This window comes from Muscardinus avellanarius (assembly GCF_963383645.1).
Source record: "Muscardinus avellanarius genome assembly, chromosome: 7".
Lineage (NCBI taxonomy): Eukaryota > Metazoa > Chordata > Mammalia > Rodentia > Gliridae > Muscardinus > Muscardinus avellanarius.
In genome coordinates, this window is record NC_137793.1 from 27,946,404 (window position 1) to 28,014,904 (window position 68,501).

A 68,501-nucleotide genomic window follows, 5' to 3' on the forward strand; every position below is an offset into this window, starting at 1 on the left:
GCTTTCTGTTGCCTTTTCTAAAGGGTCAGCGCCCACCTCATATGTTTGGATCTCCTTACTCCTCTGGGCCTTATTCTGGTGACTCACCACTAAGTTTTAGGTATTTCCTGCTTCTATGGAGATGACGTTTACATTTTGCCATTGTTATAGCTTCGATCTGGAACGTCCCCAAAAACTCAGGCATAAAAGACTTGGTCTCCAGCTGGTGTTGCTACTGAAAGGTGGTGGGGACCTTAGGAAGCGGGGCCTCCTTGCAGGATGTAGGTCACTGGTGATGTACCCTTGAAGGGCATACTCCCTCTTTCTCTCTCTTTCTTTGCTTCTCAGCCACCATGACATCAACAGCTTTGCCCCACCAGTCATTCTCTGCCATGACATTCCGCCTCGCCACTACTCCAGAGCTAGAGTCAAGTGGCCATGGTCTGAAAGCCTTGGAACCATCATCTCAAGTCAGTCATTCCTCCTCTAAGTTAATTTTGTCCAAGTATTTTGTCACAATCACAGAAGGTCGAGTACATCACTGTTATGTATGAAACTCTCTTATCTATAAAGATTGAATTCTGAGCTTTATACCAATAATAGACTGAATGTTTATGCCCTCCACCAAAAAGAATTGATACAGGGGAATCCTAATTCCTAGTGTGTAGGTCTGCCTGTCTGATAGAACACCAAACCCACACATGTTGGGTCGTGGGTAGGCCCCTCTCACCTGCCCAGATTAACCGTGGCATCCCAGTGAGGCATGCTCACCTGCTGGGGGCACCATATGCTTCTAGGGCTCAGGACCTGCCGGGTGTTGTCATCGGTGACACCACAGCACCTGCTGGGGGCGCCACGGGGTCAGCAGGGTTCCCGCGCCAGCCTGCGCTCCCAGCTGGGGGCGCTATCACGTGTCGAATCAGGCGTCTTCACCTGCTGAGGCGCAGTCACCCGCCGGGGGCGCCCCTCGACCTCATGGCCGCCCCTGCGTCTAGCCTATATGCACCATCGCGACCTTCTGTCCTGGGGTTCCTGCTGCTCCTGCTCCTGAAGGTCCCCGCCCGGGTCGCAGCGGCGGTACACGGACACACCAAGAGCCTGAGCAGCGACGTGGGTAGGTGGCCTCCGGGGCATGGCGGGTGCCCGCGCCCCCGTGGCCCTGACGGCCCTTCCCACAATGCGCCCTGTCTCTCGGCAGCTTGTGGCCGGCGCGTCGTGCAGGGAAAGATCCTGGGCGGCTCGCCGGCGGCGGAGAGGAGGTGGCCGTGGCAGGTCAGCGTGCACTACGCGGGCTCACACGTCTGCGGCGGCTCCATCCTCAACGAGTACTGGGTGCTGTCTGCCGCGCACTGCTTCGGCAGGTGAGAGGGCGCGAGGTCGTGGGCCAGCCAGCACGACGTGGCCACAGTAGCCTGGACCGGTGGGTCCCGAGGAGCAACGCCAGGTTACCAGAACATAGCCCTTCTCTAGGGTCCAGGACCGGTCAGTACCTGAGAGTCTGGCCTCCACTGGCAGAGCCCCGCCCCAGCCAGCTGCTCGGTCCACCTCAGATGACCCCACAGGGTGAGGCCTCTGCGCTAGAGGCCTCGCATCACCTGGCCATCTGAGATCCCTGCACTGGAGCCCGCTGCTTCAGGGCAATCTCTGAAGCCTCCACGGGCCCAAGTCAGAACATCTTCGGGCAATTCTTTCACAATCAGGTGGTACTCAGCGAACTGTGTAGTAGGAGTGGGTTTTTGACGACGCTAGTGGTGGTAGTGATGGTGTGCGTGGGGGGGTTACTTGCAGCGGCATCTGTTGCCGCAGGGAGAAGAATATCAAAACCTTTGACATATACGTGGGCATCAACAACATCACGAAAGCCAGCAAGCACACCCAGTGGTTCGAGGTGAATAAAGTGATCCTGCACCCCACCTATGAAAAGAACCACCCCGTTGGGGGGGACTTGGCGCTGGTGCAGTTGAAGACCGCTATTGAGTTTTCTGACTCGGTGCTCCCGGTCTGCATCGCCCCTTCTAACTTCACACTTACCTCAGCCTTGTCTTGCTGGGCTACTGGATGGGGCATTGTCTCTCAGCAAGGTGAGAACAAGGGCGGCTGTCCTGAGAACAGGTAATAGAAAGGTGTCCCAAGGGAAGGGGGCAGAGGGGAATCGAGGGGTGAGCAATTTAGAAGGATGCAAATTATAGAGAATCCATTAGAAATGCTAGAGATAAAAATGCGGTATCACCTGGCATGGTGGCTCCCACTTGTAATCCCAGTACTTGGGAGGCTGAGACAGGAGGATCACCAGTTCACAGACAGCCTCAGCTACTCAGGCCCTCTGCAACTTAATGAGACCCTGTTTCAAAATAAAGAATAAAGAAGAGGGCGGGGGGGGGGTATAGCTCAGAGGCAGAATGCCCCTGGGTTCCATACTTAGTACTGCAAATACATACATACATACATACATACATACATACACAGTATCTGAGATGAAAAATTCATGGGATGGAGTTATCAGCCATCTGAGGACAGCTAAAGGGGGAAAACAGTGAACTTAAAAATAGGCCAACAGAAGCCAGGCGTGGTGGCGCACGCATATAATCCCAGCATTTGGGAGGCTGAGACTGGAGGATTGTGGTTCACAGACAGCCTCAGCTATTTAGTGAGGCCCTCCACAACTTAGTGAGACCCTGTTTCAAAATAAAGAAGAAAAAATAGGGCAGGGGGTGTAACTTGGAGGTCAAATGCCCCTGGGTTCCAACCCCAGACCCGCAAAAAAAAAAAAAAAAAAAAAAAGAGGTCAACAGAAATTAAACAAAGTGTGTGGGTAGACTCCCCTGTGGCAGGGGGTCTGGGGTGGGTGAGGAGAGCATGTGTGTCCTTCCACTAGTGGGTGGGGTTCTTCTGTGTTGGCTAAGTGCCCATGGGTTTCCCTGCTGCCTCTTCCTCAGGGACTAGAACCTCACCTACTCTAAGCAGGATGCTGACTTTGTCGCCCCTCTCCCCACAGGCGCTACCACAAACGAGCTGCAGGAGACCCAGATGCCTCTGATCACCAAGACCCTGTGCCAGATCCTCTATGGAAACCCGGCTTACATCCAGCCAGACATGCTGTGCGCTGGGGACATCTTCAATGTGAAGACTGTGTGTGAGGTATGTCCCCACCTGACTGGTTGGAGTTGGGACTGGATGGAGGATCCCAGGGGTGGTGGCATACAGATGGCGCTGTGCGAACACCTCATCCCTGCAGCAGGTCTCAGTCCTACATCTCCAGGGAGGGGGCTGTGTGAGTGGTGGGGGGCACCCTCCCTGCATCTGAAGGGTAGGCCCTGGGCTCACAGATCACAGAAAACCCTTTTCATTTGCAGGGTGATTCTGGGGGCCCACTGGTGTGTGAACTGAACCATACCTGGTTGCAGATTGGAATTGTGAGCTGGGGCCGTGGGTGTTCCCAGCCCTTATACCCTGGAGTGTTTGCCCGGGTCTCCTATTTCTCACGTTGGATCCGTTATAACATAGAAATGACACAAATTCCTACTCCACTGGTCCCTTCGCTTTCCTCTGCTCTGGGGGCTGCCTTTAGTGTCCTGTGGCCACTCTGGCTGGCCTGGCAGTGTTGTGAAGTCTGAGCTTCTCTCTCAGGCTTCCTCATGACCACATGCCTTGTTGCTGTCCAGCTGCAGCCCCCCTCCAGCTCCTACCAGTCTCTGCAGAGCCAAGTGAGGCTGGATGTTGGACCCAGATGTTGAGTCTGTGGGGAGCTGAGAAGAGGAAAGGGAGGAGGGTTAGGGGCTGCCCAGGAAAGCAGAGGAGATGCAGAGGGAGAGCCAAGAGCTTGGGCTGAGTGCATCTGAAGTTTGATATGATTATTAAATATTTGTGGAGCAAACATCTTGGAAATTTTGTATTGGTCCTCCTCCTCCTCCTCCTCCTCCTCCTCTTCCTCCTCTTCCTCCTCTTCCTCCTCCCCCTCCTCTTCTTCCTCCTTCTCCTTTTGTGTGTGTGTATGTTAACTGGGAATTGAACCCAGGGGTGTTCTACCTCAGAGCTATACCCCTAGCCCTATTTTTTACTCTTTATTTTGAAACAGGGTCTCACTAAGTTGCAGAGGACCTCACTATGTAGCTGAGGCTGGCCACAAACCTGTGATCCTCCTGTCACAGCCTCTTAAATACTGGGATTACAAGCAGGTGCCACCATGCCTGGCTCTTTTTTTTTTTTTTTTCTTCCCTCCAGTACTGGGGATAGAACCTAAGGACATTTACCTCCAAGCTACACCTCCAGCTCTATTTTTTTATTCTTTGTTTTGAAACAGGGTCTCACTGAGTTGCAAAGGGCCTCATTAAGTAGCTGAGGCTGTCTTCAAACCTTGATCCTCCTGTCTCAGCCTCCCAAATGCTGAGACCAAAAGCATGCACCACCATGCCCTGCTTCTTTTCTTTACTCTTTTCTTTTTCTTTCTTTCTTTCTTTTCTTTTCTTTTTTTTTTTCACTACTGGGGATTGAAGCTAGGGGCATTCTACCTCCAAGGTACATCCCCAACTCTATTTTTTATTTTTTATTTTGAAACGGGATTTTACTAAGTTGCATAGGGCCTCACTAAGTAGCTGAGGCTAGCCATGAACCTGTGATCCTCCTGTCTCAGCCTCCCAAGTACTGGGATTATAAGCATGAGCCACCACACCTGGCTTGCAGTGGCTTACCTCACAGTTGCAATGTCTGCACAGAGAATGAGAGCCCATTCATCCTCTCATACACCTGCTGTCCAGGTGAGGTGGCTCCCTCATCCTGAAAGGAGAAGCACAGAGGAAATTGAGCCACCAGGTGAATGTGTGGGGTGCAGCCAAAGCTGTGAGGCAAGAGGAAAAATCATTTTTTGTGTGTGGTACTAGGGATTGAACCTGGGGGCATTCTACCTCAAAGTTACACTCCTAGCCCTGATTTTTTTTTTTTAATTCTTTATTTTGAAACATAGTCTCACTAAATTGCAGAGGGCCTCACTAAGTAGCTGAGGCTGACACACTGACCACGAACCTGTGGTCCTCCTGTCTCAGCCTCTTAAGCATTGAGATTATAAGCATGTGCCACAACACCTGCCTTGAAAACTCATTGTTTAAATGAGTTATATGTTAAACATATAAACAGAAAAGAGTTTTGAAAAAAATTGTGTGTGTGTGTGTGTGTGTGTGTGTGTGTGTGTGTGTGTGTGTATGTATTACTGGAGATTGAACCCAGGGGCATTCTACCTCTGAGATACACTACCAGTCCTATTTTATTTTTATTTTAAAACAGGGTCTCGCTAGGTTGATGAGAGTCTCAGTACTTGCTGAGGCTGTCCTCAAACCTGCAATCCTCCAAGTGGTCACTGACAAGGACACTTGGGCCCAGGACCAGGAGGCTGTGGTGGTGTGGGCCTGTTGGGCTTCTGGATGTGGGCAGCCACCCCCAGCCATTTACAGGAAGGAGAGTAGAAAGTGCCCCAGAGCAGTAGGACAGAATGGTGTGCTGGGCAGGGAATGGGGGCTGTTGCTGGTCTCAGGTTCCACCTGCCCAACCCAGAGCAGCATCCTTAAGCCAGCCACAAGTCCCTGTGGAGTAACAGCATCAGCTCCCACCAGCCAGACAGCTGTGGCCATGGTCCTGCCCAGCACCCATGGCTACCTCTCATTCCCTGCCTTGCCCAGACCCAGGCCCACGGGGTGAAGAGGGGATCTCCAGACTGTGGCAGAATCAGGAGGTCCTACAAAGAGAGGAGCTGGGGAAGCATCAAGTCTGGGCTCCCCACCACCATCCCCAGCTCAGCCCCAGCCTGATGTCTCCTGAAATTTCCAGAACTCACTCCCTCCCTCAGTCCTTCCCACAGAGCCCTCCTCCCCCACTCCCCCCTCCCCCACACTGAGTCTGCCCTTCCAAGCCTCTCCTCTCCCCAGGTCTCTCTCAGCCCCTTCCCCTCCAGGCGTCTTCTCTCCCACCCAGGGTCCCCCCGCCCGCCTCCCAGGCCTCGAGTCCCTCTGGCCTGTGCTTCACAGGCTTTTCTCCCGCCAGAGGATTCCCCAGGCTTCTCCTCTAGGGGCCTCCTTCCCAGGCCTCCTTCCCAGGCCTCTCCTCCCCCTAACCTGCCCCCAGGCCCCTCCTCTCCCCTCCTCTACTCACAGGACTCTGGCTGCCCCTCCTCCCTCAGCCGCGGCAGAGCTAGCCAAGCTTCTCAGCTCCTAAGTGGGGCTCTTGGTTCTTTACGAGTCTCCCACCCCATAAAAGAGATCGCCGCTGAGCTGTCCAGACCTCTGGGAGCAGCTGGCCGCCCCGCAGTCCTGAAGGCCCTGAGGGGGTGGGCGGGCAGGAAAGGGCTCCCCCCCACCCCCAGCGCGGGAAGGCCTGCGGTCACTGGAGGAGCCAGCCATCCTGGCCGACCAGGGACCAGGGACGTGCAGGCGTGCAGGCGGGAGCGTCTGTCTTCTCACCTCCCTGCCGGAGCCCTCTGCTGGGGTGGGTGAGGACGTAGGAGACCAGAGAGGCTGGGTAGGTCCCCTTCGGGGCTCCAGGCCTCATGGTACATTCAGAGGGATGGGAGGGGGGAGGCTGGTGGACAGCAGATGCCTTCCGATTAATAAAAAGTTTGATGGAAATTTCATATGTTGACTGGGATCCTAAACATTTTCCAGGAACATCTGGCAGAGGTTGGAACCGCCTGTTTATGTTCACAATGAGAACATTTTTTCCTACGCGGTCCACCGCGATTGTCTCCTCTCCTCTCAAGGAAAGCAGGGAGGACAGACGCCCTTGGGGCAGAGGCTCCGAGCTTCCACGCAGCAGCCAGGCCCAACCCTTCCGCTGTGAACCCAGGGACCCCTCTCCAGAAGCCCCACCCATGGGCGGGGCCTCTGCGGATTCTTCCCCAACCCACTCACCCCTAGCCTCTGCCTCTCAAGAAGTCTAAACTGGTCTCAGTGCCTACCTAGGGCTTCAGGGATTCTGTGGGGCCCACAAGGTGCCCAAGTCCTGGGGAGGAGGCTGTGGGGTGGGACATTGGGAGAGGAGGCCGACCTTCCACCTGGGCCGCAGTCGAGGCTGAGGGTTGTGTCCAGCCTTCCTTGGCTGAGCCTGGGACCCTCAGGTGTCCAGCAGGGGCAGGCACTGGACTGCAAAGGGCCTGTCACCACCGGGTTGCACAACCTGAATGGTGTGGTGGGAGCCTGCAGTCAGGGGAGGGGTCCCAGTTCCCTGTGCATCCAGGGGAGGGGTTAGCACCTTAGCCAATATGAGGGCTGCTGGGGAGGGATGTGGTGATTCTGGTCCCCACAATCCTGCCAAGGTGCCAGGTCCCCCTAAACCATGCCAGACACCAGCCCCCCAAACTTGGGGCAACTGCAGACATCGGTAGTGCAAGAACCCCAACATTGGGACCCTTCTGGCCCTAAATGCCCTGGGCGCTGCTGCCATGGGATTGGGGTTTGGAGGCCAGGGGCTGGGTCTGCCAGCTGGGGCTCAGCCCTGCCCCACAGCCGCACTGTGCCGTGGTGTGTGGTCCTTGAGGGAGACGCTCATTTATTTTTCTTTCTTTTTCCCTCCTCTTCCTTTTAATAAAATTCGTCAGAGTGGAAGGCAGACAGTACCTCGGTGTTGGTTCTGCTTGTGTCCTTATAAAATATGTGTGTACAGGGTGTTGCTGTGGGGACTGGGGAGGCCTGCACTTCCCTCTTTGGCCTCCCTGGGCCAGGGGAGGGGTCCCAGGGCACAGAGCTCAAGCTAGACCAGGAAGACCATGGGAATATTTCTGTGGAGCCGTGAGGGCAGGCTGAGCCTCTTCCCAGGACCTGGACTCTGTCTGGGCTGCAGTCCCTGCCCCCAGAGCCTGGGAGTACCCTCCAGTACTGAGGGGTGCCGCACCTGGAGAGCCTCCTCAATGAGCCCTGCTCCCTCGACTCTGGCTCCTGGGAGAAGGTCCTGCCCTCTGGGTCCTGGGCCTGACACCCTACCAATTACCCTACCAATCAGATACCCAAGTCCGGGTATTCAAGACCTAGAGAGGGGGCTGGGTGGTGGAGGATCCCAGGGTCTCCTTCCCTAGCCCCTGCCAGGTGGCCTGGTCAGGGCTGCATTATCAGGTGTTATCTCCAGCCTCTATCTCCAGCACTGATAGGGCCATCAGCCAGCAGGGGGGAAGGCAGGCTGCTCTCTGCAGGGCAGCCCCTGACCCCACACAGCTCCCCCTCCCCACACTCAGACCCCCACATGCAGACCCCTCCTGAGAGGCTCTGAGGCATTTGCTGTGCCCCAGGGCGGGGATCCAGGATGGGGGCCCCAGGGTTTGCATCCTGGCTGCTCTCTGGCCATCTGGTTGAGAACTGGCTTCGCTCTTAGAGCCTACTGTCCCCTGAGCCAAGACCCTCACCTGTAGCAATCCATCTTCTGGACAGGCCCCTCTTGAGGACTCACTCTGGCTACCTCACCCTTCCCTCTGCCTTAGACACCCTGCCCAGGGTCCTGGCAAGCTTTCTCTCCCGGACCCTTTTTCTGTACCTCTTCCTGTTCAGTCCTGTCTCCATTCTCACTCCACACTTCCTCTATATGTCCTATAGTTTAGAAATGCCTTCCCCTTGGTGGGGTGGAAGGACTCCCACATGTCCATCTCTGGGGAGAATCTCTGACCCTTCTTGAGGGTCCTAAGCCCTTTGCCCTGGCCTCTCTCTCTGAAACATCCTCCAGAGACGCATCAAGGTCCCGAGAAGAAAGGCTCCTTCTCCAGGCAGCCTCTCAGAGCAGGTGTAGTGGCTGGAGCCAACCAGGGACTTAGGAACCCTCAATGGAGGTCAGTTTCCCTGAGAGGGAAGAAAGGAAAGAGGAGGGAACAGAGAGAATGACAGGGGTGGGGTGGAGGGGAGGCATCTGGACTCCACCCTGCAAGGCAACCAGGGATGCTTTCCAAAGGCAGGAATGTTCAGTGACCCCTTCCTGAGGGCCCTGGCCTGGCCTGGCCTGTCCGCCCTGTTGTCCGCCACACTGGGTCTGGGCCACCATTGCCACAACAGAGGCCCCAGCCTTCCCTTTCTCGGCAGCCCTTCCTGCTGGGGCCAAGCTCAGCTGGGGTTCAGAGCCAGATTCAGAAGCATGAAGCTTTCTCTTGGATGCTCCAACTTTCCTGGAGTCAGGGGTGGCCTGTGGGACCCATAGAATGCAGCAGAAGTGACATGTGTGTCCTTGTCCTGTGGCTTGCAGTGGCCACGCTGCAAGGTTGCTATAACTGCACCATTGAAGAGATCCTCACACAGAGAAACTGAGGCCCAGCTAATAGCCAGCCCTAACTGCAAGCCCTTGCCCTAGGAGCCTGTTTCTATGGCTAAGCACAACCTTCTGAGGACTACCCTCTAGCCCCCTGGGGAGAGGCCCCAGCCGGCTGCCAGCCATCCGGAATCCTGACCCCCAGGAACTTAGAGCTGAATCTTGACTATCTATCGGTTGACAAATGTGGATGCCTAGGGTCAGTCACTCGTTTCAGGATGGTTCATTGTGTCACCAGAACGTGTGTCTTAACATCCTCTGGTGGTGACTTTCTGGGGCTCCAGGGCATGATCAGTCATCCATTGGTGGGCTGACCCAGGCCCACTGAGGCACAAGCTTGTGTGCACAGACATGGACGCTTGCCTTAAGAAATACCCCTAACTGGGTCCTGAGCTCAACTTGCCTTGCCACTGCAGGGACAGACTGCCACTCCCACTACAGGGAGAGGGATGGTCCCTCCACCCGGGGAGAAGGTGGGACATGGGCCACTGCCCATGTCTGGAGGCTGTGTGGCCCACAGCAACAATACTGTCATCATCCGGGGCCAAAGAAATGAGAGTAGAGTTTCTGTGGGTAGGGCAGGTCAGGAGGGCCAGGGGCCCTTGACCCAACTTATATAACCCTGTGTGTCCCCATCAGGTCTGCCCTGAGGAGGCCACATATCTAGGGTACCCCCCCAGTCCATCCCTGTTTACCTCTCAGAAATGAGGTACACCCAAATGGTATTGCCCACCCCACACCACCTTTGACCTGTCTGTGGCCCAGCCCACCCAACACCAGGGACAGCCTGTGTGTGTAGCAGATGGGGAAACTGAGGCCCAAAGAAACAGTGAGGAGAGCCCTGGCTCCGTGTGGCTCCTCAGCCCCTGGGTTAGGCCAGAGGCATGCCTGGAGCATTGGGAAGATGCCATCCATCTGTCCACCTGGCCTCTGAGAGAATAGTCCAGGCCCAGGTGGGCAGGGGAGAAGAGTCCTGGCCCATCCCACAGACAGCAGGAGCCACAGTTTTGGAGGCCATTACCAGAGTGGACAGGAGGGCCAGGCCTCTGCTCAAGCCATGCTCATCCCACACATGAAAACACACACAGGAACACATTCACATACACGCATATTGTATACACATGCACAAACACACTTGAACATAGCGGCACACAACACATGCCCGCACCTCTATACACAAGCACACTGACACACATGTGAACTCACACATACATGCATACACATCTGAGCCTGCTCATGCACACATCACACTCAAGCACATAAGCATGCACAACCTATACACACAAGCACACACACGAATACACGAGCACTCAGATATGCACACATAAGCCCACTTGTGTACACATACACATATCTACATGGAGGAGCACACTTATGCAAAACAAGTACACACATGTGTACACACATGTACACAAAGCACACACAAGCATATTCATACACACATACAATTCATGCCCACACATGCAGACACACATATACACTTGTGGCTGCCAAACCCAGCATGAGCAAACCTCAGCATTTCTGGCCTGGGCCTTTCCAGCCTGGCCTCTATCCCTTTCCTCTGCTCTTGGGAAGCTTTGTGGGAGGCCAGGGGAGGCAGCCAGCAGCTGGACCCCAGACCAGCCCTGCAGCTTGGCTCCCAGGAGGGAGGACGCTGGGGCCAGCCAGCACGTGTGAGAGGCCAGGCGACCCCCTGCATGGGCGCACGGGTGGACCCCAGGCCTGATTTATGAGGGGGCTCCCGCACATGTGTCAAAGATGCCGTGTTAAGCACCAGCATAAAAATAATATATAGGTTACCACAACGTTTTTATGACCTTCCCCAGCCCTGCCCTGGAATGCCGGAATCCAGCAGGTGAAATAACACGCGTTTCAGCGGTTGCAGCCGGTGGCCGCAGGGAGCCTGGGCTGCAGGGAAGGTTTTCCTGGGTCCAAGTCCTTGTAGGAAACTGAGTCAGACACCAAAGCACAAAGGGTTGGATGGAAATTGGATGGGAGATCTCCTGAGCCCCGGAGGATCCGCAGCTGGGAGGAGTCACACGGGATGTCCTTGAGAGGGGTGCCCGAGGGGGTCTCTGTGCATCTCTTCCCATTTTGTGCACCTGCTGTTTGCCCCCAGGGAACACAGGACCCACAGGCAGGCTGCAGGAGTGGACACTTTGGGTGTCTGGGGAGGCTCAGTGTCTCTGGGAACCTTGTCAAGGAGAAATAGCTCTTTACTTAGTGACCCCTCAGGCTGCCGGCTGGAGGAGGCAGGCGAGAGGAAGCTGCAGAGATCTCGCTGACCATCACTGGCTGCTGCCCTGAGACAAACACCCTCTCATCTGGCTTCTCCAGTAGCGGTGCACTCATGCGTCTGCCTTCAGGTTAGAAAATTCTTAGGATTTCCCCTCACCACTGAAGCTGGGAGATAAAGGCATAGACTTCTGCAAGATGGCAGCCCCTAGTGGGCGGGCACTTTGTGGACCCAAATGCCTTGACACCAAGCCCAGCCCACTGCATGCTGGAAGACAGTGGATCTGGATGCCCTCTGGACACCTTTCAGGAAAACATACAACTACCCAGAGCCATCCTGCCTGGACAGAGTTCCACAGCTAGGGAGGACAATGGACACCAGGGTTGGCTATGGCAGGGTCTTGGCACCCGGGCATGTGAAGAGGCAGACCAGACCCCAGTGGGCTGAAGGAAGCCCCACCCTTGTCCTGGTGGGGCCTGGGCTTCCAGGTGCCCTATCTCTGGGACCCTTTTCATTGGGCCTGGTCTGCTGCCTGGGACTACTTGGGCAATGTCTTCCTGGTCCTGGTCCTGGCCCCAGGCCCCTGCCTCTCTGTCCTTGCTGGACCCTCCAAAGCAACCACCTGGGCTATCAACACCCTTGGAAGGGGCTATGATGCTGGACTCAGAGCCAGGGCTGACCCCTGGGCTAGGGGGCAGTGAGGGTGTGGAGGGCCATGGGATGGCTATCTGACAAAATTGGGCTGGGGCACATGGAAACGGGGGAGGAGAGGTCCATGTAGAGCCCTCCCATGGACGAGCTCAGTGGGCATCTGTGGGCAGACACCTGTCACCCAGGCAGGACCCCACCATAGCCTCAGCTAGGGCCAGGATATCCCTGTCTCCCCTCTGCTTGGTCTGGCAAGTGCTGCAGCTCCATCCTTGGTTTCCCCATCTGGCAGGGGTGTGCTACTTACTGAGCCCCAGTGGGCCCTCAGTCAACAGGAGTGGCCCCTTCCACCCGGGGCCTGGGAGAGCCAGCAGCTGGCCCCCACAGGGAGCACAACAGCCCTCCCTTGGCCTCTGCAGGCCTCTGGGCCTCCTGGAAGCCCTCCCTGGAGAAGAGCTGTCTGGTTTACAGACAAGTGCCTGAGTCCCAGTAGATCACCAGTGAACCACTGAATTTGGAGGTGCTGCCCGCATGGGGGTCACACATCACAGGGCTGCAAGGTTGGAGGCTTGGCCTGGATCTCAAGGGGTGGGTGGGTCAGGGAAGGAGGCCCACCTGAGCAACAGGGCCTCAGGAGCTGCCATTGAGGCCCAGCACATGGCCAAGGGGCTTGGAGGCCAAGGTAGGCCAAGGGTGCCACAGAAGGGGAAGTAAGCCTGCCTTACTCAGAGATGCAGGAGGAGAAACTGAGGCTCAGGACAGACCAAGTGTAGGGACAATTTGTAGGACTGGAGGATGCAGGGGAGGCGCCAGGGCATGGCCTGCCACGCCCAGACTCCTCTCGGGGCAGCCTGGCCCTCCACCCTCAGTCAGGCTTCCCAGAGGACAGCAGGGCAGTGGACAGTCCTGTAGGGTGGAGGGAACAGATACACCACTGCCCACCAGGAGCCCAGAGGGGACAGGCTGAGGCCATGGCGAGGTTGGCATTTAGACCATGAAGTCAAAAAGGCCACCACAGTTCAGAGTCTACCTGGGGCTCCAGAACAAGGCCACCCTGTGGGCCATACGCCGCGGCCAGTGGCAGCAGACAGGGAGACCCAGCATTGGGGTGACACAGAGGGGGAGGAGGCTGCCACCTGCTCTAGTGCTCTGCCCATCTCTGCTCCCTGTGCCCCCGTCTCTAAGTCTCTGCTTCCCTCTCTCTCTTTTTTTTTTACTATCTCTGTCTCTGTGCCTCTGTGTTTCTTTCTGTGTGTCTTTCTCCCTAATATTGATCTCTTTGTCTCCCTTTCTCTATTTGTCCCGTCTCTCTGTCTTGCACTCTCTGTCTCTCTCTAGATTTGTGTCTCTCCCTATTACTCTGCCTATCACCATATCTTTGTGCCTCTGTCTCTGTCCCCTAGACTCTGACTCTCCATGTCTTTCTGTCTCTATCCCCCTCTATCTCAGTCTCTATATATCTACCAGTCTCTTGAACCCCAACACATGTGATCAGAAGCCCCAAGGCACAGGCCTGGCGGCCTGGAGTGTCTGAGTGTCTGCTGGCTAGCACAGCCCTCCTGGGCCCGTGGGTGGATGAACCCCAGGCTCCCAGCCTCAGCTTCCAGGAGCAGCTCCAGCACCTCCATCCACCCAAGCTGGGTGCGTGGGCCAGGGGGCAGCACAGCAAGGCTTGGACTGAGGAGAACACCTGCCTGGATCCAGCCCCGAGGCCGTGGCCCCACAGACACCAAGAGAAAGGAGAGAAATGCAGCCGACAATCTCACAAGGAGACGGGAAGAATTCCGAGAATTCTCAAGGGGAGGGAGAGCCCAGGACAAGCCAGGGCAGCTGCCAAGCAGGAGGGGCCAAGTGTGTGGTTTCTCCCTGGATTTCAGAAGTCTAGGAGAGCACTACTACACTTATGATTAGCAAAAACACCTCATCTGCAGTGGCTCCTGCACGCTCATTTTCTGCACACGGGCACAGTCTGGGCCTTCTGGGTCATCTTCTCCAGCAAAGCCTGACCTGGGCCACTTCCTCTGACCTCTCTGTGTTAAAGCCCCAGCCCCAACTCAGAGAAACACCAGGTTATCACAGGCCCCAGGAGTTCAGGGGGGACAGAGGGGACCCCAAAAAAGAAGCATGGGGCAGGCAGTGGCAAGGTGAGACAGGCCTGGCCAGGAATAGGCTCCATCCCATGGTCCAGGGTCCAGGGAGACCGAAAAGAAGGTCTTAGGGCCAGGGAGGGCAACATTGAACATGGCCAGGTGTGGGCAGGACTATAGGGCCAGCTGGAGTGCACCTGACTAGCATCTAGGATCTGGGGAGGGTGTGGAGCCAGAATGATGGCTGGCCCCATCCCACCTGAGTGTCCGGGGTCACTGAGGGAGGCCCTCTGAGGCTGGCTCCTTAGCATGCTTTCTGGGGACCCAGGAGCGGGACCGAGGTCCAGGAAGGACGGTGGGGATTGGCCGGGGTGGGGAGGGAGGAACATGGTGGTGGGGCCTGCATCCCCTTGCCATGCTTTTACCCTAGAAGGCCTAGCCCCTCTCCAAGTTGGGGGCTGAGGCTGCAAATAGGGCAGGGTTGACCCCTCACCCCAGCCAGCACTACACCCAGAGGACTCTGTCTCTCTTTCTGTCTCTATCTTTCTCTGTCTCCATCTTTCTCTGTCTCTGTCATTATCTTTTTGTCTCCCAGTCTCTCTGTCCCTCTGTCTTTATGTATCTCTCTTTCTGTCTCTATTTGTGTGTGTGTGTATGTGTGTGTGTGTGTGTGTGTGTGTGTGTGTGTGTGTGTGTGTTACTGGGGATGGAACCCAGGGGCATTCTACCTCCTAGCTATGCCCCCAGCCCTATATTTTATTCTTTATTTTGAAACAGGGTCTCACTGAATTGCAAAGGGCCTCACTAAGTAGCTGAGGCTATCCGTGAACCACGATCCTCCTGCCTCAGCCTCCCGAATGCTGGGATTACAAGCATGCGCCACCACGCCCAGCTCTTTCTTTTCCTATCTTCCTGTCTTTGGCTGTAACCCAGTCTCAGTCTTCCTGTCTGTCTCTGCCTGTCTTTGTCTTTCTCCCACTGTCTCCCTGTTTCTGTCTCCCTGTGTCCCTGGCTTCTTGTCTGTCTCCCTGTTTCCTTGTCTATCTCTTCCTGTATCTCTGTTTCCCTTTCTCTATTTCTCTGCTTCTGTATCTATGTCGCCATCCCTCTCTCCGTATTTCTCTCCCTCTGTCTCCCTCTATCTCTGTCTCCCCGTTTCTTTCTGTCTTCTGTCCTCGTCTCTCCCACACTCCTCACTCAAGTCTGCAGATCTTCCAGTGTTGGTCGCAGCTCATGTGGCTCTGTGGTTGCTAAGCCACCTCTGCCCCAGCAGTGTCTGCCAGCATCTGTCCTGCAGGAGGGTGCGCGCCTGTGGGGTGTGTGGGGAGAACCCCAGCGAGAGGAGACTGAGTGGGCCAGCTGGAGGCCAGAGTTGACGCTGGTACTGAGTCTGGGTGATAAGGGTTTCCTAGCCACCTAGAATGGGCTGGCCAGGACCACGCTTGCAAGATAGAAAAAAGGGAACCAAGAACCTTGTAGCACCCAAGAGAAACAGCGAATGATGTATCTCAGAGGCGGCAAGCCACAGAGAGAGCAGGACAGCCAGCAGACAGTGCCCAGTGCTGCCCTGCCCAGAGGGGTGGCTGCAGCACCAGGAGAAACCAGCCCAATCCCAGGGCCCATCCACAGCTTCCTGGTGCCCCTAGGAAGTCCCCACCTGCCCTCTCAGTGCCCTCCCTCCACTGTGTCCCATGCATGAAAGATGACCCCCACCTGGGGAGCTGGTGGGAGGGCTGGTGGGGCTGGGGCTGCGTCAGACTTCTGCACAGAGTTGGAGGCTCCAGTGTCTGTGCCCCTTGGAGGCACCTCACCATCTCCCTGCTTCCTGGAGTGGATATTCTTGAAGACAAGGCTGCCTGGGGCTTCTCCTCTCCAGATGCAACTATGGAGTGTTCTCTGTGTGCTCCAATGGAAAGAAAACCAGACCCCACCGAGCCTGGCCTGCCTTCCCAGGCAGCAGGGCTGCAACCTCCTTCCTGCAGGCTCTGGAGCAGGAGGTCAGATTCAGGTGCCAACCCTGACAGACGACCCAGCCAGCCTGCCTCTTTCCCTGCGATGGCGGCACCCTGATGCCTCTGCATCTCTGGCATCTCCCCTTCCCCCCACGAAGGCCTGGTGTAGCCCCAGGCCCACCCAGCCCTCCTGGCCAGCTCCCCAGACCCAAGCCAGAGGAGCATGATTTCATCTTGCTGGAATCCAGCAGCATGCAGTATTTATATAAATATTCCCCTGCCCCTGCCCCTGCCCCTGGAGCCTTGTGGAATGACGTGCGCTTTGAGGCCGCTGGGTCTCCTCCATGCCCACTCCTGAGCTGCTGCTGGCCTCCTGGCAGCCTGCTCTGACCTCTATCTTCTCCAGGCTGCAAAAGGGCAAGTTTGGCCTCCCCTCCATGTCCAGACCTCAGATTGGAGGCACCTGGAGGTCTCCCAGGTCAGTCTACTCTGAGTCCAGAAAGGTTCCTCTCCTGGTGAGCATTGTCCCTGAGGACACCCCATGGAAGACAGAAACCTTTCCCTCTGGGGGCCCCCTCAGTCCTGGCACGCAGTCCTGGAAGACTGCCTGCAAGAGGGGTGGTGGTTTAGGTGGGTAGATGAGAAGGTCCCAAGGGCCCAGGCAGGGATCCTAGGTCTCGACGGGGTGCGGGCTTCAAGATGATCCAGTTGCTGGCCATGGTGGACAGAGTGTGGAGCAGCAGGTGGGTGGGAAGGCATGGGAGCATGCATTGAGCACCACTGTGTACTGGTGCATGAAAGCAGCTGAGATGCCAAGGCAGGATGGGGTCTCGGGGCCCCGCAGACAGGCTTGGGAACCAGCCCAGCCGCCCCAGCAGAGCTGTCACAGACTTGGCAGCAGTCAGGCTCGGGCCGAAGGAGCTGATGGCTGTGGGGGGGCCTGGAAACAAGTATCCCACCCACATGAGCCCTGTAATGAAACCTTTACAGCCCACATCTTTCTGGATGTCACATGTTCATCCTCCTTGTGTGAGCCCTGCTGAGCTATTTGGCAAGGGAAACTTCCCTGGGGCACGGTAAATGTCACTGGCTGCAAACGCTATCGATGATACTTACCACCTCTGCAGCTAGCCACTCTGGATCCTCCAGGGGCCTTCCAGCTCACCCTGCCCAGGGTCAGGCCAGGTGGGGGTGGTTCAGAGCTTTCTTCTGTTTACTATAGACTTCATGAAGCTCTAGCCTTCTCTAGGGCCTCAGGTGGACCTAGCAAACATCCTCTGCCAAGTCCTTCCCTTGAGTGGGGCTTCAGCCCGCAGGCCTGACTCCAGACACCACAGGGGGCCCAGACCCATGTTGGAGGCGTGGGCCAAATTCCCGTGGAAACCCAGGTTCCCACAGATACAAGTCACAGTGATAGCTGTGTGGCCCTGTCCACCCACCCAGGACTATACTCCTTTCAGTAGCTGATATTTTGGGTTTTATTGCTCCTTTTCCATAGATAGCATTCCTTCACAGATCCTCCTAATGATACTTATTAACGTTTATTTATCTGTAGCCTGAATTATTTCTTTCTTCCAGTGTCAATTTTTTGGGGAGTCTATTTTCCTCAAATCTCACCTGCCACAGAGGGGTCTTCACTGTCCCACCCTGGAGAACTGAAGGGAGGGGCAGGCATCAGGCAGGCTCCCCTGCAGCTTTCTTTCCTGTGCAGCTGGTGTCTGCAGAGGCTTCTTTGTGGTTGGGCTCTGATAACCTTTTCTTCTTTCTGTCACATAGCACTAGAATAAAAGTCTGGAGGTCCTTATGTGAAGCCAAATAAGAAGGACGGGTACTGTGTGATCTCACTCATATGACAAATCTAAAAGAGTTGCTCTTAGAGAAGTTGAAAATAGAACAGTGGTTCAGGGGCTGGGGAGAGGGGGATGGAGGATGGAGAAAGGTTGGTCAGTGGGTGCTAAGTTGCAGTTAGGTGGGATAAACAAGTCCTGGTGTGCTACTGCCTTGTAGGATGACTATAACATATACCTACAGGTAATATTAGTAGATAATACATAACCACGTATCTATATAACCATAGGTAATATTAATAGATAATAAACATAATAGATATATAACTATCTATAATGTAACTATAATAGATTAAGGTAATTATTAGTAGATAAGAGCTATAATATTTCAAAAATACTAGAAGGATTTTGAATGTTTTTGCCACAAAGAAATGAGGATTGCTTGGGGAGACAGATAGGCTTACCCCCATCTGAGCCTAAAAAGGGTAAACACGTAGGTCAAAGCATCGCACAGTACCCCACAAACAGATACAGCTTTTAAATGCCCACAAGAAAATATAAATGCTTTGGTTTTCTAAGCACAAGCTCGACTAGGCGTGGGCCACTCCTCTAAGTTCAGTGTTGCAGCGCTTCAGGACTGCTGCAGCTGAGGTGCCTGATGCTCAGGGCTTCAGGTGCTCAGCGGGGAGGAGGGCTTGGAAGACAGGTGATGGAAAACTCAACCACCCTGGTGTACACCAATGACACACCGCTGAGCTACACCCCAGTCATTGGTGGTTTGCTTTAAATAACACAGATACAGCAAAAAACAAAGGTTAGTGGGAGAGCACAAGCTTTTCTAATATTGCTCCAAAAAAATGTGCCTTCTGTAACCCCTCATGATGACCGCTGTGGCTCTGCTGGGAGGCTGAGAAGGAAGGATCGCAGGTTTGAGGCCATCCTCAGCAACTTAGTGGGACTTTGTTTCAAAATAACAATGAAATAGGGGTAGGGGTGTAGCTCAGAGGTAGAATGCCCTGGGTTAAATCTCTAGTACAGAGAAAGGAAGGAAGAAAGGGAGGGAGAGAGGAAGAGGGAGGGATGGAGATGGGGAGAAAAAAAAGGTAGAAAGAGAATCAACCTGTTTTTGGTGATACATATATATATATATATATGTATATGTATATGTATATGTATATATGTATATGTATATGTATATGTATATGTATATGTATATGTATATGTATATGTATATGTATATGTATCCATCCTTGGCATATTTTGGGGAGTACAGCGTCAGATGTCTCCAATTTACTCTTAAATGGTCTGAAAAACAACCACCAAAAGATGTGTGCACTTTGAGAGAGAGAAGACCCAGCTCTGGCCTTAGCTTTGAGAGGCTCTGGCTCCTAGAAACAGTGAGACTATAAGTGTGCTTTGCTTTAAACCAGGGGTACCTGGCCGGCATGATGGAGCCAGCATTCACTAGAGGCAAATAAATTTTACAAATGAGACATTGCTTGGGAAAGTCCAGGGAGATCCTCTTGGAGAGTGAAGGTCACCTTAGGATAAAATTCACCCTGAGTCCCTGCTCCTAAGGACTCCACACCCGCCCAGCCCCAGGATACCCCACCCTAGCCCCAACCTTCAGGAGGGGTCCTTCCTCCAGAGGACCCCTCCCAGGGCCACCTGTCCCCCACTGCCTTTGTGCAGTTGTCTCCAGCCTTCCTCTCCTCCCTCTCCCTCCTCCCTACCTCCTGTCACTCATTCCCTCTCCCTTCCCTTTCCTCTGTTCCTTTCCCCACACCCTCCCCCTGTTCCCAGTCTCCTCCTCCTTCTCCCTCCTCCTTCTCCCTTTCCCTTCCCCTGCACGCCTCCCTCTCCTTTCCCTCCCCCTTTCCCCCTTTTCTCTTCCCTCCCCCTTTCTCTGCTCTCCCACTCCTCCCTCTCCCTCCTCCCTACCTCTCTTTATCCCTCTCTTCCTTCTTGGATCCCCTCCCCTGCTGCAGGAGGTTGGTCACTGGCTGCCTGCTGGTAACCACAGCAGGAGCTGGCCCTGCACCCCCAGCCCCAGCCGTTTCCATGGAGGTGGGACCAACACAAACAGCCCAGGACCCCCCACCTCCAGCCTGGCCTGGGGGAGGGTCTGGGTGGGCAGATGAGGTCATCACCGCAGGCCCCCCACCAGGCCCAAGGGGGAGTGTTTGTTTGGTCTCATTTCCCTGGCAACCTGATAGACCCCTCCTCCACTCTGGTCATGCCCCCTCCCCCACCAGTCCCACACCTGGTCACAGCGGAAGACCCCAGGCCAGAAGCCTGGGCTACCAGGAAAAGGCTGTGCCCATCAGCCCCACCTCCTCAACTGTGGTTTGGGAAACCGAGGCCACAGTCTAGCAAAAGAAGCAAGGCCAGGCCAGTATGGGGCTCTGTCCCTCATTTAGCCTCTTAGCTAAGGACTCTGCCCCAGTTCACCCTGGGGCTCTGTCGCAGCCTGCCCCAGCTGCAGTCTCTGCCCCAGCCAGGGCTCTGCCTGTGCCCCCTGGAGCATCTCCCTGGGGGACTATCTGGTCCTGGACAGCCTCCAGGGAGGTAGCAACGTGGGTCCAGCTCTGCCAGGGTCAGCCTTGGAGCTGGACCTTGCCCAGAGAGCAGGGAGGAGCTTTTGGAAGAGCAGAGTCTGCTCCTGGGGAGAGGGGGGCAGCCAGGGCAGAGATGAGGGAGGAGGCAGAGACCCTGGTAGAGACGGTGCACTGAGGCAGGCAGCGGGCTGTACCCCAGTGTAGATGCGCTGGCCCTGTAGGCCAGGACACCAGCAGGCCCTGGGCAGGTTCTTCTCCTTCTACTCCTGCAGGGTCCTGGGGAAGGGAGGGGCCCTCCCGGGGTGGGGTCAGCCAGGTAGGCCACTGGGAAGGTGCTAAAAGAGCCTGAGAAGGGGAGACTCCAGGGTAGGGCCAGTCCAGTCCCTGTGGGCTTGGAACTGCTGCCCACACCACCCCTCGCCCCAGCATCCCTGGCCTGGGACTGTGGCTGCCTCCTGCCCTTCCCAACTGCAGCGTCAGGGGAACACCTACAGTGTGCATCCTGACCAGGCCATGAGGGCACCCTCAGGAGCCTCCATAGTCCCCAGGCCCCTGACACGATGAGGTCAGCCAAGGATCTGCTGTAGCCCGTGCAGCTGTGGGCTCATGGGCAGGCCTACGTCCTCCTCCTCTCCTGTCCTCCTTCTTCTGCTTCCCTCTCCCTCCTCCTCTCTCCTTCCCCTTTTTCTCCCCCTCCTCTGTATTCTTTTTCCACTACACTCCTCTTCCTCCTCCCTTTCCTCCTCCTCTGCCTCCCTCTTTTTGTCTCCTCCCTACCTTCATTCCCCAGTTTCTGAAGTCAGCCTTGAAGTCCAGGCAGAATTCAGCTCAATACCTTCTACTGCTCTGCACACCAGAGGCACTTCTGAGACATTACCTAACCTGCCTTCTTACCTAATCCCCCAGCAATCTCTGCTGCCTGCCTGCCAGGAGGGGAGCCAGATGCCTGTCTACATGGCTGTGGAGCTGCTTGGGCTGGGCAGGCTTGCCTCCAGCCAGCCACCTGTGTGTCCTGGCCTGTCTCTCTACCTGCGAAGGGCCCCCGCAGCCCACAGCTCAGAGCCTCCTGGTGCCCACTCCTCTTCTGTCCTCTTCACCCCGGCTGGCCCAGGGATACTCCATGCTCTGGAACTGTCTGGGAGCCTCTTCCCCATCCTGAAGGCAAGGTCTCACCTTTGCAGACATGGCCCGATGGATGGGGCCAGCCTTCTTTTCTGCCTCAGCCGCTGGGTAGTGGAAACTTGTCAGCTGGGGAGGCTGAAAGAGGGGCAGGCTGGGGGCACTGTAAAAAAGCCCTCCCCAGGGGACAGAACCAGACTCACTCACCATGTGAAGCAAGCGAGGTGGGCAGGAAGAAGACATGTTCCCAACACATCCCCACATGTGTGCACATACATGCATATACACTGACAGCGACACACAGGCATACAGAGACACAGAGATACAAATATGCACATGTGCCAGGCGTGGTAGTGCACTCCTGTAATCCCCGCGCTTGGGAGGCGGAGACAGGAGGATCTCGCTGGTTCGGAGCCAGCCTTGCTGGCTTAAGAGACCCTGTTTCCAAATAAAAAAAATATAAAATAGGTCTGGGAGTGTAGCCCGGAGGTGAAGGGCTTCCAGGAACCCCAGTACTACCAAAAAGAACCCCCCCAAAACAAACAAAAAACAAATATGCACATGCACACATAAACACACACTCATATGCATGCACATACAATATGTATGCAGAGATGCATGCACACATGCATGGATGTAGAGATAAACATGTGGACACAGTAACACATGTACATCGAGGTATGGGAAATACCATGTATATGGATACACATGCACAGACATGCACATACCTGTGCACACATGCAGACACTGACACATGCACAGACATGCATGCATGCATACACAGACACTGGCACCCACACATGCACATACTCAAATGCACAGAGACATAGACACATGGCCCCTACACATACTTACACACAGGGACACAGATGAATGGACTGAGTTTCTCTGAGCACATATGTACACACATGGACAACAGACCTACCATGCACACTCAGATACAACCATACCAACATAGTTGCGTGCAGACAGGTGCATGGCTGGCTAGATGCCTAGGGCATCTATCCCACAGGGAACCTCAGCCTGTACAGCTGGACCCAGGACCCCAAGAGACTCAGGTGTCCAGAGCAGGCTCCCCAGCATCAGGATATGTCCACACGGGAGGGAGGCACAAGAGGCCTGTCCTCACCACCAACAGTTCTCACATCCAGACTGGACTCAGCTATGGCTTCAGCTGCATCACCCAGGAAGAATAAGCCTGCTACTGCCTGTCCTGTGTCCCTTGGTCACAGAGCCTTGAAGAGGCTAAAAGGGCCTTGTAGAGCCATCTGGCCAGTGGGACCTAGCCTGGCAAAGGGTGATGGCCCAGCACCTGAAGGACCCCTCACCATTCTAGGAGCAACATCCAAGGGTCTGGAAAGGGAGTTTGGAGGTTCAAACTAAGCAGACTGTCGCACATCCCTCGGCAGGCAGCCCCTTCCTGTGGTGCTCATGGGTGGGGGTGAGGGCCCAGGACATGCATAGGGCTTCCGGTGGCATCGAGGAGCTACTGGAGGTCCCACAAGGAGTCTTCAGAGGGTACATCAGTGCAAGGGGCCCATGGGGCTGGTTCCAGGAGAGAACCAGCTGACTGATAAGAGCTGGGGGCCTAGGAACACCTCGAGAGAGCAGGGGAGGGACCTGAGATGACACTAGACACAGGGCAAGAGGTCCCCAGGACCACTGGGGGGACCAGCACTGTGAGGAGTGGGGAGCCTGCCAGGAAGGGCTGCAGGCAGTGAGTCAGGAGGGAGAGAGGAGTGCTCCTCCCCTGTGGATGGCACTGGACAGGGCTTTGGCAGGGGCCTCAAACTCCACCCAGCCAAACACAGAGATAGGGATACAGGGGGGCAGCCACAGAGTCAGGAATGGCAGTACATCATCAGCAAGTTCCTCCACCCGGGGTTTCTACCCAGAGCCCTCATCAGAGCAACCCCTCCTCCTTCCCAGCCCTCCTCCCTGCCAGGGCCTCCCCCCTCCCCTCAGGCCCCAGACACCCTGTGCACACAGGAGACTGAGGTGGACTATAATTTAAAATACATTTATTTAGTATCTCCATTTGTTTCTGGTTCTATTATACAAAGCTGTTAAATAAATACATTCTCCACAGTCACTCAGGAACACATCTACGCGCTACAAAGATGAGGTAGAGAAGTTGACAGGCTCGCACGAGACTCAACACAGACAGGACAGTGCGTCCCACCCTGCCCGCTAGAAGCGAGCCTCAGAGTCCAGGTCCCTGGGGCGGGCTGGTGTGCGGAAGGTGGCCAGGACCGCCGGGCCACAATGTGGACGCCAAGGAGAGGAAGCGGCCCCGTCCGCTCTGCACCCTGCGCAGGACGCTGGTCCTTCTACTCTGCCCACGGGAGAGAAGCATGTTAAACAGGTGACTCCAGCATGCGGGAGCTGCTTCCTCATTTAGCAAGACATTCTAAAATATATTTATATAGAAACAAAACAGCTGGCAGACATTTTCGGTCTGACTCGTTTAAAAAATAATACTTTTTCTGAATATTGAGGACATAGAGCTATATGTGGTATTTGGTTAAAAAAAGAGAAAATCCTTCCCCTGACTCAATGTCCTTCCACAGACCCAATAGTGACTGAGCTCCAGTCTTGTCAGGAGAGCATGGGGGGGGGGCCCACTGCTGGGGAATTTTGGGGAGAACAGGCTGCCCCGCCCGCCCGCTGGCCTTGTGGTACAGTGGCACACTGCCACCGTGCCCACTCCCTGGTGATGTGGCCTTACTGGTGGGTTGTTATCTGAACCACAGGAGAATACACATTGCTATTTACACTGTCCAAGAGGGAGCTGAGCCCCACATCCACATAAGTAGGCTTTCTTTAAAATCACAGCTCTTTCTCGCTTCCTGGACACCTGGGCTCTGAGAAGCCTGCTCCTGGCTCAGTAGTTCATATGTCCACTCCTGCCCTGCCAAGCTGCCACCCATACCCCAAAGGAGGCACCCAACCAAAGGACACTAGGGCCAGGTCTCTGGGAGCCAAAGACCACAGCACAGCGCTCCCAGAAGGGGGTGCAACCCAGCTGACCACTCACCACGCCAGCACTGCATGCACATGCATGCGTGCACACACACATACACACACGCACACACACATGCACACGCTCAAACCAAACCAGGTTAGTGTAGACCATCCCTTCCCAGTTCTTTTTTAGCCTGGCCAAAAAAGAACGCACTCCACTGCCCAGTGCCAGACAGAGGCTCTCCATGTGCGGCCCCCTGGCCTCCTCATGAAACTGCCTGCATTGCACCCCTCACTATGCCCACCCCATTGCCACCCTGGTCGAAAATCTGCATCAAGCTGGGGTGCTGGGGCATCTACCTGCGCAGTACAGGACAGGGCCACCAAGTGGCACCGCCCCAGAGGCACAGTAGCTTCCAGAAGGCCTGAGGGCTGTGGCCAGGCACACTCGCCTCATTTAACATCATCTTGGTTTAGTGGTTTCAAATGACAGAACAAACAGGTTAGGGGGGGGCAGGAGGGGCCCTCCCAGACCAGCTCAGCACAAGGCAGCAGGAAGAGCCATAGCCCAGGAGGCAGCAGGGATGGAAGAAATAATAATAATTATATTAGTTAAATAATAATAACAATAATTTAAAAGTCACTGATACTCACTCTAAAGAGAAGTACTCAATGCCAGAGAGGGATGGCAGAGCCATCTGAGCCCGGGCACCTGGGTGGTGGGCCCCGGAGAGACAGCAGGTTGCATTCTCTCCTAGTGGTTTGGCTCTCTGAAGACAGTGCCGGTGCCAAGCCAGGCCCATCCCCATCAGCCCTGCACTCACAAAGGTGCACCCGCCCTCCAAGCCTCAAAGAGCCCAGAGGTGGAAAGGGGCAGTCAACCGACACCAGGGGCTGGGGTGTCAGGGACAACAACTCAGAAAGCATTGCTATAACGCTCTCGGGTCAGGGAGGAAGCTCAGGCCAGGGCCCAGGCAGAGAGGTCAGGAGGCCAGACAGGAGCTGACCCTGCCCCAGGCCTGTGAGAGGGGGAACAGCTGACCAGCCAGCCAGCCCTGAGACCCCACTGCACAGGCCATGTGCCCCAGCATGCGAGCGGAACCCTGAGTTCTTGTACTCAGAGATGCCTCTTGCTAGGTGCAAGGCCTTTCCCCCACATGGCAGGGCTGGCTGCGCCTGGGGCTCAGACCATGCAAGTGTAGATCCCACACACTTTGTGCAATGCCGGTACACATGCAGGGATAGCAGAGCTGGGGCTCAGCCTGTGTAGATATACACTCCACACACTGTGCAATGCCTGCACCCCACATGACAGGGCTGTCCTGGCCTGGGTCTCACACTGTACAGATGTAGACCCCCACACGCTGCATGCAATGCCTGCACCCCACATGGCAGGGCTGGCTGGACCTGGGGCTCAGCCTGTGCAGATGTGCACTTGTGCAATGCCTGTAGATCCCACACACTGTGTGCAATGCCTGCATCCCACATGGCAGGGCTGCCCGGGCCTGGGGCTCAGCCCTTACAGGTATAGACTTCTTCCCGCTGTGTGCACTGCCTGCACTCCACGTAGCAGCACCAGCGGACCTGGCACTGGCAGGGCCTCGTCACCACCCGACTCTGCGTGTTATGACCACGGCCGCAGCAAATGCTCTCACAGTTCTTCTCACGGTGGCATCTGCGGCCAGCGGTGCCCGGGGAGAAGCGGCCAGCCAGGCAGAAGCTGGGGGAGTCGTCCAGGTGCACGAGCTCTGGCGTTCGAGGCAGCGGGTCGCCCCCGCCCGGGCCCGAGGCCCGGCCCCGCGGTGGGGAGATGGCACTCGCCTCCCCAGTGGCCTCGTTAGTGGTGCTGCCCACCTTGAGTGCGGTCTCGTACTTGTGCTTCAGGTGCTTGCCCACTTCATGGAAGGGTGCCAGCTGCCGCCAGCAGGTCCGCACCGTGCACGAGCCTGACACACCGTGGCACTTGCAGGTGGTCTCCACCCCAGCCTTAATCACCTGCAGAAGGGAGAGGAATGTACCAGCATGAGGAATGTACCAGCAGGCCACCCACCCAAGGCCCCCAGCCCCTCATCCAGGTCTGGCCAGCAGGGGTCAGCATCGTCCACTAAATATGGAGTCCACAGGCCAGTCCCTCTCCTTTCCTGCTGAGGACTGCCCAGGACAGAGGTCCCATGGCCAGCACCTATGATACTCCCACCTGCTGGACATCGATCCCCTCTGTAAGAGCTGGCCCCTGCCCCACCATTGATAAAGCAACCCCAGCAGGTCTCCCATGTCTGTGTCACGAGTATCGCTCACTTGACAGGCGGGGACAATGGTAGCCCTCCCCAGTGTTCTGAGTCTGGGTGCATTCTGCCACCTAAGTATTGTGGAGAAATACTTAGCCAGGCTGGCTCCTTAGAAGTTCTCCTAACTTCTAAAGGAGAAAGAGACCATGCTGTACCCACGGAGGGCTTCCTAGGTGACTCCAGAGGAGATGAGGCTGTACCTCTCCCCTGACACTGGAAAATCCAGGCCTGGCTGAGTCCTTCTACCTGCTAAGACAACCAGCTTTCCTCAAGGGTCTGCCAGACCTCTTGACCCTGTGGTCCCTGGGGAAGAAGCAAGTCAGGGAGGGCAGAAGACCCCTCCCAGGTGGGCCCTGGCCAGGCACCAAGCTCCCATGACAATGGCTCCCAGGAGGGTAGGCTGGAGGGGATTAGAAGAGGCAGACACCAGCCCCCACCCTCCCGCCAGCACTGAAGAGTCCACTTAATAATGCTTTGCTGAAAAACCTGGACAAATTTAATTAAAACATGGCTGCCCCAGGTCCGTGAGCTAACGGAGCACTTTTTCACATACTGACTTTTCATTAATAGCTCACAAAAGGGCATTGAGGGGAGGTAGGGGTCAAGCACAAAAGAAAAGAACAGCCTCGCCATGGGGATTTAATCCGCCCTCTCTAGCTCACCCCAGCCGCCAGCCCCTGCTCGGGAAGGTGGAAGGAAGCGCGGGAGGGAGCACCGTCGAAAGGCAGACATGGATTCTTTAATAAGTGGGTGATTCAGAACTCCAACTTCTCAATAAAAAGCAGCTGAGCTGGGCCAGCTCTAATTACCTCGTTCCCTCCCAAGACTGGGGACCCACAGCCTCCTGGGCCAGGGCAGGGGGGTGGGGAGGACGTGCCTCAGCTTGCGAGGAGGCAGGGGCCCTGTCCTCTCAAGGCCCAGGGGCCTCTGGCCAGTATTTGGTGATCTGAGCTGTTCAGGGACTGGAGGCCAGGGTGTGAGGGTTCTGTCCAGAGTTAGGGGAGCTAATACCCCCTCCTCACAGCATCATGGGCCTGAAACTTCAGGCTGACCAGGGGCATGAGGGACAGCCAGAAATCCAGGTTCACTCAGGCCTTTCTTGGCCATGCCTGCAGCCCAGAGCCCCCAAAAGGGCCTATAAGAGAGCCCAGAAATTCCTTTTCTCTCAAATCTTTTAAGTTGGGTCTGTGCCCCTCAGAAGACAGCATTACCAAAGGTAGGTGATAGAGACAGAGTTGGACATATCTGTCTTGGCAAGTGGCTTCTGTAACCCCAACCCTTCCCCAGGAATCCTAACCCCAAGATGGCTGTTCCAACAGGGCAGACACAGACTCAACCACCAACCTCCTGGGCAGAATGTCCAATCAGGGAGCTGCTCCTGGGGGCCTTAAGCAGCCAGGGACAGACAGAGGGGCCACAGGAAGCAGCAGACCAGCCTCTAGTGTCTTCTCCCCAGAGAGAGCAGGGATACTCTCACTGCACTACCACAGGTACCCCTCCATGACTAGCTTCCCTGCCGGCCCCTAAGGAGGAAGGACTTCAGGCTCCTGGATGGTCCTGCCTGGCTAGAAAAGAGGCGGCCTGCCTCCCAGGCCGCCCCTCTCACCTCGCCCCGCCCACTCACCATAAACCCTGCCCCCTCGTAGGTAAGCTCCGCCTACCTTGCACCCCGTCTACCTCATTTCCAGCTATATCTGCACCGACCCACCAGATACCACCTAGTCGGCCCGCCCACCCTGCGCCCTGCCCCGCTTGCCTTCACACCCACGAGGTTGTTGTGGAAGTCCACACGGGCTCGCAGATCCTTGCTCGACCGCCGGCCCAGGAATTCCTTGACAAACTTGCTGCTGTACTTGAGGTTGTCCCCGCAGCCCCCCCACTGCCAGGCCTCGCGGTTCTCCAGGTCCGGCGCCTCGTCGCACGTGCAGCGCTCCATGCGCCCCGCGCTGCACGCTTTGGCCAGTGCGTGCGTCAGGCCGGCAGAGGAGATGGCGTAGAGGAAGGCGGTCTCCTTGAAGCCTGGGAAGGGCAGGGGGCAGCTCAGCTCAGCCAGGTGGGTCCCCTGACCCGGAAGCCTGCCTGGGAACTCTAGTTTTACACACAAACAGTGCAGCCAAACCATGGTGCTCTGGTGTTCTACCACTGAGCTACAGTTCCAGCTCCTCAAGCCCCCAATTTTTTAACAAGGCTGTGGGGTGCCTCCCATAAAAGCCTGTGACCCAAGTGGATGGAAGGAGGGGGTGGTGGAGACTGGACCCTTAGATGTGTGGCCTGCGTGGAGAGCCCTGCAGAGGTGCCTGTAACACTAGTCCCTCTGCAAGGCTGCTATGTATGGGGCTGCGGGAGCGATCCAAGGGGCCACCCTTTCCAGGCCCTAGCCACTGGGGGCGCCAGGCCTTGGTCCTGCTGGGACCCAGCCCAAAGGGGAAGCATTAGTGATATGTCCAAGGCCCTGAAGTCCTGCCTCTGCCACCTGGTCTCCTGGGCCAGGTGCGGACAGGGCCCATGGCTCACCTCGCTTGAGCAGGCTGGCCCGGTAGCGGCCCTCCAGGGTGCAGTTCCAGCGCTCGAAGCGGAACTGGTACTGGCACTCGAGCGCACTCATGCTGACCGCCTCCACCAGCGTCTCAGCCACGCCTGGGTCCCGGCGGCACATGCGCCGCTGCTTGCGCTCCAGCTTCAGCCGGTCGCAGGCCTTGTAGTGCGCCTGGGCGGCTGCCTCAGACTCCAGAGTCAGCGGGAGGATGGTCAGGGGCTCACTGCCAGTCAGCCTGAGGAGGAGAGGAGTGTGAGCCCTTGGCCCCCAGGGTGGGCGGCTGGCCAGAGCAAGGACTGGGGTGCCTCTCTGCAGACAAAAGAATCAGTCAGCGGACACAGGCTGAGATAGTGGGCCTGCTGGGATAGGAGTCATGTGGGCCAGGGATCCCCAAAAGAATCAGGCAGGGCTGGGGACACTTGGTGACCTGCTGGCCGCCATGCCACTTCATACTGCCCTATTTACAGGTACTGCAGCCCCATGCACACCTGGAATCTTTACACCAGCTACCTGAGAGTTTCAGGGAGTCCAGCTGAGGCCAGCTGCACTGCCCAGACCCTTGACCACTCCCAACACATGCCACACTAAGAGGACAGGCAGCAGAGGGCTACCTGCAGGGAGAGAGGGCCAGACCCCAGTCATGTCTGGTGAGCATTCTCCACTCTGATCTCTTCCCCAGCTTGGGGGACCCCACCCTCTGCTGCCACCAGGTGGGTATAGGGGGGGGGGCAGAGAGGGCCTCAGGGGTGAAGGCACTTGTGAGCTAGGAGCTCTCGGGCTGGAGAGGCCTCTGGGGTTGAGAGGAAGATAGGAGGGTAGGGCTAGAGCCCAGTCACAGAAGCCCTGGACCCACCAGGGCTAGGACGTCGTCTCAAGAGCTTGGAGACCCTCCACAGGAGCTGAGCAGAGTCCTCCCAAGAGCATCAGGGCCACTCTGGGTGCCCAGGCCCTGCAGGGCTGAGTACCAAGGATGCCTCAAGCCTTGGGGGCAGGGGAAGCGGGGGCAGGCCCACACCCCAAACTCAAAGGCCTCTCACACAGTAGAGACCTCTGTCCCTAGACAGGAATGTCACAGCTGCACCCAGAACAGATCCACCCATGAAAGCCTCAGCCTCCTGCATTCGTGTACCATGGCCTAGTTTCTCCAAGGTGTTCCCTGCGTCAAGAAAACCTACTCTGGCTCAGATCCTCATGGAGGGGGTGTGGGGCCAGCTGCAAAGTGCAACTGGGGTTGCAGGCAGGGAAAAAGGACCAGGGGACACGCAGAAGAGGATCAAGGATGGAACCTAAGGGATGGAGATTTGTGGGGGGTAGGCCAAGGCCCAAGGACACTTCCCCTGAAAAAGCCAAGAGAACACCACTCCATGCTGTGCCCAAGAGGCAACTGCGGCCAGGGGTTCCCTCCATTCCAGCAGGTGAGCGTCTTCTTACTCCACAGCAGGAAAAGGGGCTGGGGGTAGGACCTTGTTCTTGGGGTAGAAGGTATGCAGCTATTCTAGAGGCTCCTGTCCTAACACGGTGTGAGAAGTCATGAACAAACCACATGCAGGCTGTGGCAATGGGAGAGGAGTGGGAATATCAGTGCTTGCTGCAGGAGGCCCCAGGGCTGAGGAGGCTGATCCAGCCAATCAGGGACGAACCCCAAAGGCCAAGCATGACCCACAGAAGTGCTGGAAAGTAAGATGAGGGGTCAGCACAATAAATTTAGAACTGGAAATGCTTCTTTTTCTCTGTGACTCTGAACCCAAATGGTGTTAAAAGAATTAATAAGCCGGGCGTGGTGGTGCACACTTGTAATCCCCGCGCTTGGGAGGCTGAGATAGGAGGATCACACAGGTTCAAAGCCAGCCTCAGCTACTTAGTGAGGCTCTCGGCAACTTACTGAGACCCTGTTTCCAAATAAAATATAAAATGGGTCTGGGAGTATAGCCCGGAAGTAGAAAAGCCTCTGGGTTCCACCCCCAGTACCAAAAAAGAAAAAAAAAATTAATACATCTGGTCGGGCATGGTGGTGCATGCTTGTAATAATCCCAGTACTTGGGAGGCTGAGATAAGAGGATTGCAGGTCTGAAGCCAGCCTCAGCTACTTAGTGAAGCTCTCTGCAAGTTGGTGCAGCCCTGTTTCAAAATAAAGAATAAGCCAGATGTGGTGATACCTGCTTGTAATCCCAGCATTTGGGAAGCTGAGACAGGTTTTCCTATAAATAAATATAGCCAGAGGAATCACTTGGAAATAAAGTATATAGGAAGCTATAATGCACCATTAATATGTACAATTTTAAGTATTTTTGTTTTTTGTGTGGAACTGGAGATTACACCCAGGGGCATTCTACCTCCAGGGGCATATGCCCCCAACCCTATTTTTTATAGGGCTAACATATCTGTAAGATTTTTAAATGAGCCCATTGACAAGGACTGACTATATTTGCACTCAGTATCCACAGGTTGGAATTCTTCACCAGGTGCTAGTGTTAGGAGCTGGCCTTGGGAGGTGATGAGGTCTTGAGGGCAGAGCTGCAGGAATGGGATTAGTGCCCTTATAAAAGGACCCCAGGAAGCCTCTGCCCCTCTACCATGTGAGGACACAAGGGCCACCTGTGAGCCAGGAAGCAGCCCTCGCCCGGCCTGCAGGCATCTCCGCCTTGGCCTTCAGCCTGCAGAACCATAGGTTCTGTGGTTCAAGAGGTCAGGCCAGAGTGTTTGTCACAGCAGCCCAAATGGACTAAGACACTTGCCCGCCACTACTCTTTCTAGAAAAACACGCCACAAACGTGAAGATGATCCCTGGCTTATGCTTGATGAAAGCAATACAAATCCAGTGGAAACTACACTGGAAGTTGCACGTTAGCCTCTCCCGAGCTGGCCCACACAGTCCTCTCATGATACCAGGCAGCAGCAGCCACAGCACCCAGGTCAGGCCTCGCTGTTGAATACTTTACAAGGGCAGGTGTCTGCAGTGTTCTGGGTAGTGTCAGGCAGCCTGGGCTAAGCTGCACTGCTGGGGAGGCTGGGTGCTGTCAGGGAGTTTTTGTTTTATGCTGGTTTATGGTTTACCTGGGAGGTAACCTCATCATAAGTTGAGGAGATTTGTGTTACAGGCCCTTACACAGCTTTCATGCAGTTTCAATATGAACATACAGGAAACAAGCAGGAAGGCAGCCAGCCACGTCGGGTCTGTTCATCCGTGGAATGTAGAACAGCAGTCACACAAGCAGCAGACCCACATGCGTTGACCGTCACCCAGCCCCACCCCAGACATGCTCGGCAGACAAGTGGTGCCCAGGGTGTGGAGAAAAGTTAGCCATCTGGGGATGCACAGGCCAGGAAGATAGACCTATGACAGGTGACGTGGGCCAGGAGACACATGTTCTTTCTCACGTGGCTGTGAGCTGTCCCTGTAAGTAGATGGCCTGTTAAAAAACATGCTGTAAGTGGCCCGGGCTCTCTCCAGCCTCACCCTGCACACCAGCCTGGGGTGGCTGGCACCACCCACACAGCCTGTTACCCAGAAGCTTTGTCTGTGCAGCCCAGCCGAATCCTAGGCAGACTGGCAGGGCATGGCACAGGCACCCACCCACGAAACCAGTTGCCCACCACACATGGCACACCTGCCACCAGGCTCAAGGCAGCTGCCATTGGCCCCCAGCAGGCAACTGGCCTGAGAAGGGCAGATGGAGCCGGGTGCACAGCCAGAAGTGGGCACAACCCTCCCTCCAGGGTGTGATGGAAGGTACTCTCAAGGGAGGGTGCCTTTTTCTCTAATCAAGTTTGTAACTGGTTTACACATCCACATTCAAACTTCTCCTTTATGTGTTCCTATTTTTGACCCCAGCAAACCCTTATCTCAACCTATAGAAATATGAATTCAAAATGGATTAGAGACTTAAAATGTAAGTACTAAAACTATGAAATTACTAGAAGGAAACAGGGGAGACCCTACATAACGTTGGTCTTGGCGATGGCTTTTGAATATGATCCCAAAGCACAAGCCACATAAGCAAAACATACAAAAGTTTCCACACAGCAAAGGAAGCAATCAAGAGAGTGAAGAGGCAACCTACGGAACGGGAGGCAGTATTTACAAACCATGCTTTTTTTCCCCTTGCTATACTGGGAGTTGAACCTAAGGGTGCTCTATCACTAAATTATATCCCTAGCCTAACTATATCCTTTTTAATTTTTATCTTGAGACAAGATTTTGCTAAATTACAGATACTGATCTCAAACTTGAAATCCTCCTCCCCCAGCCTCCCAAGTAGCTGAGATTATAGGCATGTACCACTGCACCTGGCTTACAAACAATACATTTCAAAAAGAGTTTGCATCTCAGATATTCCTTAATATATAAGGAACTCAAACAACTCAATAGCAAAAAGAAATTTTTAAACTGGGTAATTGCTGGGCATGGTGGCACATGCCTATAATCCCAGTACTTGGAAGGCTGAGATAAGAAGATCAAAGGTTTGAGGATAGACTCAGCAACCCAGTAAGACTCTCGGCAACCTAGTGAGACCCTGCTTCAAAGTAATAAAATAGGAGCCAGGCATGATGGCAAACACTTGTAATCAGCATCTGGGAGGCTGAGACAGGAGGATTTGGGTTCACAGACAACCTCAGCTACATAGTGAGGCTCTTTGCAACTCAGTGAGACCCTGTTTCAAAATAAAGAATAAAAAATATGACTGGGGGTGTAGCTCGGAGGTAGAATGCCCTTGGGTTCCAACCCTAGTAACACACACACACACACACACACACACACACACACACACACACACACACAAGACATTCAAATGGCAAATAGACACCAAAAATGTATACCATGAATCATCAGGGAAATGCAAACCAACATCACAATAAAATAGCATCTCATTCCAGGATGAATACTGACAAAAAGTAAAGACAGCAAGTGTTGGTGAGTATGTGGAGTAAAGGAAACCCTTCCACACTACCGGAGGCAATGTGTGTTAGTTTAGCTGCTATGGAGAACAGTGCGGAGGTTTCTCAATAAATTAAAAATAGAACTACCTTAGAATCCAGCAATCCCATTTCTAGCTGTATATCCAAAGGAAATAAGCCTGTCTGTCCAAGGGGCCTGTGTACCTCATGTTCATTCGCTATTCAAAGTAGCCAAGAGCGGGGCCTGGTGGCGCACGCTTGTAATCCCCGTGCTTGGGAGGCTGAGACAGGAGGATCACACAGGTTCGAAGCCAGCCTCTTAGTGAGGATCTCGGCAACTTAGGGAGACCCTGTTTCCGAATAAAATATAAAATAGGTTTGGGAGTATATCCCAGAGGTAGAAAGCCCCTGGTTTCCGCCCTTTGTACCAGGAAAAATAAAACAAAACAAAACAAAACCAAAGTAGCCAAGAAATAGAAGCAACCTAAGTGTCCACCAATGGAAAAATGGGTAAAGAAAACATGCATATACAATGGCAGCACTCCATTGTATACGCACATTTAAAAAGAAGAAAATCCTGTCATCTGTGACAATGTGGATGGAATGGAGGTCAATATGTTACGTGAGACCTGGAGGATTGCGGTTTGCGGACAGCCTCAGCTACTTAGTGAGGCCCTCTGCAACTCAGTGAGACCCGGTTTCAAAATAAAGAATAAAAAATAGGGCAGGGGGTGTAGCCCGGAGGTCAAATGCCCCTGGGTTCCATCCCCAGACCCGCAAAAAAAAAAAAAAAAAAAAAAAAAAAGTTACGTGAAATAAGGCAGACGCAGATAGGCAAGTACCGAGTGATCTCACTCAGACGTGGAATCCAAAAATGTGGAACTCAGAAGTAGAGAGTAATGGTGGTAACCAGGGGCTAGAGAGATGTTGGTCAAAGAATACAAAATTCTAGTGAAAGAGGAAGAATGAGTGCAGGACGTGTATTTTACAGCATGGTGACTATCCTTAATAACCATGTGTAGTATTTTTGACAAATGCTCAGAGTATAGATTCTAAGTATTCTCACCACTAGTATAAAAGTAGCATATAACTGTCCTTCTACAACAGATATATATTTCAAAACATCATGTTGTGCATGATAAATATAGACAATTTTATTTGTTACTTTAAAAACAGATGTGTGGAAATCCCCCCTGCCCATTCTCATAAAGTATCTTCCAAGCTGGGTGTGCTGGTGCATGCCTGTAAGCCCAGGCTAAGACGAGATCACAGGTTTGAAGCCAGCTTCAGCAACTTAGTAAGGCTCTAAACAACTTAGCAAGACCCTGTTTCCAAATAGAAATAAAAAAAAAATAGGGCTGGGGGTGTAGCTTGGAGGTAGAATGCCTGAGTTAAATCCCCAGCACCACATACACACACAAAAGGATCTTCCAAGAGCTGTCTAGTACACAGCTCCCCAGGAAACTGGCACCGACCTATGCATGTAGAACCAGGAGAGGTCACCCCAGTGCCCCAGCTGGATGCATGAGAGAGGCCCCATGCACCGCCCCACAACACCACAGCTGTCATCACAGCTTGCCTTGTTCCCTGCTCTTTCAGGACAACAGTTTTTGAGGACTTCAAGAGCTCCTTCCAGCAGGTTCCACAGGAGGTGGTAGTGAGGTGATGTCTACAACACTGATCCTCAGTCAGCAAGCAAAAACTCAGGAATTCCTTCCTGTTTCTTTTTCCAAAAACTTCCATGTTCCCCCAGCTAGGAGTTTTCTCTGTGGAGGTTCTGTGCTAGAGCCCACAGTAAATGAGGTCTTACAGTGTTTGCCTTTCTATGCCTGCCTTATCTCACTTATTACAATGGCCTCCAGGTCCATTCGTGCTATTCAAGTCACAGGATTACACTCTTTTTGAAGGTTATACAGTACTCCATTGCATCATCTATTCCACTGATGAAAACTTAAGAGTGTTTGCATTTCTTACCTACTGTGAATAGCACCTGAGTGAACTGGAAGCACAAGAGGTCTCTTTGACGTACTGATTTATTTCCTTTATAAATACATCCAGCAGTCAGCTTGCTCTATCATACGACAGCTCACTTTTTAAGTTTCTGAGGAACTTCCATACTGTTCTCTAGAACTAATTCACATTCCACCAACAGTGTACAAGAGTTCTCTTCCATCTACATCCTCCCTCTTTAATCCTTACTTTTTTTTTTTTTTTTGGCTTGGCTTGGCTTCTTGAGGTGGGGAGAGCCACCGGCTCATGTTGCAGTATCAGCTGACTGTCTTCTAAGCTCAGCCTCCCTGACCCACAGCAATGCAATCCTTGGCTAGTAATGCACTGCTCAGCCCTCCAGTGGGAAGTGTGGCCGCACAGCCAGAGCCCCATTCAGGGACAGTGAGAAAAGCTAATCCACACACCTCTTCACACTTAGCTCACTTCTACAAGCCTCAACACATCCCTGCTACCTAGATACAGCCAGAATGTTATGAGGACAGCCTGAAGAATGGTGGAGAAAAGAGAAGCCAGGGTGGGGACACATACCCATACAGCCAGACTTTCCCATGAGGAAAACAGAGGTCCGTTAAAATACATAGAATCGTGCTGAGTTGCACGGGAACAGGCCCAGGCATCCTTGTCTCACATTGAACTACAGTGGGATGCTTGGACTTCTCATCATTAAGCATTAATCTGGATCAGGTTAAAGAAGTGCCCCCACAGGCTGGGTGTGGTGGTGCATGCCTGCAATCCCAGTGCTTGGAAGGCTGAGACAGGAGGATGGCAGGTTTGAAGCCAGCCTCAGCAACATAGAGAGACTGTTTGATTGTTTCTCTCTTCTTCCCTCCCTCTCTTTCTTTCAGAACTGGGGATCAATCAAACCCAATGGTGGTGGGGGGTTCTATCTCTGAGCTATACTCCATCCTTTTTTTTAAATTAATTTTTTCAATTTATTTGCAGTGCTAGGAATGGAACCCAGAGGCATTCTACCTCTGAGCTACACTCCCAGCCCTATTTTTACTCTTTAGTTTGAAACAGGATCTCACTAAGTTGCAGAGTGTCTTCACTAAGTAGCTGAGTCTGGCCGAGATCCTCCTCTCTCAGCCTCCCAAGTACTGGGATTAGAAGCATGCGCCACCACTCCCGGCTTTATTTTTTATTTTGAAACAGAGTCTCACTAAATTGCTAAGGTTGACCTCGAATCTGTGATTCTCCTGTTTCAGCTTCCCAAGTACTGAGGTTATAGGCACATGCTGCCATGCCTGGCTGAGACCCTGAGATGTAGACTGTCCCTGGTTCCAATCCCCAGTACCAAGGGGGGAGGGAAAGCCCCCCCTGGATCTTAGTTAACTGAGAACCTTTCAAAATCATAAGTGGATGTTGCATGTCATTAAATATTGTCCTGCATCTGTGGAGATCTGATTCTCCCCCTCCACTCTCCTAAGGTGAGGACTACAGGAATAAGTCACTGTTACACGGAACTTCATGTTTCTAGAGTGAACCTGGAAAACTTGATTGGCAATATGGTTTGAATCCAGAATGTTCCCTCAAAAGCTCACGCGTTGGCACTGCCGTGATGTTCAGAGGTGAAGTAACTGAATCGCTAAGGGATCTGATCTCATCAGTGGATAAATCTATTCCATAGATTAATAATCTGAAAGGAATTACTGGGTTGTAACTATAGGCAGGGGAGTATGGCTGGATGACGTAGGTCACTGGGACTGTAACTGTCCCTGGTCCCCTCCTCTCTGCTTCCCAGCTGCCATGAGTTAAGCAACTTTCCTCTGCCACGCCCTGTTACCATGTCTCTGCCTTAGAGCTGGCCAACCACGAACTGAATTCTCTGAAACCATGAGCCAAATACGCTTTTCCTACTCTGAGTTGTTCTTATCAGGTATTTTGGTCAAAGTGATAAAAGACTGACCAATATAGGATAGTTCTATCCTTTTCTACATCAATAATGTGCTCTAATAATACCTTCCTAGGATTTTTGCCTGTGTGTTTATCTTTTTTTTTTTTATGTTCTTCCTGTTGAGTTTTAGTGCCCTGGAAAATGTTCTGTTTAAATCTCCCAGCAGAGTTGCTATTAGATAAGAATCATGTCTTCATTGTTTGGAAGTACCTGCCGCGAATCCGGCTAGACCTGAGCTTTTCTTACTGAAACTATTTCCATTTCAATTTTCGATACAATTTCTTGCTTCCATTCACTTTGAATGATTTTATTGAGAAATAAATCACCATTAAATCCATTCATTTAAAGAACCTTCATGTATTCAGAGATATGTATTACCATCAAGAGTCAAATTTAAGACCTTTCATCACCTCAAAAAGAAACTGCATACCCATTAGTAACAGCCCTAAAACCCCTCATCTCCCCACTGACCACCACGTGGTTTGTTTCAATGAATTCACTTATTGTGAATATTTCATATGAGTGAAGTCACACAAGAGTTGTCCCTTTGCAACTGGTTTATTTCACTCAGCAAAATGTCCTCCAGGTCTATCTATGTTATAACATATATAAGAATTGCCTTAAGATTAAAAATATCTCTAGGAAACTGAGACAAGATGATCAGAGGTTTAAGGACAGTCTCAGCAAACAGAGAGACTGTCATCAACTTAGCAAGACCCTGTTTCAAAATAAAAATAAAATAGGGCTGGGAGTATATCATGGAAGTAGAATGCCCCTGGGCTCAATCCCCAGTGACACACACTGACACACACACACACACACACATACACACACACAGACAAATTAAAAATATCCCACAGCATTGATGGACCACATTTTACCCATCCATTCATTCATTGGTGGATGGACACTTGGTTGTTTCCACTGTTTTGTGATTACACATTATGCCACTGTGAACCTTCATGCATACTTTTCTGTGTAGATGTATGTTTTCATTTCTCATAGGTATATACCTGGGAGTTTGGAAATTCTGGATCAAAAGGGCATGGTACTCTCAGTATACTTTCTAAAACAGCTGCACTACTTAACAACTCTAGACAGGAGACTAATGCTGAGCCCCTTCTTCACTGAATCAGCCTCAGATATTTCCTGGACTTTCTTCCAAGATGGTCTGTCATCTCTACTGCTCAGTAACTTCTAGACAAATGACAGCTGCTTCTACTGTCTTCTCCTGTCTTCCTTCAGCTTGACCTGAAGAACTTTCACTTCAGATGGTGGTTTGTTCAGTGCTTTCAAGCTGTATTCCTCCTTGAAAATACATATTTAAATAATAGCTGTCAAGCTGAGCGTGGTGGTGCACCCTTGTAATTCCAGCATCTGGGAAGCTGAGACAGGAAGATTAGGGTTCATGGAAAGCCTCAGCAATTTAGTGAGGCCCTTTGCAACTCAGTGAAACCCTGTTTCAAAATAAAGAATAAAAAATAGGGCTGGTGGTATAGCTCCGAGGTAGAATGCCCCTGGGTTTCATCCCCAGTACCCCCCCCACACACACACAGATAACTGTCATCATTTCAGTTACTCCTAAACTTCAGCCTGAGCTACAACCACAGAGCATCATACATAGCCTGTGTCATAGCACCATAGTAGCACACAGAGCCTGAATCCCAGGCTCAGGTCATCATACAGAGCCTGGTTCCCAACTTAGGCTGCCACACTGAGCCTAAGCCACTCTCCAGCTACATTCTCCGCCTTTCTAGTTCCAGCTCTGCCTGACCCCTGAGCTGGTATACGCTCTCCCCACCCTGTCTAGTCCTATACCCTCATGTCCTGAGGGATTTCTCTTTGGAGCCCCCATTACACTGTGCACCTAACCAATAACCAGTAATCAGCTTGACCTGTGCATGCAGCATTACACCCCTAGGGTCTGGGGTCTTGGTTTGCTGTTTCACCCATCTGTTAACTACATCTCCTGTTTTTTTATTTTCCTTCCTTTTCTTTTTTTTTTGGTGGTACTGGGGGTGGAACCCAGGGGCTTTTCTACCTCCGGGCTATACTTCCAGACCTATTTCTCACTAAGTTGCTGAGAGCCTCACTAAAGTAGCTGAGGCTAGTTTCGAACCTGTGCGATCCTGCTGACTCAGCCTTCCAAGCACTGGGATTACAAGTGTGCGCCACCATGCCTGGCTTTTTCCGCCTTTTTTTTACTCTTCCCACTGTTCATCTGAAGCTTAGTTTGTGACCTTTGTCCTTATTCTCTTAGCTACCCTCAATACCTACTCATGTCTGATAGTAGCCTCCCCCTGCCCCATCCAGGCCAGTCATTGTCACCCTGCCCTGAGTTATATACTAGTGTGCATTTTAGATCCTACTGGGGACCCAACAAGACATTATTTTATTTTATTTGGTGGTACTGGGGTGGAACCCAGGGGCTTTCTACCTCTGGGCTATACTCCCAGACCTATTTTTATATTTTATTTGGAAACAGGGTCTCACTAAGTTGCTGAGAGCCTCACTAAGTAGCTGAGGCTGGCTTCAAACCTGTGCGATCCTCCTGTCTCAGCCTCCCAAGCGCGATTACAAGCGTATGCCATCACGCCCAGCTGACATTATTTTTTTAATTTAATTTTTTGTGGCACTGGGGATTGAACCCAGAGGCATTCTACCTCTGAGCTAAATCCCTAGCCTGATTTTATTTATTATTTGGAAACAGGGTCTCACTAAGTTGTGAAGGGCCTAAGTTGTCAAGGCTGGCTTCGAACCTGTGATCCACCTGTTTCAGCCTCCCAAGTACTAGGATTACAAGCACGTGCCACCACACCCAGCAAGACATTTTTTATTTTTATTTATTTATTTATTTTTGCGGGTCTGGGGATGGAACCAAGAGGCATTTGACCTCTGAGCTGAATCCCCTGCCCTATTTTTTATTCTTTATTTTTTTGAAACAGGGTCTCACCAAGTTGCACAGAACCTGACTAAGTAGCTGAGGCTGTCCGCGAACCATGATCCTCCAGTCTCAGCCTCCCGAATGCTGGGATTACAAGTGTGCACCACCACGCCCGGCTGACATTTTTAATTAATTAATTAATTTATTTATTTTTGTGGCACTGGGATTAAAGTCAGGGGCATTCTACCACCGAGGTATACCCCCAGCCCGATTTTCTATTCTTTATTTGGAAACAGGGTCTCACTAAGTCGCAGAGGGCCTAAGTAGCTGAGGCTGTCTGTGACCCCGGATCCTCCTTTTCAGCCTCCCAAGTACTGGGATTACAAACGTGAACCACCACGCCTGGCTAAGACATTGTTTTATTGATCAGCACTGTCTTGTCTGCAGCTTCACAAAACCATTCTCTTCGACCTTCACAAAAACCGTCCTCTTCTTCCCATGTCTCCTGGACAAGGCAGGATCCTCTGCCTTCTGAGGGCTCAGCCCAGAGCCCCCCACCATAATGTCACCTGTGGTTTTTCTTTGACTGCTTTTGTGATTCTCTTTGGTGTTCTGTAATTTGTGTGTGTGTGGTACTGGGGATGGAACCCAGGGGCCTTCTACCGCTAAACTACACTCCCAGCCTTATTATTTTGAAGCCTCTCTAAGCTGCTAAGGCTGGCTTCAAACCTACAATTGTCCTCTCAGCCTCCCAAATACTAGGATTATAGGTATGCAGACACCACGACCAGATGGTATTTATTCTGTGTTATATTCCCATACAGACTTGTTTTTCTTTTCTGCCTGGGAAGACACTGAACTTTTTGTTTTTATTTTTTTAATATTTTTAATATTTTTATTCGGAAACAGGGTCTCTTAAGTCAGAGAGGCTGGCTTTGAACCTGCGCGATCCTCCTGTCTCCGCCTCCCAAGCGCGGGTATTATAAGTGTGCACCGCCACGCCCGGCCGACACTGAGCTTTTTGAATGTTCTTCGTAGCCTTATTCCATTTAGCATCAGTCCGATCTCACTGGCTCTCTCCCATCCCTGGACCCTTCCTGTGTGAGTGAAGTTTATTCCCCCACTTTCCATCTGTTTGCCCGTCCATGCTGCACTTTGGACAATTTCTGACCAGTCTTCCAGTTTTCTAATTCCCCTCAGCTGTCTCTAATCTGCTTTTCAATCAGTCTATTACTGACATTTTTTTCCCTAGTTCTGTTTGGTGTTTTCAAACTTGCTGGGTCAGTTTTTGTGGTTTCTCATTCTTTAAAGATATTCCAAGCATATCTGCTTTTGTAGTCTTTCTTTTTATTCATTTTTGTTGTGGTTGTTATCTGCCTTCTTCAAGCATGAGAAGAGCTGTTATACTCAGCAGTGGTGCTTTGCTGCTGGGACTGGGGCTGTTGTCTCTGAAAGTCCCCAGCCACTTTTCCACGTGTGCCTAGTTATCTCTGACCATGTGCTGGCTGCTGAATTTAAGAAAATGTTAGCAGGAACATATATATATATATATATCTTCGAACCTGCGCTATCCTCCTGTCTCCGCCTCCCAAGCGCAGGAATTACAAGCGTGCGCCACCACGCCCGGCCTAGCAGGAATAATTTGAAGCAGAGAAAAAAAAGACACTGTAGTGGGTCATGGTGTCCCCACAAAACATACGTCTACCCAGAACCTCAGCAAGAAATCTTATTTGGAGTAAGCGTCTTTGCAGATGTTAATGAAGGAAGGACTCGCAAGGCAGGATCGTCCTGGGAAGAGTTAAAGCCAGTGAAGAGTCCTTCTAGAAAAAAGGTGAGAACAGAGAAGCAGGCGGGTGACTTTAGAGGCAGGGAATGGAGAGATGTAGTCAGAGGTCCAAGGAACTCAAGGGTCCCAGCCATCAGCAGGGGATTAAAGAAGCAGGAAAGACCTTCCCTGGAGCCTTGCAGAGAAGTCAAGGCCTTGATTTCAGACTTGAGAGGGCAGGCACCCAGTCTGGAGTAACTTGTTATGGCAGACCCAGAATGTTAATAAAGATTTCAGAATGCCAGGCATGGTGGCACATGCTAGTAAGCCCAGCATTTGGGAGGCTGAGACAGAAGGATCATGGGTTTGTGGCCAGCCTCAGCTAATTAGTGAGGCCCTCTGCAACTCAATGATACCCTGTTTCAATTTAAAAGAATAGAAAATAGGGCTGGGGGTATACTTCGAGGGTAGAATGCCTGGATTCCATTCCCAGTACCCCACACAAAAAAAATCTCTTTGTATGGATCAGCTGGGCATCTGTGGCCACACTTATCCCAAACCCAGAGCACCCAAGACCAAACCAAGCCAGAGCCTGTGTCACCACAGAGACGCAGGGTGTCATCATGTACACGTTGGCCATAACCTGCACTGATAACCCCATCATTGTGGTCTTGGGGTCCTGACCATAGGAAGGACGCTGAGTATCCCACTGCATCCAGAAGGCTCTGTTTTGCTTAATCCTGTGAGGTGACTCATACCAAAGCCACATCTCCTGGTTCAGGATACTCCTGTTATTTCTATAGGATGCTCTATGTTATTTCCCATCACCCCATCATCTCATCAGCTATGTGACAGTTTCAAATTTAAATCATATATCTACATTCACTCACAATATGCACATGCATACCCATACACAGAGGGAAACACATGTACACACCCATGTATGCACAGACACATGTAGATACATACACACAGGTATGCCCATAACCTCCACATACATTTGCACTCACACACATGCATACACACACAGATATGCCCATACACACCCAAAGGCACACACACCCAGGCACACACGTTACTACAGTGTCCATACTTGGAAAGGTTCTCACACAGCATCCTGTCATCCAGACCTGGTGTGGTGGCATATTATTAGCTCCACACAGCCAGAACCCTGAGGGTCAGGGCTTAAGTGACGTGCCAGGACTGTGCACCCCCAAGGGAGAGAGGCCAGAGTGGGACCAGATCCTCCAATACAGAAGCAGCCTCAGATCTGGCTGCAATCCCCAACCTGGCCCATTGCCAGCACCGACTCAAGACTGTCTTTCCAGAGAAGAGACTGGAGCAGCACCCACAGTACCCAAACCGGCTCTTGCCCTCCCCGTCATCCCACTTGCAGCTGAAAGAGAGCAGGTTCTGGTACACTGGCTCAGTAGCCACAAGTGGCCAGGGCTGCTACACAGAAACATGCAGAACAGCTCCTCACTGCAAAGTTCCAGGTGGCTCTGGCTCTGGGAGGCCGCAGTGGGAGGGGTCACACATTCTCTCCCTGGGCCCTGGAGGCAGGCCTGGGCAGTCAATGTTGGTCCCCAGGAACCCTGTGTGGAGAGGCAGGCAACCAACAGTCCATTGTCCAAACTGACCTGCAGAAACTCAGCAAACCCCACCCATCCCTGCAGGGGCTTGACATACTTTCGACAGAGCCACATTTGGAGACCTATCCCAGCCTCTGGGGCCAGGCCTGAGACTGCCATGCAGGGGCTGCTTGGGGGCCAGGCCACAGCTCTGAGCACCAGGCAATCACACAGCCAGGTGACCCATGTCCTGAGTGGGGAGCTGGGAAGATGGGGTCCCTCCCAGGACAGGAGAGGTTGGCAGTGTGCCCAATCAGCTGAGCCACAAAACTCCTTCCACTGAAGCAGGAAGAGGGAGGCCAGGTCCCCACAGCCGCTTCTGATGGCCCTCCTCTGCCAGCAGGCCCTGCCACCCTGCTGGTCACCCTGCCCAGTAGCCAGCTCTCCCCCAGGCCAGGGCAGAGGGAGCCAAGACTGCAGCTCCAGAAGCCACAGAGCCCGCCGACGAAACCTCAGCCCTGCCAGACAGCCTTTAATTTCTGTGTGAAACAAAATCAAAACAAATTCCAGCGCTGAGAAACCAGGGCTAAGATTAACCCTCTGTCCTCCTAGCTGTGTGTCTGCAATTCAACCCTGCTTGTGTCGACTTCCAAACCAGCGTGTCTGCATTGTTCAGGCTGCATCAGCCCTGGTGCCCACATGTGCCCAGGCCAGGGCGAGACGTGTGCTACAGAGGTAGCCCTGACCACAGGGGCCAGGAGGACTCCTACTGAATGCAGCGCAGCTAGACTCCTTCCCTTGCTGCCTGGGGACTAGGTTCCTGGGGGTAGCCTGGGCAGATAGGGGACCAACAGGATTCAGCAATTTCCCAAGATCAAGTACCTACCCAGCAGGCCTGCTGTCCTTGAGCCTAATAGAAACGTTCCCATCCATCCTGGGTGTGAGCTTACTGCACCACATGGCAGCCCGAGGCCCCAAGTTAGAGCACTGGACCCCTTGGGAGCAAAGGGGCAGAGGTTGCCTGGGATGCCACCTCTGTGCCCCTGACCTCAGCTTCCATGGCCCCCACACAGAGAGCTGTGGGAACCTGGGGCCATTAGGGTTGCCTGAGGCATCGTGCCCTCCTGACTCTCCCCAGGTGCCCAGCACAATGCTGAGGCTGTGACCTGAGGCTTTAGCCTCCCCCATCCCATCTTCCAAGACAGGGCTGGACTTTGGGAGCCCCTGGCTGCATCTCGTTCCAGGCCAGACCTCCAGCCCACTTCCCGGGCTGCCTCGACCTCAGGTATCGCAAAGAAAAACAAACGCAGTTTGTGGCTTGCCTCTTCCAGCGCCGTGGCTGGGTTGAGGCGCTGGGCTGCCAGCTGGGCGGCCGGGTTTCCTCCTGTGGACAGCGGCATCAGGCCAGCAGGGACCTTGCCAGGAGGGGCCAGGCCCTTGGGTCATGGAGCAGGCAGCTTGGTGCCACCCAGATCGGCAGGTACAGTGAGGCTACCCCAGCACCGGCTGCCAGGCCCAGCTGGGCCAGCAGATGTACTTTCAGATAAACCCTGAACGAAAACCAGGGGAGTGCTAGCCCCCTCTGGGACATGTTCCAGACAGCTGCTCACCATGGCCATCCACACATTCAGGCTCCTCCCTCAAGGTGGCCTCGGGCACCTGATGAACCATCCAGGCACTGGAAGGTTGGGGGGCCTGGCAGCCAGGGGGTCGCGCATGAGCTGGGAGCAGGCAGCCAGGCCTCCTTGAGCCACGTCCAGCAGGTGTGGACACAGTCTGGCTGAAGTCAGGGCCCAGTCAGGCCAAAAGGCTAGGCTAAAGGACTGGGTGAATGAGCATGTGGACCCTGTGGGGAAGCACAGGGACCCCTATGGCCCTCACTTTCCTCTCCCATGACAGGAGCCTTTGGGCAGGGGAAAGTGGGAGCTCAGAGGATACCCCTTCCTGCCTGCCCCAAATTTGAGATACCAGAAAAAGAGTGACAGGTCTGGGCTGCTATGAGATTCCCAGAAGAGGAGACAACCTATATATTCCCGCCAGGACAGCTGAGGCCCTTAGGGGGCAGGTGAGGGCCAGACAGGCGGCATAGCAGCCCTCACCCTGACTTCTAGCTAGAGGATACCCCCAAATAGCCTGCCTCCTGTGCTTTGGGGGCCTGGCTTCATTCACAGTCACTGCAGACTGTGCCAGGAGCTTCTTTGGCCCCCCAGACAACTGTGCCTACTCTAAGCCTGCTGAAGCCTATTAGATATGGGCAGGGTGCCCCTGCTGGCTGGCATAATGCACAAAGGGGGCCTGGTGCCCACAGGCTGAGGTTAAAGGGCGAGTGCCAGAGGCCTGTGAACAGGTGTCGTTTTTCTGAGGAGGAGCCAGGCCGGCCTCACTCCCCGCCACCTATCCCTTATCAGCTCATCACCCTCCCTGGAGTCAAGGGCCTCCTGGGAGGAATCTGAACTTGTGCTTTCTTTCCTGGGTAAAAATTGCCCACATACTTCTCCTACAATGGCCAAAACCCAGGAGATGGGGCAGGGGGCTAGCAAGAGCTTGGGCCACCCAGGCATTGGCGGGCACCCGCGGGTGCAGCCCAGGGCGGGCACCCAATGCAGCAGCAGGAAGTAGGGCGTATGGCGAGGACAGCAGTGAGATTAGGCCAGCTGTCTCCCCGTCCAGACGGCTGCCAGCTGTGGGCAGGACATCTGCTCACACAGCTGAGGGGCCAGGTGGTGGCCATTTCCGCCTCACCTCAAATCCCACCACGTGGCTGCCTGGCTCCACACCCAATGTAAAAGAACTCAAGGGACTTGAGGACCCCAAACCAGGGTTTGGTCCTGGCCTGTGCTGGGCACCAGGGCAGATTTCCCCATTTCAGGGCAGAGACACAGGGCTGGCTGAGGCTGGGTGGAGAGTCTAAGGTCCCCTGGTAGAGAGCAGAAAAGGAGGATGGAGACCAGCCCCACTCAGTCCCTTTCCTCCTCACAGGCCTGCACATTCCACTGGCTGTAAGGCCCACACCAAAGTCCTCTGCTAGCCACAGAAGTTTCCAGAATACCTGTTCCATATCCTCTCTCCAAGCCCAGATGCGCCCCACACCACTGTTAAAGCCTTGCCTGCAGGGCCACTCCCTTATCCAGCATGAACCCACTCCTGGACCCTCCCTCACCCTTGGCCCCCATGCTCTCCTGAGTGTCCTGAGCTGGGCATCTCCAGGAGCAACACTAGCCCATAACTATAGCAGGCAACTGACATCTGCTTCCAGGCTGGCATCTGCCCCCAGCCCTTTGACTTCCACAACCCCAGACCCTCATGCCAGCGCAGGCTCCCACCATATCCTCTGCCAAGCATCCATGCATCTTGGTGGCTCTGCACCTTCAGGCCCCTCCTGCCCTGGGGCCCTTGTCCCAGCCCATCCTAACCTCTCCATGGGCCAGTTAGCACCCTTATCCAAGCAACTGTCACACCTGGGAATGTGGCCACATGGTATCCCCAGCCAGGCCCCAGGATAAACAGTGTGGACAAGGGATGGGTGGGGTTCCTACTGGACCTGAGGGACCTGGCATCAGCACCAATACAAGAAACGCAGCACCCTGCACACTCAGAACAGCAGCCTCCTCTTTGAGTCCCTGGAGCATTAGCACAGGTACCCACACAAGGCTTTCACAGATGGGAAACAGCCTTCCTCCTAGAGGGCTGGGGTCCAGGGAGAAGGAAGCATGGGAGTGCTGTGTCCTCCGTGTGCAGGAATGAGAGCCTGCTTGCTCTTAGATCAAGAGACATGGTTTTCTCCCATTCAAGGAGAGATCCAGAATGTGTAAAGAGCTCTTACAACAATGAAAAGATGAAGAAACTAAAAAACAAAACACACACACACACACACACACACACACACACACACACACTCTAAAATGAGCAAAGGAACTGAATAAATACTTCCCCAAAGAAAATATACAAGTGACCAATAGGCCCACAGAAATATGCTCAGTATCATTAGCCATCTGGTAAATGTCTATCAAAACCACAAGGAGACACTACTTCACACCCATCAGGATGGCTGCAATAAGGAAAAGTAGATAGTAAGTGTTGGTGAGAATGTGAAGAAACCGGAACCCTTGTACACTGCTTGGAGGAATGCAAAGTGATGCAGCCACTTGGGAAAACAATTTGGCATCTCCTCAAAAAGTGAGGAGGCACAGGCCGGGCATGGTGGCACATGCCTGTAATCCCAGTACTTGGGAGGCTAAGATAGGAGGATCACAGGTTCAGGGACAGCCTCAGCAAGTAGTGAGACACTCATAAACCTAGCAGGACCCTGTTTCAAAATAAAAATAAAAACAGGACTGGGGGTATAGCTCAGAGGTAGAATGTTCCTGGGTTCAATCCCCAGTACCACCCCCCCCCAAAAAAAAAAAGTGAAGCACAGGATTACCACAGGACCCAGCAAGTCCACTTCTAGGCAAATGCCTCCAAAGAAATAAACACATACACCTGAGCAAGGAAAAAATAAAAACTTGTACACCACTCTTCGCAGTGACATTATTCAAAATACCCAAACAGTGAACAACCCAAATGTCCCTCACCTGATGGAAGTTTTTTCAGAAAAACTTGTATATTCATGCCATCAAATATAATTCAGTCATAAGAAGGAGCAAAACACTGATTCATGCTCCAGCGTGTATGAGTCTCAAAAACTTGACACTCCTTGAAAGAAGCCAGTCACAGAAGGCCACACAGCATATGATTCCATTTATATGAAATGTCCAGAATAGGAAAACCCATGGAGACAGAAACCAGATCAGTGGCTGCCTGGGGCTGGAGGGATGGGGACAGGAGTGAGTGCTTAGCTGGTCTGAGGTTTCTGGGGTGAGGAAACATTCTGGAATTAGATAGTGGTAAGCTGCACAGCCTGTCAATATCCCCAAAACCACCAAGTTGGAGGAATTTGGCAGGATATGAGTTATATCCAATAACACAGAGAGTCTGAGCAGACCTGACACCACTCTGCCCCAAACAATCTACAGTGGCCCCAAGCCCCAAAGCTTGCCTTTCATGCCAGTTCCAAGCACCCTTCCCATGCTGATGCCAGGGATGTGAGTGAGAGCCCTCCCTCAGGTGCTGGGCCTGCCCTGTCCCTTCCAGCAGGCCCCAGGCTATGACCACACAGTAGGCCCAGCTTCCCAGCCTGTTTCCCTAAAGTGGCCTGCACATGTTTCCTGAACGATACAGAATGCATGTGGCCGAAACCAAAAACCGATCTAAGCTTTACAATGTGCCTTCCCATGTCTTTTAAAGAAACCAAGCTGTGAGCCCCAGGCCTCCTGAGGGTCTGTGCTAGGGGCTGGCTCACTGCTCTACAGCATTCCTGAGAAAAGGCTGCAAGGTGCCCAGGCCCCGCCAAGGACAGGCCCTAGGCCTCTGCTCCACACCTGAGGCCAGGGCCTCCCTTCTAAATGCTAAAAGAACCTGGCAGGAGAGCCATTCCAGACATGGCTTCAGACTTTAGCCCAATGGGCCCTTTTATCCATCCTCTCACCTGAGAACTCCTGGGGCAGACAGGGGTCTGGAAGCAAAAGTCTGAACCCCATCTCCCAGCTTCCAAGAAAGGGCCTGGGTCTATATGCCTAGCCTTCATGTGACCTGGGGCTGGCCCCTTCTTGCTCATTCCTGGGGCTGGCTGGCCAGCCCCCAGGAGCACAGGCACTTTGGCAGTCCTGGGGGAGAAAGTCAGATGGGAATACCACCTGCTAATTAGGCAGGGATGCAGAACTGGTTCTATGGAGAAAAGGGGAGACCCTTCCCCACAGCCAGCCCAGAGGGGTCTGGCAGCAGAGTGCCCAGAGGCCTAAAGAAGGGAAGGGCAGTCTGGGCTGGGCAGGGTTGGGTTGCGATGGGGAGGGGGCAGGGAGGGCTCCTACGGCCACGTGACCCTCCCCGGGGCCAGCCTCTCCTCTCTGGGTTCCAGGGCTGTAACTGGAGCTGCGTTCCTGCCTGGGAGCCTCCGTGCCAGGCAGAGCTTTGCAGAGGGGGAAGGGAGAGGAAAGCCCTAGATTCCAGTTCCTTCTCCCTGCTCCCTCTCCACTCAAGCCTGGGAGGGACACCCCATTCCCACAGGGAGGCTCCCACCCAGGCTCCCCTCCCAGCTCAGGCCCTGTCTGGCCTTTCAGTCTGGGGGCCCATGTCCTCCCTTGGCTGGGCCAGGAGCAAGGAACACAGAACAGCCTAGAGCAAGCACACCTTGCCTGGCCTTCCCTTCCTTAGCTCCACCTGAAGAATCAAGGGGGCCCAGGGCACCTAGCCTGTCCCCAGCTTCCCCAGCCCCTGGTTCAGAGAGGTGCCCACTCTTGGTCCATCAGGTTCCTGCACTCTCAGCCTGTGCCCCCACAGAACAGGAACACCTGCTCCTGGGATGCCCTTCCAGGGCAGCTGCCAGAAGAGCTGCACTCACCAGGAAGCCTCCCTGGAGGGAGCCTTTGGGGCCAGAGAGCTGGGCAGAGGGGCTGACTAGGAGAGCCTGAGCTGCACCTGTGCCCCCTTCATGCCTGCACGGAATCAGCAGCCAGGAGCAGAAACACACACACACACACACACACACACACACACACACACGTGCACTCAAGTACTTTCCCTAGGATGGAAAGTTCAGAGGCAGCTCAGAGAAAGAGAGAGGGCCAGGTTCCTATCCCTGGCATCTCCTGTAGGATCTGATTTGGGGGCCACAGGGCCGACAGCAGACATCCCAGTCAGAGCAAATTGGCCGCCCAGACAAGCCCAGGGTGTGTCAGAAGCCTGGTGAGCAGAGCCTCTTGGCTGAGCAGGGAGAGGGGAAGGCACTGCTGGCTGATGAGGAGGCCGTGACTCACGGTGGACCTGTGGCCAGACGGCCATCCTCTGGCCCTCCCTCCTGCCCCAACGGGTGAGGCTCAAGGCTGCACAGATGGCGTGCAGGGGCGTGCCAGCCCAAGGCCCTGGGCTGTACCCACAATCTCAGCCAGAGAGGGCCAGGGTGGGGGGCCTCAGGGGAACGGAGACACAGAGCTGACCTTGGAAGACAACCCAGAAGAAAGGAACAGACATAAGAAAGGAGAAGAAAGAAAAACACAAAGGGAAAGTTTCCCATGAAAATATTTTATTTTCTTTGAGAACAGGATACACCTGCAGGGCTTCTCGGCCCAGCCGGCCTCTCTGCCCTGGCGGGTGCCAGATTCCTAGACCAACAGGGCCCTCTGCCGGCCAGGCTGCCGCGCGCCGGGCGCCCGGGCCAGGGCCGAGGGAACAGGTGACCGGCGGAGGGCGGTGGCCCAGGAGCGGCCAAGGGCGCCCAGGACCGGGGCTGGGACCCCAGGAGCCAGCGAGGGCTCCCAGAGGCAGCGCCCGAGGAGGGGGGAAGAGAGGGCAGAGAGAGCTGGGGGCGCTGCCTTACACGGCGCCACCCTGGACCTCAGCGTGCCCAAAGCGCAGCGAGGGTCCCTCTAAAGGTCGCTGGGTTCGGGCATCCAGACCTGGGAAAGAGGGAGGAGAGCGGGAGGGAAGGAAGGCAGGAGCACCGGGGAGAGACGCGCCGCAAGCGACTATCGCAGAGACACGCCAGCGCGGGCACTGACCCCGTGAGACAGCAGCGTCCGCAGCCCTGGCCAGGTCTCACGGACGCGCTCCCGAGGGCCGGGACCGCGAGCGTCAAAAGCAAAACGCAAGAAAAATAAATTTCTCCAGTTTGGAGGGTTTTCTTTTCCCCCTTTGGGGCTCAGTGCAAGGAACATCTGGATTTTGTACGTATTTTTTTTGTTGTTGTGGTTAAATTAACTTCTCAAGGAGAGAGGGGGGACGGGTGGGCAAGGGCCGGGGAGGCTCCAGCCATTTTGGCAGGGGCATCGCGGCCTAAGGCGGCGGCGGCGACAACTCTGGGGTCACTAGAGACTGCGACCCCGCGCGTGTCCGACGGGTGCGTCGACCTCCTACCCCCAGCGCAGCGGGGGACACCGACCCGCGGACGGAGCGCCGCGCGCGCCGCAAACAAACAGCTCCAGGCAACCCCGCGGCCCCGCGGCGCTGGCCCTCGCACCTGGCCGGCGCTGGCCGGCACCCGGCCCGGCCCGCCGCCCCCGCCCGGCCGCCCTCCGAGGGCACCTACCCGAAGTAGGCGGCCGAAGGGCGCAGCGCGGCCAGCAGCAGCGTCAGCCCGAAGGCCGCGGCCAGCCAGCGCGCCAGCAGGGACCCATCCAGCATCTTGCCGCGCCGCGGCGGCTGACCATCGCGCTCCGGGCTCCGCGCAGGGCGCGCCGCGGCCGCCGCCCTCTTATAGCGCCCGCAGCCGCGGCCGCGGGGCGGGGCGCCGGCCAACGGGGCCCGGCCCGCCCCGCGCCCGAGGGGAGGGGTCACGCCGGCGCCGGGGGCGGGCCGAAACCCGAGCCGCGCGCCCCGCCCGCCTCCCGCTCCGGCCGCCGCTCCCGGGGCGGGTCTGGGGCGCGCCCGCCGGGCGGGGAGCAGAGGCGCGCAGGAGCGATGGGAACCGGGGTGGGAACGGGGCTCGGGAGGGGGGGAGCTGGGGGCCAGAGCCCGGGCGGCTGCGGGGCCGGGGGCGGAGCAGAAGCAGGAGTTCTAGGGGAGCCGCAGGAAGAATTTGGGGCGGGGTGTGTGTTTGCCGCCCAAGGATGGAGGGTCGGGGCCGGGACGCGTAGGGGCTGGACCGCCGGAGAAGTGGGGCGCGGCTGCGGAGAACTGGGACCACTGGGCGGCGCGGTGTTGTCGCGGGGGGTGTGGGGGCTGGGGTAGGGAGAGGATTACGGTGCGGGCGCCAGTCCAAGACTCCCCGGGGGTGTCGATTCGGGGTCTGCTGTCTCTGCAGAGCTGGGGCACTGCTCAGTTGCTCCCCGAATGCTAGGTGAGACAAGGAAATGGAAACAGGACCCTCTCGAGGAGGAAGACCAAAGAGGCCATCTCCCGTGGCAGGCGCTGTAGTGGATTTTGACATGGGAATGGTCCTTTGGGGACTTCTGTCTCCCAGTCCTTAGATTGAGGGGGGTGCAGCTGCCGAAAATCGCTGCCGACGCTGACCTCCGTGCAACCCCTCTCCTGAGGCCTCATCATCATCCCTAGACAATGAGGATGAACGGGACTTCCAGGAACTAGGTCCTTGGCTTGGATGGAAGCTGGGAGAAGCTGTCTGCAGACCTGTTTCTGGAGCAAGATGTAAAGGAGTTCAGAGCCCAAATTAAAACAGAAACATTTACTGGCCTGACCTGGCATCAGAATGTTTGTAGTGCCCTGAACAGCATCCTCCTGGTGTGGAGCCACAAGCAGAGGTTTGGAGAAGAGGGTCCTATGTGAGTGCTTTGTGATGCCCTCCACACCTGCTCTTTTGGACCCCTGTCCTCACACTGAAGCTCGACTGCCAGAGCTGGGGACAGCAGACAGCCAGTGGGTCTTGGAGCCCTGTACCTACAGGGTAGAGTTCTACACAGCATCCTCTGAACTTGACCTGGTCTGAGACAGTGACCTCCCAAGTCTGCCACTTACCCACCTGTCAGGAGACAGGCAGATACTCAGGGCACTCAGAGGAGGAAATTACAAACATCCCACGGTGGTCCAGGCAACCAGGCCCCTCCTTCCTGGTGTGTGGTCCACCCAGTGAATGTGCCCTGTCCTGCCAGCGTCACAGTGGGTGTGTAGAGGGTCAGGGGTGGGCAGACAAGAGACTACCAGGGCAAATCACTTCCTCTCTGGGCCTCCATTTCCACATCTGAGACACATCTAACTCCAGTGAGCAGGGGCTGTTTCCAGGTTGTGATGTCATGTCATAGACCAGGCTCCACCTTCCTATGGGATGTGATAGGCCTCATGTGCCCTTCCCCATTCTTGGGACCCTGCTTCTGCTCATGCCTTGCCAGGCCCCCCCAAAGGAGCACAGAGACAGCCCCAGTCCACCTCAGTGGCAGGGGCCTCAGTGCAGCTCCCAGACTTCCCCCGAAGGCCTGGCTGCAGCTCCTGGGAAGAGGCAGCAGAGGGACCGCAGGAGGCAGGGGATGGTAGACCCAGAGCGATGACATGTTTAAAAGCATGAGATTGCTTCCAAGAAAAACAATGTGTGTGAGATTGTAAATGTGTGTCACGAGGCGATGTGGTGTTCAGAGCAGAGTGGAGCTCTGTCACATGGGCCACCCAGCAAGCCCCTTGGGAGGGCAGCAGCCAGCTGACCAGCTGCACATCAGAGAGCTCCGGCCCCAGCCCTGGGCCCCGGGCCTTGGGCCCCATTTGGTGTGATGGGGTGCAAGAGAGGATGACCCACTGTTTGTTGAGCGTGGAAGGTTCTGCTTTCTTTATTGTTGGGGGGTAGGGTGTCAGGTCACAGCAGCTGGGGGGACAACCTACCCTGAGTAGCCCCACCATACCTTCACTTGAAGCCCTGGCCCAGCTCTAGCCAGAACCAACAGAACCTGGGGCCCAGGGGAGGGTGATGCCAAAGCTATACCTTAGGATCTAGAGGGCTGGCCTAGTTCTCAACACCTCACACCTGGGGAGATAGCTTCAGGTCTGCCATAGGAGGACCTCGAGAGACACTCCCTGTCCCATGTATCTCAGGACCTTCTTCAACACCAGGGGAGGCCGAGGCAGCTCTCCCTCCCCGCAGGCCCTCCAGGTGCTTGTGGAGCCTCCACCTCCCTACACGCACCCAGCCCCGCCTTGCTCTGCACATGCTCACCCATCAGGCAGTGCTCCACTCAGCTGTCACCATGGACCCAGCACCACGGTGGATACTGTTGGCTCCCAGAGCTGTGGTCACAGCCATGTGTCTAGTTCCCCCGTCCCTGCTGAAGGCAGGCACACAGGAGACAAAGCTGAGCAAAGGTGCCATTGAGGACGGAGTGAAGAGGAGGTAGGAGCCCACTGGATTCTTGAGTTTTCCTGATTCTAGACAGATGTGGCCCTAGCCATGAACCAGTTTACAGGCCCAGACTCCCCAAATGAAAAAGCAACGGGTCAGCCTTGAGGAAAGTCCCTGCCACACTGCCTGGGACACGTGCTTAGTCATTCTTCCAGCCCACCCAAAGGGCCCTTCGCCAGGGAGAATAAACAGTCAGATCCATTGGGCACTCCTGGACCCCAGCTCTGAACTGATGTTGATTCCAGACACCCAGGAAGTCTTGGTAACCCTCCCCAGAGAAAGCAGGCTTGTAGGGTCCGGTGATCAGTGCAGTCTTAACTCACACCCATTGCAGAGAGGGTCCCGTGGGCCCCCAAGTCCATCTTGTGGTAATTTCCTGATTCCAGATGCATAGTTGGAGTGGACATTCTTAATGGTTGGCAGACACCAGAGTGCAGGGGACAGGAAGTGGTTAAGGCTGTGCCCTTGACACCTGCCATACATACCTAGTGCTCAGAGCAGGGAGGCAAGCCTTTCAGGCGTGCTGTTAGTGTGGAGGAGGACGCATGTGCTTCAGAACGAATCCCACTCTGTAAAGAAAAAACAGAAAGGTGGCCGACAGTGAGCACCCCCCCACCTCCCAACATCCCATGTCTGGGGACTCCTACCCCTTGAGTGTGGGACCCACACACACAACAACCAGTGTCTGTGGAGGCAGATGTGGGGAGGCAGAGGAGGCTGGGGCCTTAGGTCAGCACTTCACAGGAGTCCCTGCAGCTTCTGGGGTGCCCGTGGGGCCTGCCTCCTTCAGTCAGGCCCGTTCCCCCGTGACTTTTGGCCACATCTGGACTCCTGGTGCCCTGGGGCAGCAGTGGAAGCTGTGTGGGGTGCAGGAGGCTCTGCCTTTGGTGACCCCAACTATGGGACACTCTCAAAAGCCAGATGCCCTGTGGGAACAAACAGTGGGATTCACTTCACTCACGACATAGCTGGAGACCAGCAAGAGCTCATTTCTGAGACCTTCAGGATGAGTGCCGCACCCTGGAGGCAGGACCTTCGGGGACTCCAGCATTCCCTCTGCGTCTGGCAGGGACCCCGCCATCAGAGGCCAGGCTGGGCTCCGGGATCACTGGTGATTCCTGCCCCTCCTCCTCCTGTCCATCTTCCAGCCCAGTGATTTGACCAGTTGGGAACTGGGGTGAGGGGAGGCAGAGAGAGAATGAGAAAAATGAGAGAATGGGATAAAGAGATGAAAAAATGAAAGAGACAGAATTGAGAGAAACGAAGCAAGAAATGGAGGAGAGATGGGCAGGGCAGTGCATACCAGTACCCTGAGCTGCTCAGCAGGCTGAGGCCAGCCTGGGCAACTGGGCAAGACTCTGTCAAAATAAAAAGGGCTGAGGATGTGACTCAGTGCCCCTGGGTTCAATCTCCAGCAACACACGCACACACTGGAAGGAGAGACAGAGTGAATGAGAAGGGGAGAATGAATGAGAGGGAAACAGAATGAGAAACAAAAATAAATAAAAGAATTAGAGAAGGAGAACGTGAAGGAAGGGGACACATCAAGAATGAGAGGGAGGAAGAAAGAGAACACCTGAGAGAAAGAATAACGCAGAGACAGATAACAAAGGAGAGAGAATGTGAGAAAGAAATAAAGAAAATGCACAAGAAGGGAAAGAAAGAGAGAACAGGAGAGAGAAAAAGAAAGAATGGAGAGTCAGGATGAAGGGAAGTGGGCTGCTCTGGGGTTGGGAGGGCAGAGGTGGAGAACACTTCCCCCGGCTGATACCCACGCATGGCTCCCCCATCCGGACTTTGGTTTCTCAGCACACAGAGTACATGAGGCTCCACGCTCCCTGCTCCTGTGTCTAGGGGGCCATGGAGAAAAGGTTGGCTGGGGAGGCTGCCGGTTGCTGCCTGGGCATAGAGAAGCTGACTTGGGGGTGGTCTGGGAAGTGTGGGGTGAGGGACCACTTATCAGGAAACATTGCCTAATTGGGAAGGTTTATGAGGCCAGGCAGGGGGTCTCCCTGGGGGAGAAGGCAAAAATCATGCATGAGTCATTTGAAATGGAGCTGGACAAAGAGCATAGGGGAAATGATCCCACCCAGACTGCCAGTCGTGGGCAGAATGAGCTCATGGGTTGTGACAGGGTGTGTGTGTGTATGTAAGAAAGAGAGAGAAGAAAAAGGAGGAGGGGGAGGGGAGGAAGACAGGAGGAGGAGGAGGAGGAGGAGGAGGAGGAGGAAAGGACCCCAAATTCACTCAGTCAAGCCTGGGAATCTAAGCCCAGTCAAACTAACTCAGCCAAGCCTAAGTCCTTGCATGGCCAGGCTGCCCCCTGCAGGTCAGTGAGAGAAGGGGCCAGCATCCCAGACCTACATCTCAGGTCAACATCCCAGATCTGTATCCCAGACCAACACCCCAGACCAGCATCCCAGCTAGCACCCCAGACTTGTATCTCAGACTGGAAGCCCACACCTGTATTCCAACCACACCCCAGACCAGCATCTCAAATCTGTATCCCTGCCAGCACCCAAACTATGGAAGTAGAGAGTAGAATAGGGAAGCCAGGTAGGGTGGTGTGCCTGTGGTCCCAACACTTGGGAGGCTAAGGCATAGTACCCTTGAGCCTGCAAGAGTTCCAAACCAGCCCGGGCAACAAAGTGATACCTCATCTCCAAACAACTAAAGAAAAGAGTATAATGGGGTTACCAGAGGCCAGGGAGGATTCAGGGATGCTAGTTACCAAGTATAAATGTACAGTTAGGCAGGGGAAATAAGCTCTAGCATTCCATTGCACAGTAGGGTGACTATAGCTAAATATGCAATAATAATTTTTTGTATATTTCAAAATAGTTAGAAGAGGGGAATTTGAGTATTCCCAACATAAAGAAATGATTCATGTTTGAGGCAACAGATAAGCTAACCACCCTGATTTCATCAGTATATGTACATGTGTACTGAAAAAATCACATTGTACCTTGTAAATATATACAATTATTATGGATCAATTAAAAACTTTTAAAAGCTCATCAGAGCTGTGCCAACTGAAAACTGTTTTGAATAGAATGAATTAATGGTTTCAGAAAAAATAAAGTCATTCCCTTGACTTATGCCATAAATAACTTTCAGATGTATTAAAGAGACTATGAAATATAGGAGAACTTTTTAGTTCATTGCAGGTTGAGAAAGTCCTTTGTAAGCATAAGAAGAAAGCTTTGGTACTAGCAAAGTAAAATGATACAAGCTTTTTTAGGCCATCTGGCCATGTACCTCAAATGCTTTAACACTGTCAAAACTTTAACCAAGTCTCTAACCATTTATGCTAGAAAAGTAACAGAGAGGCACAAAATATTCTGGACAAGGATCACAGTCAAAGCAGTATTTATCACAGTAAAAAGTTACAGGCATTATAAAAGTCCCCAAGAGGACATCTGCTTTCAAATGTTTCCAATAAATTTTAAATTCCAATAGGTTGGAAGATGAGATTGAAGAAGTCTGATGAACCCACATGTTGCTCCCTTATTCCTCCCAAGATCCTGCTAAAATGGTCAGAATAAATTAAAAAAAGACAAATGTTTTTGTTTTTGTTTTTCCCTGTGGTACTTGGGATTAGACCCAGGGACCTTCTACCTTTGAGCTAGACTCTCAGCCCTATTTTTATTTTGAAACAAGGTCTCTCACTAAGTTATGGAGGGCCTCACTAAGTAGCTGAGGTTGGCTGCAAACCTGAGATCCTCCTAGCTCAGCCTCACAACTACCAGGATTACAGGCATGCACCAGCATGCCCAGCAAGACATGGCAAACATTCTGAAAGAAAACAAAGAATAAGAGGTAACTGATTTGAGAAGGCAGAAAAAGCTGCAAAGCCTTTCTAGCAGATTCACTGGGAAATGCCAAGTGTGGCCAGAGCCAGAGTAAGGATGGAATAGAAAAGAGAGGTGTGGTGGCACACGCTTATAATCCCAGTACTGAGACAGGAGGATTGCAGGTCTGCGGCCAACCTCAGCTACTTAGGCCCTCTGCAACTTAGTGAGACCCTGTTTCAAAATAAAGAATAAAAAATAGGGCTGGGGAAGTAGCTGGGAGAATGCCTTTGAGTTCAATCCCCATATCACCACCAAAAAAAGAAAGGAAGGAAAGAAAGGAAGGAAGGAAGGAAGGAAGGAAAGAAGGAAGGAAGGAAGGAAGGAAGGAAGGAAGGAAGAGAGGGAGAGAGAAAGCACCCGGAGACTATACCTGGCCACAATGTAGGGACAGTACCAGATTTATTCTCCCTCCTGAAACAACTAAAGACCCTGGGTGAAATTTGAGCAACCAGAGCCCAGGACAGCAATCCCTGAGAACAGAAAGCAGGGATGGATCCTGAAAACAGAAAGGAGTGGAGTCCAGCAATCACCCTGAGTGGAGGAGACAGGTGGGGTCCAGGTCTCTGTCTCTTCCAGGTCAACTGTGCCCCCATCCATGACGGGATCCCAGAATGCATCTGTATTTGGAGATGGGGCCTTTAAAAAGGTGATTATGATAACCTGCGGCTGTTAGAAAATCCCATATCTCCCAAGCCTCACTCATCTCAAAGGCCTAAGCTCTGAACTCAAGGCCTCACCTCACTGGCCAGGGATATGCTGGTTGTCAGGGCTGAAAACAGAGGTGTGAGTGGGTGACACCCAGCCTCCCTCAACCAGAAGAGGCGGCAGCCAGTGGGTGAATGGTGACCCAAGGGTTTTCCCTCTTCACCTGTCCACCCCTCCTCCCTCTGCTGTCTTAGGACCACATTCCCACAACAGCTACCTGCAAGTACGAATGCTGAAGGCTTGGTCCCCAGTATAGCGTATGCAGAGGTGGGGTCTTGGAGGTATTTCAGCCATGGAGGGTTTTGACCGATTCAATGGAATGGCCCATTGATGGGTCCACAGCTTAAAGAGTCTTGAACAGGGATTTTGCTATAAAAGTGAGCTCTTTTTATACTTCTAAGCAGATCTGAGGTAAACAGCCTTATCTACCACACACACTCCTGCTGCCATGATATCTTGCCTCACTTTAGGCCCTAAAGTGAATGAGCCAACCATGGACTGGAACTTCTGGAACCCTGAGCCAAAATAAACCTTTCTTCCATTAAATTGACTTAGACATTTTGTCACAGTGATGGGAAACTGACTGACATACACCATGTCCTCCAGTTCCATCCATGTTGTCATAAACATCTTTTATATGGCTCAGTGATAGTCCATGGTGCCTATATACCTCATTTCTTTCATTCGTTTACTTTCAAATGGACACTGGTTGATTCCATTTCTTGGCTGTGAACAGTGCTATAGTGAACACGAGAATGCAGATGTCTCTTTAATGTGCTGATTTCCTTTCCTTCAGATGTATACCAGAAGCAGAATATCAGCTCTGATATATATGCTTTAAGGACTGATACCCACATCTCATGTAGGGGTGGGCTAAGCCACACACAACCCCATTCATAGCCAGCAGGAGCAGTGGTCACCACTGTCACCATGAGCCGGGGTGTCCCATAACACAAAACTCCCTCTGGACACAGGGAAGCCGGGGGCTAGGGAGAGGTCTGCAAATTCATTTGCAGTTGTGCCCAGAAGGGACAGGCTTCCCTTGCAGGGTGACGCCTGTCCCTCCCAAGCCACTTTGCTCCCAGTATGTCCACATGGTGGCGATATTGGCTGAGAAGCAGAGGGCCACGCAGACACAGCCCTCAGTGCAAAGCTTAACCCTTTGGCTAGAAAAGGCTTGCAAAATGTCCTTGCTTTACAACCAAGGCTGGGAACCAGATTTCCAGATGACTAATGGGCAGATTCTCATGGTCTATGACCCAAGTCTAGTATTTAAGGGCTCCATGATACTGAGACAAATATTCCATTTCCTTATGATTCTAACACTCTTCATTTACGGCTCCCTGGTGAAGATTTAAAAGATTCCAAGCTCTGAGGGTTCTGCCTAGTCAGTTGCTCTAGGTCCTATGAGTCTGTGGTTGGGTATTTGTAGCTCCTTAGGAGCTGGTGGGCGCCATCCACTCAGCTCTACCACATAGCTAGATAAGAAACCAGGAGACAATGACTCTGCTTCCAAAACTCTTGGAGCCCATTCTTACTTTCCTGTGTAGAGCTCCACAGTGCCCCACATCTCCAGGAAGAGCAGGCTCGAGCACAAGATGATTTGAAATGAGAACAAGATCAGGCCTTCTCCTGCATGGCGTAAATGAAGAGATGCATGCTGAGAGATGCCAAAGAATGACATACCCGGGAGCCCCAGTGTGACCCTCAGAGTGACCAAGGGCTATCTTCAAGCTCAAGAGCGCCTGCCCCAGAGCACATACATGGCTTGGCTTAGGAAGGGAAGCTCTCTCAGCAAGCCTGTGCTGACAGCTCCTAGATAACATCCAGAGGTCCAGACCAAGCATGTGGTGGACCCTCAGCAGACAAAAAGGAAAAGGACAACATGGGGGCTGAGGAGGATCCCTGGGCAGGATCCAGAGACCAAAGTCTGGTTGTTTTCTCCTCATTCTTTGCTGGGTCACCCTGAGCTTCATTTTTCTGTGCAGGAGAGGGCTGACCTAAGGTCCTGGTTGCTTCAATAGGGTCCACTGTGGCTTGGGTGTGGTTTACGTGTATTGAAATGTAATCCCCATTGTGAAGTAGGGAGAGGGTGAAAATGGATCACTATGGTGTTCAGAGGCAGACCTTTTGGGAGGTGATTAGGATTAGATAAGGTCATTATGGGGGAGCCCCATGCTGAGTCTTGGTGGCTTTATAAAAGGGAAGAGAGGCCAGAAAAGAGATACCCCCCCACCACACACACACTCCCTGTCTCTCTCAAGTGATCCCGTGCCCTGCCATAGGACTTTACCAGTAAGAGACTATCACCAGAAGCAGCTCTTCATCTTGGACCACCAAAACATAGCCAGAAAAGCCTCTTTCTTTTCCTTAGAACTCACCCAGCCTCTGTGCTATGTGCTACAAGCAACAAACCTAAAAGAGGTCCAAGTGGAATGTCTAAGGGGTAGTTTGAAGAGGTGGGCACCAGAGGAGAGAAGCCAAGGTGGGGTGATGTCATGAGACAGAGTGGATCTGCACTCCAAGATGTGCCCCAAACCTCGGCAAATACCCTCCCCAGGAACACTATACACCCTAGGGAACCCAGCCTTTCTCAGTTGAGCCATTCATCATTGATACTAGAGGCTAGCATCAGCTCCAACTAGCACCTGTTCAGACAAGCCTCCCGAGCACGTGGAGTCCACCCTACATAAATCCTTCTGATTCCTGAGTCCTGCTGTCTATATTCAGACCTCGAAGTAATTTGCTGTTATGAAGAATGTCATCTATAAAGAGCATGAGTCTCAGAGAGACGGAGACTACCCTGGAAAGCCACCTCCTTGCTAGCACATGGTCTTGGTGAGCTCTGAGTAGGCAGCAGACACCCATAGCAGAGTGGGTGCTGTCCTCACTCCAAGGAGAAACCATCTCATTTGACAACCTGCCGTATAACGATTTAAAAACCTTCTGGAGAACCAAGAGAGTGTGGAAATCTGACGGGAGGGGGTGGGGGTCTGGGCTGGAGAGGCTTGTTAAGGTTTGGATCTGGAACTTCCCCAAATGCTCACAAGTTGAAGGACTGGTCTCCGATACAGCAGTGTCCAGAGGTGGGGCTTTGGGGATGAGCGAATCACAAGGACTCTGACCTCATCAATGGATTAGTGCGTTGATGGAATCATAGCTTAATGGGCGAGTGAGAGGTGGTAGAAACTGTCAGGGTGAGGTCGTGTTGGAGGGAGTGGGTCACTCAGGGTGTGCCCTGGAGTGTTCATCTGGTCCCCGGCTTCTTCTTTTCTCTTCCTGCTTCCTGACCACCACGAGAGAGCAGCTTTGGTCTACCACCTGCTCCCCGCCACAATGCTCTGCCTCACCTCAGTTCAGAAGCAATGGAGCCAAGTGACCAGGGATTAAAACCTCTGAAACCATGGGCCCAAATAAACCTTTCTTTCTTTGGGTTGATTGTCTCAGGTATTTGTCACAGTCACAGAAAGCTGACAGGGATCATGTTCCAAGATATCCACCCTGGCTGCCTGAAACCACAGATGGTACCAGTCCCTACATACAGTATTTTCCCACACACATCCATACCTATGATAAAGTTTAATTTATTAACTAGACACACTGAGATTAAAACAGTAACTAATCATCAAAAATAGGGTTTTTTTTTTCCTTCTTTACGACTACATAGAAGATTTTTTTTTCCTGTTGGTCTAAGCAACCTCAACATATTAAAGTCATTCAGGCCAGGTGTGGTGGCGCATGCTTGTAATCCCAGCATTCGGGAGGCAGAGACCAGAGGACCACGGTTTGTGGACAGCCTCAGCTATTAGCAAGGCCCTTTGCAATCCAGTGAGACCCTGTTTCAAAAATTAGAAAAAGCCTGGCGTGGTGGCTCACGCTTGTAATCCCTGCACTTGGGAGGCGGAAACAGGAGGATCGCACTGGTTTGAAGCCAGCCCCGCTGGCTTAAGAGACCCTGTTTCCAAAAATAAAGTATAAAATAGGTCTGGGAGTGTAGCCCAGAGGTAGAAGGGCTTCCAGGAACCCCAGTACCACCCCCCAAAAAAATTAAAAAAAAACTAAAAAATAGGGCTGGGGGTATAGCTCAGAGGTACAAAGCCCCTGGGTCCCATCCCTGGTATTGCCAAAAAAAAAAAAAAATATATATATATATATATATCTTTAGCTGGGCGTGGTGGTGCACGCTTGTAATCCTAGCATTTGGGAGGCTGAGACAGGAGGATTGTGGTTTGCAGACAGCCTCAGCTACTGCTTAGTGAGGCCCTTTGCAACTCAGTGAGACCCTGTTTCAAAATAAACTAAAAATGGGGTTGGGGCTGTAGCTCAGAGGAGGTAGAATACCCCTGGGTTCTATCCCCAGTTCTGAAGAAAAAAAGTAAAGTCACTCAGCATATTAATTCAGAAACTATCACCATTTCAATTAAAGGAAGCACTTCATGACTTCTCTTTGGCATGTTTGAATTGCCAGCATCACTAACTAGTCTTTGGGGCCATTGATCTCACAATAGAGGCAGCTGATAAGTGAGTGACCGGGAAGGTAGCATATACAGTATGGATACACTGGCCAAAGCAGTGATGCATGTCCCAGATGGGTAGGGTGGGACATGGGTTAAATGTACAAAATTTCATCATACTACATAAAATGGCACAATTTAAAATTCATGAACTGTTCACTTCTGGGATTTTCCATTTAATAGTTTTAGGCTGTAGGTAACAGAAACCCTGGAAAGCAAAACTCAAGCAATTTAAGAACTAGTATAAATGTAACTACAAACTAAAAAAGACGAGGTGAGGAGGAAGACACTGAGACCAGTAGGGTGAGTGCCACCACAAGACAGGAGACAGGCAGAGAGGATGGTAGGTGGCTGGCATGCACTGCAGGGTGGGTAGCAGCCACCTGGGTTGCACCTGCTCTGAACAGGGGCCAGGCAGCAAGTGAATCTGGTCTGGTGAAGCATCCTAATAGCCCGAAGCAACTTATACACATGCAGTAGATGGAGTGGAGATTAGGATCTGCAGATACACTGACCGTGTAGGCAGCCTCAGGCCAAAGACACAGTGACCCTCCAGAGACCGACCATCCTGAGCTTGAAGCCTTGCTTGCAGAGGCCTTGCTGGGATGCACCCATGTCAATGACTGCCAGAAACAGGCCTGGAAAGGTCAATACACGTTGTATTTTGAGCTGCTGAAGTGGGGAGAGACAAGGATCACGGAGGGGAGGAGTAAAAAGAAGAGCAGACATCACTATACAAAAAACACTATAGAGCAAGGTAAAACCAAGACAGTCAATGCAGATGGGTAGAAGCACCCCCATCACACCAGCTCCAGGAGAATGTGTGGCTGAGTCCCTCCCCCGGGGAAGTTCTGTCCACCCCACCCTGGCCATTGGCTTTGGAGCTACAATTTTTAAACTGCATCAAGGCATTCTGGGCCTGCAGCAAAAACTGTCCCTGTACACCGTGGAGTATTTACAATTATCTGAGGAGGTCCGGCAATACTGTCATCTGCAGGTCAGACACCTACAAACTCCAGATATGTTTCGTCTCACTGGAAATGGTGCTATGCCTCTCTCAAAGATGATACCTTTGTGAAGCTGGTTCTGGGGACTGTTGCTACAAATCAAAAGCAAGAACTATGTGCACATCAACTTGGAAGGAAAGATAGGGGATTGATTGCTTCTAGTGGGCAGTAGTTGCAGTTCTTTGAGAATGAAATTAAAATAACATGTATTGGCTGGGGATGTGGCTCAGCAGTAGACCATTTGCATGCCTGAGGCCCTGGATGCTATGGTCAACATGCCCCCCAACACACACACACACACACACACACACACACACACACACACACGCGTGTGTGTGTGTGTGTGTGTGTGTGTATTTTCTTTTTTTTTGTGGCACTAAGGGTGGAACCCAGGGGCTTTCTACCTCTGAGCTATACTCCCAGATCTATTTTATACTTTATTTGGAAATGGGGTCTCACTAAGTTGCTGAGAGCCTCATTAAGTAGCTGAGGCTGGCTTCAAACCTATGCGATCCTCCTGTCTCAGCCTCCTAAGTGCTGGGATTACAAGCGTGTGCCACCTCACCCGACTTGTATATTTCTTTTAACTTGGGTGATTTCCTTCCGAATAACCACTACTTATTAGGTCGTTTGGAACAGATTACTGAATATACAAAGCCATTAGGAATTTTTCTTTTAGCTTGAGCACAGAGGGAGGCTGAAATCTCTGGCTCTTGAGCTTAAGGGCCCACCTTGTAGAGTAAGGGTCCCTGAGGGAATCACACATGGTCATCAAGGAAGCACCTGGAAGCCACTAAGCACCCAACATGTTGGGTGGTAGGGCAGAGGGTTCTGTGTCTTCTGCCTCAGGCCCCCCAAGTTACTTCTCACTGCCCCACTGGGGTCCACCAGCCACGGAGCTCGCAGGCCTCCGCTTCCCTGCTTTCCCAAACCTTTTCCTGGTTCTCCTTAGTTTCTTTTTGCTCAAAGAAGGAAAAGAAGGAAGCAAATAGTGAGTTAGTATCTGAAATCCCAGCTTGCCCCTCCAGGAACAGGGTTTAGAACCCCACCATAGACAAAGAATTCACTACCTCACAAAGCATCAAAGATGCCTCCCTCCCACCTGGCCCCTCCTTCTACCATGTCCTCTCTCCTCAGACCTCCACGAGTCAGGGATAGGCTGAAATGCATTCTTTTTCCTGGGAGCCTATACTGGAAAGAACTCATCCCGGGTCCTCCAGCATCCAATGAATTCAATGATGGGACAAAAAGGATTACTCCTCCAGGGCCATCCCTAAATGTGGAGTTTGTCCATCAGACCTACGCTTGATCCCTCTAGGTTCCAAAGCCACCCTGCTGATGTGTCTTCTCAAATGCCCCTCTCAGCTGGGTGTGGTGCCGCATACCTATAATCCCAGTACTTGGAAGGCTGAGACAGGAGAATGGCAGGTTTATGGCCAGCCTCAGTAACTTAGTGAGAACCTATTTCCAAATAAAAAAATAAAATATAAGGCTGAGAGTGTAGCTCAAAGGTAGAACACCCTGGAGTTCAATTCCTAGTACAAAAAAACAAAAAAAAAACAAAAACAAAAACCACAAACAAACAAAAAACCCTCCCTCTCTGGTTACAAGCCCTTTCCACAGTGGCGGCTTCTGAGGTTTCACCAGCCTCCCAGTCCCACCTGGTGGAACATTGGGTCTTTATCCATGCCTGGCCAATGGGAAGGTCTGTGGGGACTGGGCTGGTCTCACCTGCCTTCCAGCAGGCACCCTGTTCTTCCCAAGCATTTGCCCTAGAACCAGGGCACAAACTGAGATTGCTGGCTGGGGACAGCTCCCTCCTTGAACGGCAGAGAGCGCTCGCAGGGAGGACCCTCATCCCAGGCTGCACCTGCCAGGGAGGGGCCGGCTCTGCGCACAGAGCCTCAGGAGCAATAAAGATGGGCTCCAGACTGGACGGCACCCTACAGCCAGGGTATTAGTTAGAGAGCAAGAAAGAGCACCACATGTCCGGGGTGCTGGAAAATCTGGCCCCTGCACTCATCTGTTTCATGCCAGCGGAGAGAAAGGACCCTGCCACACCTGAGGGCTCATGGGAACATAGGTTTGGCTCCATTCCTCTGTCCAATGAGACCTAGAAGAGAGCTGGCTGCCCCTGAACCCTGCCTCACGTCTGGGAGTCACTGCCTCCTCCCCCACTCTACTCTGTACCCCATCCCAGGGACTGGTGATCCCCCAAACCACAGGGAGTGAAGGAAGCACCGCTCCCAGCATGGCCTGGTGTCCTCTCCCCATTTGTGGAAGGAAAGAGTCACAGGAAGCCCCCAACCCACCTGATACCTGCCCCAGTGTGACCCAAGTCTCCAGAATGGAGCGTCCCTCTGCCTCTGCCCTACCCCCGCCCCGTGTAACACTGGTAGACTGAGTTCTCACCTGAGCTCTCAGCGCCAGCCCCTCCCCTATTTACTTTCTGCTATGAGGGGGGTCTGTGGCTCTGGGGTTGATCTGGGGGTGCCTGCTGCCCACAGGCATAGTGCTGGGTGTGTGTGTGGGGGGGCGATGCAGTAAAGAAGAGGCCGACGGGGGTGGGGGGGCTTTGCAAACCAGGAGGTGGGAGGGAAGGCCAGAGAAAATAGCGTCCACCTGCCCGCTCCTTAGAATGGCCCACTGAGAGGGCAGCAGGGTGCGCCCCGCTGGTGGGTACAGGCCACTCTCTTTGTGTGTGGAGACCCGGCAGCCGCTGGAGTGCTCCCCACCACAGCTCTAATCCCCAGGCCCCAGCGCTGGGGTGGAGGGGCAGAGGCAGTGGGAGCCTGCCTGCCTGGGGCTCAGGCCCCCACCCCACCCACAACCCAGGCTCCCCCAGTAATGCGATAATTGGGCGGGATTTTCACTGAGAGAGAGAGAGGGAAAGTCCAGAGCATGGAGGAGCCAGCTCCCCTCCCTCCCTGCCTCATTCCAGAACCCTCCCCTCCTTCCCTCTGAGGGTTGGGGGCACACAGATGACTCAGAGGAGGGAGGTGGATGGGGGCTGGGCATGCTTAAACTGCACTGTATCCCAACTGTGTGGTGTGGAGGAAAGGAACTTTTGTTGAGAGAGAATGGCTCCTACTCTGGGCGCAGGAAGGGGC

The 68,501-nt window shown here is 53.4% G+C and overlaps 2 protein-coding genes across 2 annotated transcripts; one reads left to right on the plus strand and one right to left on the minus strand.

Moving 5' to 3' along the window:
- Positions 1-954: 954 nt before the first annotated feature.
- Positions 955-21,075, plus strand: PRSS38 (serine protease 38; the record flags this gene model as incomplete). Its single annotated transcript, XM_080698665.1, has 11 exons — positions 955-1,340; positions 1,786-2,060; positions 2,975-3,117; positions 3,333-3,509; positions 3,642-3,683; positions 9,660-9,816; positions 12,729-12,809; positions 14,169-14,271; positions 16,573-16,644; positions 20,209-20,299; positions 20,986-21,075. 11 exons carry the CDS (start codon positions 955-957, stop codon positions 21,073-21,075), a joined length of 1,617 nt encoding a protein of 538 aa, XP_080554791.1.
- Positions 21,076-26,106: 5,031 nt separating this feature from the next.
- WNT9A (Wnt family member 9A) lies at positions 26,107-52,655 on the minus strand (the record flags this gene model as incomplete). The annotated part of the gene is made up of 4 exons (XM_080698831.1): positions 26,107-26,589; positions 28,639-28,901; positions 29,397-29,653; positions 52,561-52,655. The coding sequence occupies 4 exons, from the start codon at positions 52,653-52,655 to the stop codon at positions 26,107-26,109; spliced, it is 1,098 nt and encodes a 365-aa protein (XP_080554957.1).
- Between the last annotated feature and the right edge of the window lie 15,846 nt (positions 52,656-68,501).